Source organism: Triticum aestivum, chromosome 7B (genome assembly GCF_018294505.1).
Source record: "Triticum aestivum cultivar Chinese Spring chromosome 7B, IWGSC CS RefSeq v2.1, whole genome shotgun sequence".
NCBI classification, from domain to species: Eukaryota; Viridiplantae; Streptophyta; class Magnoliopsida; order Poales; family Poaceae; genus Triticum; species Triticum aestivum.
In genome coordinates, this window is record NC_057813.1 from 381,164,701 (window position 1) to 381,236,789 (window position 72,089).

Here is a 72,089-nt window from a genome sequence, read left to right on the forward strand (position 1 = left end):
TTCCAGTAAAAAATGTAAATTCACGCACTACAGCCAAAGTTTCTGTTTTTTCACTGCACATAGCAAACAAGCAATCTAATCATTCTAAAGCCAAACCTTGGCACATTATTTTTATAATACAATGGATATATACAAGGGGATAATTATTTTTGAGAAACTTCCATGAAAAATTCTACATTTTTTCCATGAACACAAGTGTTCAAGGTCGACACTCACTTCTCCAATGCATAACCTTCCAATCACTTCTCTTTTCGAAAAAGTTTTTAGGCATAAGAGGAAAGTAATTTTTTTTTATTTTTTTTATTTTATTTTTTTGTTTGTTTCACCCACAACTTAAAAAAACAAAAGGGAAAACAAAATATACTTAGTGAAGAAAGCAAAGAGGCATACATGAAAATATCAACCCCACAGTATTGCTCCCCGGCAACGGCGCCAGAAAATAGCTTGATAATCCCCAAGTGCAAGGAATCATCGTAGCAATTCCCAAAGGTGGAAGTGATAAGTATGGAGTGTCGAACTCACAAGGAGCTAAAGGTAAGATCAATATACTCTCAAGTTCTATCTGTCACAGATACAACTCTATGTACACCGAACATTTGCTTCCATCTAGAAACGAGAAATAAAACTACGTTGTGGGTATGAAGAGGATAACTTTGCATGAAATCGGAGAACTAAAATATAAAAGTAGGTGCTGTTAATATAAAGTTAGAATATATTACAATATATTATAAATAGCGAGTGTGGAGTAATGATGGATCGGTGTGCGGGATTGTCCTAGGCAATTGTTAACAAGATCGATAGTCGTCATTGCAATTTTATATGAGGGAGAGACATAAACTAACATACTTTATCTTCTTGGATCATATGCACTTATGATTGGAACTTTAGCAAGCATCCACAACTACTAAAGATCATTAAGGTAAAACCCAACCATAGCATTAAAGCATCAAGTCCCCTTTATCCCATATGCAACAACCCCCTTACTCGGGTTTAAACTTATGTCACTCTAGCAACCCACTATAAGTGAATCATGAACGTATTGCAACACCCTACAGCGGGAATCCTTCATGTGTGTGCGACACGGAAGGCACCATAGGACAACACCAAAATAAAGCATACAACTCAAACCAATCTAGATCATCAATAAACCCAAAGGACAAAAGAAATCTACTCAGAACATCATAGGATGGCAACACATCATTGGATCATAATATGTGGCATAAAGCACCATGTTCAAGTAGGGGATTACAGCACGGTGTGGGAGAGTGGACCGCGTAAAAGAGATGATGAAAGGATTGAGAAGAGGTGTCTAGAGGGGGGGTGATTAGACACTAAGTACCAAAAGTTGCAGTTTTTAACTTCTTTAAGTTCAAGTGGAGTTTTGGCACAAGTTTAACAATCACAATACATAACAAGCAAGCATGCAAAGAGTATATGAGCAGTGGAAAGTAAAGCATGCAACTTGCAAGAATGTAAAGGGAAGGGATTGGAGGATTCAAACGCAATTGGAGACACGGATGTTTTTGTCATGGTTCCGATCGGTGGTGCTATCGTACATCCACGTTGATGGAGACTCCAACCCACGAAGGGTAACGGTTGCACGTGTCCACGGAGGGCTCCACCCACGAAGGGTCCATGAAGAAGCTACCTTGTCTATCCCACCATGGCCGTCGCCCACGAAGGACTTGCCTCACTAGCGGTAGATCTTCACGAAGTAGGCGATCTCCTTGCCCTTACAAACTCCTTGGTTCAACTCCACAATCTTGTCGGAGGCTCCCAAGTGACACCTAGCCAATCTAGGAGAAACCACTCTCCAAGAAGTAACAAATGGTGTGTTGATGATGAACTCCTTGCTCTTGTGCTTCAAATGATAGTCTCCCCAACACCCAACTCTCTCTCACCGGATTTGGATTTGGTGGAAAGAAGATTTGAGTGGAAAGCAACTTGGGGAAGGCTAGAGATCAAGATTCATATGGTAGGAATGGAATATCTTGGCCTCAACACAAGTGTAGGTGGTTCTCTCTCAGAAGATGTATGCTGGAAGTGTAGGTTCGTTCTGATGGCTCTCTCCACGAATGAAGAGTGGGTGGAGGGGTATATATAGCCTCCACACAAAATCTAACCGTTACACACAACTTGCCAACTCGGTGGGACCGAATTGAGAAACTCGGTCGGACCGATTCAGCAAATCTAGTGACCGTTAGGATTTTCGGTGGGACCGACATGCAACTCGGTAGGACCGATATGGTTAGGGTTAGGGCATAACGTAATCTCGGTGAGACCGATTACACAAACTCGGTAGGACCGATTTTGGTAATAAGCTAACCAGAGAGTTGGTCAGGCAAACTCGGTAGGACCGATTACACAAACTCGGTGGGACCAATTTTGGTAATAAGTTAACCAGAGAGTTTGCATTGTAATCTTGGTAGTACCGATTACACAAACTCGGTGGGACCGATTTTGGTAATGGACATACACAAAGAGATTACAATCCCATCTCGGTGAGACCGATTTGCTTAGGGTTTGTGGCAGTGGCTAAGACATCTGAACTCGGTGGCGCCAGATAAAAAGAATCGGTGAGGCCGAGTTGGACTTTTGGTTTAGGACATATGTGGATGTGAGAAAGTAGTTGAGGGCTTTGGAGCATATCACTAAGCACTTTGAGCAAGCAAGCCATTAAGCAACACCTCATCCCTTCTTGATAGTATTGGCTTTTCCTATAGACTCAATGTGATCTTGGATCACTAAAATATAAAATGTAGAGTCTTGATCTTGGAGCTTGAGCCAATCCTTTGTCCTTAGCATCTTGAAGGGGTTCCACATCCTCTAGTCCATGCCACTCCATTGTTGAACTTGTCTAAAACATACTAGGTATAAGTGTTAGTCCAACAAGAGATATGTTGATATTAATTACCAAAATCACCCAGGGAGCACTTGTGCTTTCAATCTCCCCCTTTTTGTTAATTGATGACAACATACATCAAAGCTTTAGATAAAGATATAAAGAATAGCAAGTAAAGCTTTGGAAAGACATGTAACAAGCATAGGCTCCCCCTACATGTATGCAATCATGTGAATATGGAATATAGAAGCATGTGAGAGCATAACCATGACAGAGTAGGCAATGTGTTACATGTATCTTGGCTATATGCATCAGAGCAAAAGATGTGAATATGGGAAATGTACCTTCATGCTCATGAGTCCTTCTTGCAAACAATATGTACATCAGCAAGAATTCCTCATACACATGATTGTGATGCATATACTTACCTTGTGGTCTTGAGTTGGCTTAGGATGGAATGAACCTGTGAAAATAAGGTTAGATAACACAGATGCACCTACTAGCCAGAGCAAACAGAAGAAACCACAAGAGTACCAAGACTGGGATGACATGTAGAGAGTGAGTACTAAGTACCACATTTGATATAGACATGTCCCCAAAGGTAAAGATGTGCAATGAATTTAAAGAATTTCTTTCCCTTAGATGTCTTGCTCCCCCTGAATCTAGCATGGGATACTGGGAGAAGATAGGGAACAGAAAGTCAGAGCTCAAAGAAACAAATGAACAGAGCTAGTGCAAATAAGCACATATGAACATGTCTTTCCCCCCAAGAAGACATGTGGCATCTCTCCTCTTGAACACCAAGCATCTGGGATCCTTGAAGATTACTCTCTCCTTGAGTATTCTCTCTCCCTAGAGATATGATTAAGCTTTGATGTGATCTCTCTCTCCCCCTTTGACATCAATTTCCAAGAAGGGTCTTCTGGAATTTGTCGTGAATGGGTTTGGTCCTTGAGTCACAGCACAAAGCACTAAGGTAAATGTGATGCTTGTAGAGGACAAGATTCATTGAGTGGAGCTGGATCAAAAGTAATGCAGGAATAAATGGCAAAATGTCTTTCCTGTAGTGAAATCGGTGGCACCGAGTGGTATGCTTCGGTTGCACCGAAAGAATTCGGTTAGACCGAAAACAAGAGACCGGTGTGACCGAGTTCATCACAGAGAAAACACTTGTCACCTCAGCTCACTAGACAAGTAAGATCTCACAAGGATTTGCAAGGAATTAACTGAAAGATTTGCAATGAATTGGATGCAGGGAATGCAGAACAAATAGAAAAGAAAAGAAATCTAGATGAAGTTTTTTTTGAAAGGGGAAACAAATATGCATGAGACAAATGCAAGAGCACAGAAAAGAACACAAGAAAACTTCATCTAGAGATGGTCGGCGACAAAGTCACCTATGTTAGAGTATATTGACTTAGGAGTCAAGTGAGATCACTTGATCATAGGTCATACTCATCGTTTAAGCTCAAAATGGGTTTACCATTTTTCGTTTAAGCATCTTGATGTATTCTCATCTTGTCGAGTTGCTTTGACTCATGACTTGGAGTAAAGCTTCTCTAAGGTGGAATAACATACCTTGGGTGGTGTTGTTGTTTGTTATCATGTAGTTGAACTTGTCTGGGTTGCTCAAGGTTGATGTAGCTCATCAAGAGTTGGGATCACCACCTGGAATTTTAAGTTCATCTACCTACATGGATTAGTTTTTGCAAGGAAGAGCACTTGTGTATCCAAAATGACAATCATGAAACTCAACATAGAATTTGTCAAAGGATATGTTTGAATGGTTCCATGCTTCCTTGGCTTCAACCACCGTTGTGTAGAGACTTGGTCATGTTGAGATTGCTCAAGATGTGAGTGAGTTGCAATCTCATGGATTTAGATTCATCCAAGTACCTACATGGGTTAGATAACATGCAAGGTGCAAATATATCCAAGACATAAGATTAACATCATAATACAAATATCAAGGATTAGTCATAAGCTCATGTCTTGCATGTATCCAATGGAGTTCCTACTCCAAGTTTGAAGCATCAATGATGTTCAATTCACCTCTTAACCTGCAAAACACTTTCTCATCAAGTGGTTTAGTGAATATATCCGCTAATTGCTTTTCGGTGCGAACATGCTTAAGATTAATGTCCCCTTTGGCAACATGATCTCGAATGAAATGATGACGAACTTCAATATGCTTAGTTCGAGAGTGTTGCACGGGATTATGAGAAATCTTGATAGCACTCTCATTGTCACAAAGTAATGGAACATGTTTCACATATATCCCATAATCTTTAAGAGTTTGGGTCATCCAAAGTAATTGAGCACAACATGAACCAGCGGCAATGTATTCCGCTTCAGCGATGGATAAGGATACCGAGTTTTGTTTCTTGGAAGACCATGACACAAGAGATCTACCAAGAAATTGACAAGTACCCGAGGTGGACTTTCTATCAACCTTGTCACCAGCATAGTCCGAGTCGAAGTATCCAACAAGATCGAAAGAGGCCCTCTTTGGATACCAAATGCCAAAATTTGGTGTATGGATTAAGTATCTCACTATCCTTTTCAAGGCCTTAAGATGACATTATTTAGGAGCAGCTTGATATCGTGCACACATGCACACACTTAGCATGATATCGGGGCATGAAGCACATAGATATAATAATGAACCAAGCATAGAGCGATAAACCTTTTGATCGACCGGTTCACCATCTTTGGTCAAATCAAGATGTACACTAGTAGGCATGGGTGTAGTCATACCTTTGCATTCTTGCATATTGAACTTCTTGAACACAAAGGTACCTTCCTTAGTTTGCTTGATTTGCAAACCAAGAAAGAATTTGAGTTCACTCATCATAGACATCTCAAACTTCTCCGACATTAGCTTTCCAAACTTTTCACTAAAATGAGGGTTAGTAGAACCAAATATAATATCATCAACATAAATTTGGCATGCAAATAGTTCTACATTGACCCTTTTAGTAAAAAGAGTAGAATCTATTTTTCCAATTTCAAAGCTTTTTTCAATAAGGAACTTGGTCAAGCATTTATACCACACTCTAGGAGCTTGTTTAAGACCATAAAGAGCTTTGTGAAGTTTGTAAACATGATCAGGTTTCTTAGGATTAACAAAGACGAGGTTGTTTAACATAAACTTCCTCCTCTATTTCACCATTTAGAAAAGCACTTTTAATGTCCATTTGGTACAAGGTGATATCATGGTGATTAGCATAGGCAAGTAAGATGCGAATGGACTCAAGTCTAGCAACGGGAGCATAAGTCTCACCATAGTCCATACCTTCGACTTGTGTGTAGCCTTGGGCGACGAGACGTGCTTTGTTGTGAACTACTTGTCCATCTTCATCTTGCTTGTTGCGAAACACCCATTTGGTACCGATGATGTTGTGGTTGTTGTCGGGCTTCTCAACCAATGTCCAAACTTGATTCTCTCAAAGTTGTGTAGCTCTTCATGCATAGCGTTTATCCAATCCGGATCTTCCAATGCTTCTTCAACCCTCATAGGTTCAATGCTAGATATGAATGAATAGTGTTCACAAAAGTTAGCTAAACGAGTTTTAGAGCGAGTGATTCTCCCGGTTTGGATATCTTTGTAGATTTGCTCGACGGGATGGTCTTTAGCAATTCTTGCTCGAACTCGTGAAAGCTTTTGCTTGGGTCTTGGTTGAACATCTTCTTCATCTTGTTCTTCTTCTTGGCTTCTTCATTGTTGGCATTGTCGTTCTCTTGTCGTGGTAGAGAAGGAGGATGTTGACGTTCGTCTTGGTGAACTTCCTCGTTTTCTTCATCTTGGTGTGTCCCACTTGTGGATGCTTCCATATCAACTCTTGGTTCACCTTGTCGTGAGGTAGAAGCTTCCACTTGGACGGATGAGGTACTCTCCTTCACCTCCATTGTACGAATCTTGCCAATAGACAATTCTTGAATTGCTTCCGAGGGGTCTTTGTCTCCTACATCAATTGGCAATTGCTCTACTTGCGAGCCGTTAGATTCATCAAACTTCACATCTACCGTTTCTTCAACCTTTCGGGTGAAATTGTTGTAGACACGGTATGTGTGAGAGTTTGAGCCATAACCAAGTAGGAAACCTTCATGAGACTTAGGAGCAAATTTAGAACGACGATGCTTATCAAGAATGTAGCACTTTGAGCCGAATACTCGAAAGTATCCAACTTGGGGTTTGTTACTGGTGAGAAGCTCGTATGCCGTCTTGCTGAGTAGCTTGTGAAGATACAAGCGATTTGTTGCATGACAAGCTGTCTCAACCGCTTCCGCCCAAAAGTGCTTCGGTGTCTTGTACTCATCAAGCATCGTTCTCGCCATTTCTATGAGCGTCCGGTTCTTCCTCTCAACAACTCCATTTTGTTGAGGTGTGTACGTAGTCGAGAACTCGTGTGAAATACCTTCTTCATCAAGAAAGGTATCCACATTTGCGTTCTTGAACTCTATTCCGTTGTCGCTGTGAACCTTCTTGATCTTCACTTCAAATTGATTTTGGGCCTTCCTAGCGAAGTTTTTGAAGATCTTTTGAACCTGCGATTTATCATTGAGAAAGAACACCCACGTAAATCTTGAAAAATCATCAACTATAACTAGACCAAAAGAATTTCCACCTAGACTTTTGTAGGCGTTGGGACCAAAAAGATCCATGTGAAGTAGCTCGAGTGGCCTCCTTGTGGTCATGATGTTCTTTACGGGAAGCCTCCCTCCAACCTGTTTACCTGCTTGACAAGCGCTGCAAAGTCTATCCTTATCAAATATGACATCGTTAATGCCAAGGATATGATTTCCTTTAATAAGCTTGTCAAGGTTTCGCATACCAAGATGACCTAATCGTCTATGCCATAACCAACCTTTAGAAGATTTAGCAATAAAGCAAGTTCTAGGTTGAGCCTTTTTAGTGAAATCAACAATGTATAGATCACCTCTATGTACACCGGTAAAGACCATTTTATGATTATCTCTACGAAACACTTGGCAATCTACTTTAGTAAATAGGACATTGAAACCGAAATCAGCAAGTCTAGATACTGAAAGTAAGTTGTATCCAAGAGATTCAACGAGCATGACATTTTGTATGGAGCTATCATGTGATATGGCCACCTTACCGAGGCCAACCACCTTACCCTTTGAGTTGTCACCGAAAGTGACATACTTTCGAGGACCATCGTTTTTCAGCAAGCTCACGAAACATATCTTTATCTCCGGTCATGTGATCGGTACATCCACTATCAAGAACCCATTCCTTTCCTCCTGCCATATATCCCCGAAGATTTTCCATAAGACCAAAGTGTCTCATTGCATCATCAAGATCAAAGTCACTATCATCATCCTCATCATAGTATCCATGTTCAACATCGTCAAGTGGTGGATCAAATCCTAGAGAGGGTGATTCATTAGAGTGAGTTTGACAATGATCTTGTTTATGAATTTTTATAGCTTCGGAAATAATATCACTAATAATTCCAACATCTCCTTTGGCACGCATAAGGTTTGTAAGCTCAAATAGATGATCACCAAACATAGGATCACTGGAATTCATCTTACTCAAGGCAATAGACTTATGGAGAATTTCATCTAGATTTTTCAAGGAATAATTTGGAAAGCATTCCTCAAGAAATTTCCATATAGTGTAGGCACACTTAAGAGTAGGCAAACATCCAATCAAGTTTCTAGGCAAGCCTCTAGTGATAAGTTCAACAGTTCTAAGATTGTGAATCATGTCAATTGACTCATCAAGAGTAGGATGCATAGGATCAACATGAGGTGCACCAGGACTAGCAATGTACTTGTTCAAATGATATTGATTGAAAATCACAAGCATCTCATTTTTCCACTCATGAAAGTACTCTCCATCAAGTATAGGTACTCTATGTCTAAGACTCCCAATAGTAGACTCATCCATCTTCCTCCAATGGTGTTTAAACCAAAGCAATGGAGACCAAAGCTCTGATACCAATCGAAAGGATCGAGAAGAGGTGTCTAGAGGGGGGTGATTAGACACTAAGTACCAAAAGTTGCAGTTTTTAACTTCTTTAAGTTCAAGTGGAGTTTTGGCACAAGTTTAACAATCACAATACATAACAAGCAAGCATGCAAAGAGTATATGAGCAGCAGAAAGTAAAGCATGCAACTTGCAAGAATGTAAAGGGAAGGGATTGGAGGATTCAAACGCAATTGGAGACACAGGTGTTTTTGTCGTGGTTCCGATAGGTGGTGCTATCGTACATCCACGTTGATGGAGACTTCAACCCACGAAGGGTAATGGTTGCGCGAGTCCATGGAGGGCTCCACCCACGAAGGGTCCACGAAGAAGCAACCTTGTCTATCCCACCATGGCCGTCGCCCACGAAGGACTTGCCTCACTAGCGGTAGATCTTCACGAAGTAGGCGATCTCCTTGCCCTTACAAACTCCTTGGTTCAACTCCACAATCTTGTCGGAGGCTCCCAAGTGACACCTAGCCAATCTAGGAGACACCACTCTCCAAGAAGTAACAAATGGTGTGTTGATGATGAACTCCTTGCTCTTGTGCTTCAAATGATAGTCTCCCCAACACTCAACTCTCTCTCACAGGATTTGGATTTGGTGGAAAGAAGATTTGAGTGGAAAGCAACTTGGGGAAGGCTAGAGATCAAGATTCATATGGTAGGAATGGAATATCTTGGCCTCAACACAAGTGTAGGTGGTTCTCTCTCAGAAAATGTATGCTGGAAGTGTAGGCACGTTCTGATGGCTCTCTCCACGAATGAAGAGTGGGTGGAGGGGTATATATAGCCTCCACACAAAATCTAACCGTTACACACAACTTGCCAAACTCGGTGGGACCGAATTGAGAAACTCGGTCGGACCGATTCAGCAAATCTAGTGACCGTTAGGATTTTCGGTGGGACCGACATGCAACTCGGTAGGACCGATATGGTTAGGGTTAGGGCATAACGTAATCTCGGTGAGACCGATTACACAAACTCGGTAGGACCGATTTTGGTAATAAGCTAACCAGAGAGTTGGTCAGGCAAACTCGGTAGGACCGATTACACAAACTCGGTGGGACCAATTTTGGTAATAAGTTAACCAGAGAGTTTGCATTGTAATCTCAGTAGTACCGATTACACAAACTCAGTGGGATCGATTTTGGTAATGGACATACACAGAGAGATTACAATCCCATCTCGGTGAGACTGAGATCCCTATCGGTGAGACCGATTTGCCTAGGGTTTGTGGCAGTGGCTAAGACATCTGAACTCGGTGGCGCCGGATAGAAAGAATCCGTGAGGCCGGGTTGGACTTTTGGTTTAGGACATATGTGGATGTGAGAAAGTAGTTGAGGGCTTTGGAGCATATCACTAAGCACTTTGAGCAAGCAAGCCATTAAGCAACACCTCATCCCTTCTTGATAGTATTGGCTTTTCCTATAGACTCAATGTGATCTTGGATCACCAAAATATAAAATGTAGAGTCTTGATCTTGGAGCTTGAGCCAATCCTTTGTCCTTAGCATCTTGAAGGGGTTCCACATCCTCTAGTCCATGCCACTCCATTGTTGAACTTGTCTAAAACATACTAGGTAGAATGGTTAGTCCAACAAGAGATATGTAGGCATTAATTACCAAAATCACCCAGGGAGCACTTGTGCTTTCAGATGAGGATGGTGATGATGATGATGGTGATGTTGATGAAGACGATGGCCGCGGCGATGGTTCCCCCGATGGCACTCCGTCGCCACCGAGAGAGAGTGGGGAGGTTCTCCCCCTTGAGATGCCTCCTCCATGGACTCCCTCCTAGATGGGGAGAGGTTCTCCCTCTGTTCCTTGGCCTCCATGGAGATGATGGCCGCTCCGGGATCCTCCTCCATGGCCTCTGGCGATGATGGCCCCCTCCGGCACGGTGCCAGAGAGGGCCTAGATTGGTCTTCGTGGCTACAGAGGCTTACGACGGCACAACTCCCGATCTAGGTTTCTTTTCGGGGATTTCTGTATTTATAGGAATATTTTGTGTTGGTTTCACGTTAGGGGGGTCCACGAGTCTACCGCAACACTACTAGGGAAAACCTTATACACAGAAGCTTACCGGTAGCAATGGTCGAAAACATGAGCTACTACTATGTACCAGTAGCGCGTTGTTTAAAAGATAGCTACTACTACTCAATTAGGAGTACTGCGTGCTACGTCTTGAGCTTGCGTTGGTTTTCCTTGAAGAGGAAAGGGTGATGCAGCAATAGTAGCGTAAGTATTTCCCTCAGTTTTTGAGAACCAAGGTATCAATATAGTAGGAGGCTCCTCAAAAGTCCCACGCACCTACACAAACAAACAAAGAACTTGCAACCAACGCAATAAAGGGGTTGTCAATCCCTTCACGGCCACTTGCGAAAGTGAAATCTGATAGAGATAGTATGATAAGATAAATATATTTTTGGTATTTTATAATATAGATTGGAAAAGTAAAGATGCAAATAAAAGTAGATTGAAAGCTTATATGATAAAAGATAGACCCGGGGGCCATAGGTTTCACTAGTGGCTTCTCTCAAGATAGCATAAGTATTACGGTGGGTGAACAAATTACTATCGAGCAATTGATAGAAAAGCGAATAATTATTAGATTATCTAGGCATGATCATGTATATAGGCATCACGTCCGCGACAAATAGACCGATTCCTGCCTGCATCTACTACTATTACTCCACACATCGACCGCTATCCAGCATGCATCTAGAGTATTAAGTTCATAAGAACAGAATAACGCATTAGGAAAGATGACATGATGTAGAGGGATAAACTCAAGCAATATGATATGAACCCCATCTTTTTATCCTTGATGGCAACAATACAATACGTGCCTTGCAACCCCTGCTGTCACTGGGTAAGGACACCGCAAGATTGAACCCAAAGCTAAGCACTTCTCCCATGGCAAGAAAGATCAATCTAGTAGGCCAAACCAAACTGATAATTCGAAGAGACTTGCAAAGATAACTCAATCATACATAAAAGAATTCAGAAGAGATTCAAATATTTCTCATAGATAAACTTGATCATAAACCCACAATTCATCGGATCTCAACAAACACACCGCAAAAAGAGTTACATTGAATAGTCTCCACAAGAGAGGGGGAGAACATGGTATTGAGATCCAAAAAGAGAGAAGAAGCCATCTAGCTAATAACTATGGACCCGAAGGTCTGTGGTAAACTACTCACAACTCATCGGAGGGGCTATGGTGTTGATGTAGAAGCCCTCCGTGGTCGATTCCCCCTCCGGCGGAGCGCCGGCGAAGGCTCCAAGATGGGATACCGCGGATACGGAAGGTTAGGGCGGTGGAAATTGTTTCTCGTTGACTCCCTGGATGTTTTCGGGGTACGTGGGTATATATAGGAGGAAGAAGTAGGTCGGTGGCCGCCCGAGGGGCCTTCAAGACACGGGCGTGCCTAGAGGGGGTGAGTGCGCCCTCCTATCTCGTGGCCGCCTTGGCTGCTTCTTGGCTTGCAGTCCAAGTCCTCTGGATCATGTTCGTTCCAAAAATCACGCTCCCGAAGGTTTCATTCCGTTTGGACTCCGTTTGATATTACCTTTCCTTCGAAATACTGAAATAGGCAAAAAAAACAGCAATACGGGTTGGGCCTCCAGGTAGTAGGTTAGTCCCAAAAATGATATAAATGTGTAAAATAAAGCCCATAAACATCCAAAAGGGGTAATATAATAGCATGGAACAATCAAAAATTATAGATACATTGGAGACGTATCAAGCATCCCCAAGCTTAATTCCTACTCGTCCTCGAGTAGGTAAATGATAAAAACAAATTTTTTGATGTGGAATGCTACCTAGCATAATTCTCAATGTAATTTTCTTTATTGTGGCATGAATGCTTAGATCCAAATGATTCAAAATAAAAGTTCATATTGATAAAAGAAATAGTATTACTTCAAGCATACTAATCAAAGCAATCATGTCTTCTCAAAATAACATGGCTAAAGAAAGTTCATCCCTACAAAATCATATAGTTAGGCTATGCTTCATTTTTGTCACACAAAATGTTCCCAAATTCTACACCTCCGATGACAAGCCAAGCAATTGTTTCGTACTTAATAATCTCAAACTTTTTCAACCTTCACGCAATACATGAGCGGGAGCCATGGATATAGCACTATGGGTGGAATAGAATATGATGATGGGGATTGTGTGGAGAAGACAAAAAAAGAGAAAGTCTCACATTGATGAGGATAATCAACAGGCTATGGAGATGCCCATCAGTTGATGTCAACATGAGGAGTAGGGATTGCCATGCAACGGATGCACTAGTGCTATAAATGAATGAAAGCTCAACAAAAGAGAACTAGTGGGTGTGCATCCAACTTGCTTGCTCAGGACGACCTATGGCATTTGAGGAAGCCCATCGTAGGAATATACAAGCCAAGTTCCATAATGAAAAAATCCCACTAGTATATGAAAGTGACAACATATGAGACTCACTATATGAAGGACATGGTGCTACTTTGAAGCACAATATATGAGACTCGCTATATGAAGGACATGGTGCTACTTTGAAGCACAAGTGTGGAAAAAGAGATAGTAACATTGCCCCTTTTATTTATTTTCTTTTTTTCTTTTTCTTTTTTTCTTTTTTTTCTTTCTTTTTTTTTCTTTGGCCTTTCTTTTTTTTCTTTAGGACAATGCTCTAATAATGATGATCATCACACTTTTATTGATTACAACATATGAATTACAACTCGAAACTTGAACAAGATATGACTCTATATGAATGCCTCCGGCGGTGTACCGGGATGGTGTAATGAATCAAGAGTGACATGTATGAAAAACTATGCATGGTGGCTTTGCAACAAATACAATGTCAACTACATGATCATGCAATGGCAATATGACAAAAGTAATGTATGTCATGATGATAAACGGAACGGTGGAAAGTTGCATGGCAATATATCTCGGAATGGCTATGGAAATGCCATAATAGGTAGGTATGGTGGCTGTTTTGAGGAAGATATAAGGAGGTTTATGTGTGATAGAGCGTATCATATCACAGGGTTTGGATGCACCGGCGAAGTTTGCACCAACTCTCAAGGTGAGAAAGGGCAATGCACGGTACCGACGAGGCTAGCAATGATGGAAAGGTAAAAGTTTGTATAATCCATGACTCAGCATTAGTCAAAAGAACTCGTATACTTATTGCAAAAATTTAGAAGTCATCAAAAACCAAGCACTATGCGCATGCTCCTAGAGGGAAAGATTGGTAGGAAAAGACCATCGCTCGTCCCCGACAGCCACTCATAAGGATGCACAATCCAAGTACACTTCATGTTTCAAATTTGTTACACAACTTTAACCATATGTGCATGCTACGGGACTTGATAACTTCAACACAAGCATTCTTTAAATTCATAATCACCCAACTCCATATCTCAAAACAATTATCAAGTATCAAATTGATCATAGCATCCAATTCACTTCCTATGATAGTTTTTATTATACCCAACTTGGATGCCTACCATTCTAGGACCAATTTTACAACCATAGAAAATACCATTCTGTTCTAAGAGACTCTAAAAATAATACTCCCTCCATCCGGAAATACTTGTCGGAGAAATGCATAAAAATGGATGTATCTAGAACTAAAATGCGACTAGATACATCCATTCCTCTGACAAGTATTTCCGGACGGAGGGAGTATAAGTGAAGCATGAGAGACTAGCAATTTCTACAAAATTAAGCCACCGTCGTGCTCTACAAGATATAAGTGAAGCACTAGAGCAAAAACTACCTAGCTCAAAAGATACAAGTGAGGCACATAGAGTATTCTAATAAATTTCAATCAAGTGGGCTTCTCCCAAAAGGTGTGTACAGCAAGGATTATTGTGGAAAACTAAAAATCAAATACTAATATCATACACGACGCTCCAAGCAAAACACATATCATGTGGCGAATAAAAATATAGCTCCAAGTAAAGTTACCAATGAACGAAGACGAAAGAGGGGATGCCTTCCCGGGGCATCCCCAAGCTTAGGCTTTTGGCTATTCTTGAATATCTTGGGGTGCCATGGGCATCCCCAAGCTTAGACTTTTGCCACTCCTTATTCCATAATCCATCAAATTTTTACCCAAAACTTGAAAACTTCACAACACAAAACTCAACAGCAAATCTCATAAGCTCCGTTAGTGAAAGAAAACAAAACCACCACATAAGGTACTGTAATGAACTTATTCTTTATTTATTTTGGTGTTAAACCTACTGTATTCCAAGTTCTCTATGGTTCATACCACTCAATACTAGCCATAGATGCATCAAAATAAGAAAACAACACACAAAAAGCAGAATTTGTCAAAAACAGAACAGTCTGTAGAAATCTGTAACTAACGCAAACTTCTGGAACTCTAAAACTCCTACAAAAATAGTAAGTCCTGGAAAAAAATTCGATTGATCCACAGCAAAAAGAATCAACGCAAAAGCACGTTTTTGTAATTTAACAAAACTAATTTCATACGCACAAAGTTTCTGTTTTTCAGCAGAATCAAATTAACTATCACCATAGGTTATCCTATAGATTCTACTTGGCACAAACACTAACTAAAACATAAAAACACATCTAAACAGAAGGTAGATGCAAAATTTATTACTAAACAGAAAGAAAAACAAAAAACACAAATAAAATTGGGTTGCCTCCCAACTAGCGCTATCGTTTAACGCCCCTAGCTACGCATAAAAGCGAAGATAGATCTAAGTAGTGCCATCTTTGGCACTCAAATCTTCAATAGAGCACTTATAATCTTTAGGGGTTTCTCCCTTTTTAGCAATGATTAACCCTTTAGGCAAAAATTCAAGAAATACATTTGTATCAAAAGGTTCCTTAATGATAGAGAGGCAATTGGGATGAACACTTCTGGATTTGAGATCCGCATCTCCCTTACTAGAAGATTCATCCTTATTTTTAGGAACATAAATAAATTTGGCAGTTTTGGTAGGAGGTTTTGGAGTGTTTTTCACGGAAGAAAACGCCAAACCTAAGTTGGTAATGATATCCTCAAGTTTACCGATTCTTGCAGAATCTAGATCTATTTTTTCATTAACTATAGGTTCTTTCTCTTTAAGATTTTTCAAAGTGACTCCAACCCTAGATCCGTATTGGGTAATCTGATTATGAATCTTTTTATCCAAATTTTCAATCAACTCAATAGCGGCAACTTTATTTTCAATAATTTCAAGTCGTTGCATCACATGTTCTAAAGTTAAAACAGTTCCATTAACCAAAAGAGGTGGCGGGCCAAACAAATCTAACATAGCATTATAAGCATCAAACGTATGGCTACTCAAGAAATCCCCTCTGGTAATGGTATCAAGAACGCGTCTATTCCAAGGAGTAATGCCCACATAAAAACTGTGATGAAGTACGGAAGTAGAAAGCTTCCTAGTAGATTTATTTTGAGCATTGCAAATTCTATGCCAAGCATCTTTTAAATTTTCTCCTTCCCTTTGCTTAAAATTAAGAATTTCATGTTCGGGAGTGATAACAAATATAGGAGGACTAGCCATAACGACAAGGTAAACGATCTAACACACGACCAAATGGAAAAACGCAAGCGAAAGAGAGAGGAGAAGATTGGGAAGAGAGGGCGAATAAAACGGCAAGGGTGAAGTGGGGGAGAGGAAAACGAGAGGAAAATGGCAAATAATGTAAATGCGAGGGAGATGAGTTTGTGATGGGTACTTGGTATGTCTTGACTTGAGCAAAGACCTCCCCGGCAACGGCGCCAGAAATCCTTCTTGCTACGTCTTGAGCTTGTGTTGGTTTTCCTTGAAGAGGAAAGGGTGATGCAGCAATAGTAGCATAAGTATTTCTCTCAGTTTTTGAGAACCAAGGTATCAATCCAGTAGGAGGCTCCTCAAAAGTCCCACGCACCTACACAAACAAACAAAGAACTCGCAACCAACGCAATAAAAGGGGTTGTCAATCCCTTCACAGCCACTTGCGAAAGTGAAATCTGATAGAGATAGTATGATAAGATAAATATATTTTTGGTATTTTATAATATAGATTGGAAAAGTAAAGATGCAAATAAAAGTAGATTGAAAGCTTATATGATAAAAGATAGACCCGGGGGCCATAGGTTTCACTAGTGGCTTCTCTCAAGATAGCATAAGTATTACGGTGGGTGAACAAATTACTATCGAGCAATTGATAGAAAAGCGAATAATTATGAGATTATCTAGGCATGATCATGTATATAGGCATCACGTCCGCGACAAGTAGACCGACTCCTGCCTGCATCTACTACTATTACTCCACACATCGACCGCTATCCAGCATGCATCTAGAGTATTAAGTTCATAAGAACAGAGTAACGCATTAAGAAAGATGACATGATGTAGAGGGATAAACTCAAGCAATATGATATGAACCCCATCTTTTTATCCTTGATGGCAACAATACAATACGTGCCTTGCAACCCCTGTTGTCACTGGGTAAGGACACCGCAAGATTGAACCCAAAGCTAAGCACTTCTCCCATGGCAAGAAAGATCAATCTAGTAGGCCAAACCAAACTGATAATTCGAAGAGACTTGCAAAGATAACTCAATCATACATAAAAGAATTCAGAAGAGATTCAAATATTTCTCATAAATAACTTGATCATAAACCCACAATTCATCGGATCTCGACAAACACACCGCAAAAAAGAGTTACATCGAATAGATCTCCACAAGAGAGGGGGAGAACATGGTATTGAGATCCAAAAAGAGAGAAGAAACCATCTAGCTAATAACTATGGACTCGAAGGTCTGTGGTAAACTACTCACAACTCATCGGAGGGGCTATGGTGTTGATGTAGAGGCCCTCCATGGTCGATTCCCCCTCCGGTGGGGCGCCGGCGAAGGCTCCAAGATGGGATCTCGCGGATACAGAAGGTTACGGTGGTGGAAATTGTTTCTCGTTGGCTCCCTGGATGTTTTTGGGATACGTGGGTATATATAGGAGGAAGAAGTAGGTTGGTGGCCACCCGAGGGGCCCACGAGACAGGGGGACGCGCCTAGAGGGGGTGGGCGCGCCCTCCTATCTCATGGCCGCCTCGGCTGCTTCTTGGCTTGCACTCCAAGTCCTCTGGATCACATTCGTTCCAAATATCACGCTCCTGAAGGTTTCATTCCGTTTGGACTCCGTTTGATATTCCTTTTCTTCGAAATACTGAAATAGGCAAAAAAACAGCAATACGGGCTGGGCCTCCGGTTAGTAGGTTAGTCCCAAAAATGATATAGGTGTGTAAAATAAAGCCCATAAACATCCAAAAGGAGTAATATAATAGCATGGAATAATCAAAAATTATAGATATGTTGGAGACGTATCAGCGCATTACACGCAAAAATTGCTACTACTATAACTGCCACACCGTTGCCGGCAGGCTACGTATAGTAGTAGCGTTGGTACACGGACAACGCTACTGCTATTGGTCTTAGCAGTAGCGCTCGTCCTGGGAACGCGCTACTGCTATGCGGGACTTATCCCCAAATTTTCCTCCCCCGCGCCCCGACCATCTTCTCTTCTTCCCCTTACTCTCTGCCGCCTCGCTCCTCCGCCGCCGCCACATTGCAGTCGCCGCCATCATCCTCGGTATGCCCTCCTCCCTCCTCTCCCTCCTCCTCCCACCGTTCCCTCCTCCCTCCTCCTTCGGCTGCCCCCTCCTCCTCTCTCCTCCCTCCTCCTTCGGTCGTCCCCTTCTCCCACCCCGTCCTTCCCCTGCTGCTCTCTCCCCACTCCTCCTCCTCCCTCCTTCCTCCCCCTCCTCCTCTCTACTCCCTCCCCCCACCCCCTGCTCCCTCCTCCCTCCCTCATCTCTCCTCACTCTGTTCTTGCATAGAGTAGAATTTTTTAGTAAATTAGTATAAAATTCAAACTAGCTAGGTTAACTAGTTTAATTATCTAGGTTAATTAGGTTAACTAGCTAGGTTGACTAACTAGGTTATTTATAGTAAGTGCTTAATATAACTAGTTTATTTATAGCAAGTGCTTAATAGAACTAGTTTATTTATAGTAAGTGCTTAATATAATTAGTTTATTTATAGTAAGTGCTTAATAGAATTAGTTTATTTATAGTAAGTGCTTAAGAGCAACTCTAGCAGACCCAATGCAAACCCGCATAATTCCGGCGATTATACGGGCTCGACCCATTTTTCTGGCCAGAGCAGAGCCCGCATCGGTGTCCGGCCCATGAATATTTTTGCCGCAGCCCGCAAACGCAACCCCCGAGCCAGTATAACTATGGGTTTGCGGGGCAGATGCGGGTCAAAACCCTATCCCCCCGCCGCTGCGTTCCCCTCCAATTCCCCACCGCGTCGCTCGATTTGTCGTCGCCGATGAGCCTTCGACCGCCATGGATGACTCGGGGGATGAGGCGGAGCGCCGCCACCACGCCAGATCTGACGGCACGTGCAAGCGGGGGGCGCGTCGGTGGATCGACCAAGGTGCCCGGCCGCCGCCGGCATTCAACCGCCGCGAGCTCGAGGACTTCGATCTCGAGCTCGCCAGTCGCTGCCGTGCCTCCTCCGGCAACTGGTCCGCGGCGAGGTCATCCGGCCATGGGTCCACGGGGTGCTCATTCGCGGGCACATCGAGCTCGCTCGTTTCGGTGAAGAGGGAGACGGAGGAGGCTGTTCCCGATGCGCCGCCGTGCCGAGGCGTCATCGGGCCTAAGGACTACCTCCCCCCGGGGCAGGAGGAGCTCCTCGGGCATGTCATCCTCGAGCGGTCGGCGAGAGAGCGGGAGGAGATGGAAGAGCGCATCCGGCGCGAGCTCGAGTATGAGCGGCTCTTCTTCGAGATGGGTGTCATGGCATCGCAGGCGCATGCATCAAAGGAGGCTGACATGCGCATGATGAAGGCGGGGCAGGCGAAGCTCTACATCGACCTCGCGTCCGACTCCGACTGATCGCCGGCGGTGGGCAGCTACCGCAGGAGCTCCGATGAGCTCAATTTTGTTGCAGTGGTGCGGTAGCGTAGGCCCTGTCTAGCATCTCTGACCTTTATGTATGTATGTGACGTGTACGAACTTATTATGCAAAGAAGAACCATCTACGCGAGCGAGCTCCGGCGAGCAACTACTTAAATTTCTCGCGTGAAACAACTTTGTTTAAAAATTACGGGTTTGTTTGCGGTTTCTAGTCTGCGCCGCAATTTTCAGCCCGCATAAGCGCCCCCATGCGACCTGCAACCACAGTTTATAGGTCGGCAAAATGTGGGGTCTGCTAGAGTTGCTCTAATAGAATTAGTTTATTTATAGTAAGCGGTTAATATATTTTGTGTATGCAGAAATCAAGTTCGCCCCTGCCTCATCCCCGCAGTTGTCCCCATCGTCGACCCCTTACGACCTCTAGGTTAGAATAGCCAAATGATAATGTGTTGTAAATGTCGATGATAAAAATGCTAGTGCTATATAGTTGCCATGTCATTGATGGCGATGATGATGCATTATGAATATAGAGGATGTCTTGGTGTTCTTGTTTGCAATGTGCCTCCGAGTGGCCTATGTTTTACCGGAATGTTGATTCATTTCCATCCCGGCAAATTTTAGGCGCTCGATATGACTTGTCTTTAGCAAAGGTCATGCCGAAAATTTTCATGAATTTTAGCATGACTTGTGCTACAATGTAGGGCATATCGAGTGCTTGTGATTTGCCAGAACGGGAATTCAATGATATTTCGGAAAAACATAGGGCATTTTTCTATGTCATTGCTTGATATATGAAACGGGTTGAATTTAGGTCGATGTTTAATTAATGTTTCAACTACGAACATAGGAAATGTTCGACAACGAAAAGGAATTCGGTATGTGCGAATACTGTGAAGACGAGCGCGGCCTGTGCGACAGGTCTCACCTAGTTGGTGGTAGGCGCTTCAGCATCAAGCTGGATGACACCTTCGAAGTGGATACAGTAAGTCACAACCACAAGTATTTTTTCGTAATTAAGCATGACTTATGCTTCTTTTGCTTCAACTTATAATTTTAATTTTTTACTATTCTACTAGCGTATCCCCTGCCATGCAAGAATGTATGTCTTGGATAAGGTTGGTTTCAGTACTATAGGAACTATGGATGTAAAAAAGAGTTAACTTGAGGACCAAGCATGGTTATAGTTTTGCTGCAAAATTATACAATTGAGACACCTACACCCATTATAAATGCAAACAATGGAGAGCACTATGCAAAGCTTATGCACTTGAGCCTGATATGCTTATCACCTTTGATATTCATTCGGAAGATGATATTGAAGATAATATCGACATCTGGGTCAATGTGCAGACGCCTCCAGTTCTACCATTATGTGAGTTTCTCAACCATATTTATGTCTTGGATATTGTTTATTAAAAAAAGTTGACAACTAATTTCTATTGACAGCATATTTCCATTCAAGCAAACATGTCCGGCGCTTCGTAGACATGACCTACTACTGTCCCGGGGCTGAACTACTACGAGGAGATAAGTCATTATGTTTCATGGCTTGAGGATCTTCATACTGTCAAGACAAATTATTTTCCTAAACTTGAAAATCTTAGTACTCAAAATGTGCGAACAATAGTGTTCGTACAGAACTACGGTCACATCTATTTAGGAACGATGGTAAGAATTCTACTACTTGTCCTTAGTGCATCTTTTGCATACATTATTTTTTAAGCTAAACTTCATTGATAAGTATATTTCTACGATGTTCTTCAACAGGGACTCCCGATGATAGTTGTGCCTCAGTGGATCGAGGCTAAAGGTAGCATGTCCATGGTTAGCATACGGCCAAGACATCCTACATTGCACATGAGTGCATTCAGGATTTGAAAAAGCGAGCAAGTCTTAATAGTCAAAGACTGGAACAAAATTGTGAAGGATCGCAAAGAAGTACTAGGGGGCAGCAATCAGAAGCGCAACCCACAATTAGGATACAGGTTCATTTGCATGCTGCAGTATGATGAATCAGGAGTGCTACACATGTTCTATGCTATTTTACCTGAGAGAGAGTAGCAGGAGTGATTAGCTAGCTAGAATGAGCGTTGGTGGTGATGACTATGATGATTATTGTTAGCTAGTGTTGGTGGTGATTAGCTATGACAATGATGATAAAATAGTGTTGGTGGTAATAACTATGATAATTATTTGCTAGTGTTGTTGGTGATGATATGATGCAAGAGTTTTTTATATTAATATGATGATGATGATGAGTTATTATATCATTAGGTGAAAGAACCGTGGATTAGTTTCAAGTGGATGGATCCTAAGTGATCAAGTCATGGATTATCACGATAATCCATGACTTGGTCACTTATGATCCATCCATTTGAAACTAATTTGTGGTTCTTTCACCTAGTGATTTAACAACTCATTATAATGTAAAAACAATCTCTAAATTGCTACTGTATGAAAACTTGTATAAAGGTGTATGAATATGACCTAAAATTAAAAAAATAGAATACAGAATAATAGTAGCAGCGCGAGCAATGAGAAGTGCTACTAGTAATTACTAGTAGCGGCTGTTGCAGCACGCGCTATTACTAAGTAGATATAGCAGTAGCATGTGCCAACAAATGCTACTGCTAACCTTTAGCCGCGCCACTGATAGGCCAATAACTCGCGCTACTGCTAGGCTTTTCCCATGTAGTGCAAGGTCGGAGCACCCTCCGGGAGGGGGGGGGGTAGGGCGTGCCCTCCAACCTTCTGGTTGGCTCGAGACTCTTTTGGCCTAACTCTTTTGCTTCGGGGGCTTCTTCTGGTCCATAGATTTTCACATCATTTGGACTCCATTTGATATTCCTTTTCTGCGAAACTCAAAAACAAGAAAAAAAAATCAGAAACTGGCACTGGGCTCTAGATTAATAGGTTAGTCCCAAAAATCATATAAAATAGCATACAAATGCATATAAAACATCCATGATAGATAATATAATAGCATGGAACAATCAAAAATTATAGATACGTTGGAGACATATCACCCCTCCCTTGTTTTGCCAGCCCTAGGGAAGGAAAAGGGGGAGGGCGGGCCACTCTTGCCTTTCCCCCTCATGGGAGAAAGGAAAGGGGGCACCCTCCCCTGCCTTTCCCCGCACTCCAAATAAGGAAAGGGGGCGCGGCTTGGGAGGGACCCCAAGTAAGATTTCTCCTACTTGGGCGCCTCCTTTGGCTGCTCCTCCCTCCCTCCCACCTATATATATATATATATATATATATATATATATATATATATATATATATATATATACGGTGGCGCTAAACTAAGCCTGAGCGTAGAATTAGCTATTCTACTCTCCGGCCAGGCCGCGCGCATTGACTGCCTCCACTAGTTCCTCCACCTCCTCGTAATATATGTGGGAAATATGGTAAAGAACCAAAATGATACTCTGTTCCCACCTACCCGTAACAACCTTTACTAAATGTAGTAAAAGAAGTGATGCCAGTTACCACCAACGCTAATCGTATGCTCCACCCGTTGTGCCACTATCTAATCTTCCGCTCGGCCAACCACATCCATTACTGCTTGTAGTAATCGCTACTGGTATATGCGGCAACGTAATTAATTTCGTTACTGGTTACCCGACGCAGCACATCACTTCCCGCTCACGACAACTATTCACTAATGACAGTAAAGATGGTAGCATACAATGGTAACATCATTAATTCTATTACCGGCTGCATAGCGCTATACTTTTGCCTCGCAATCCCTCATCGCAAATGATAGTAATGGTGTTAGTATACTATGGTAACAAAATTAAGAAATTTACTAGTGATCAACCAGTCAAGTTCAAGAAAGAAATACGTTTTCTATTTTTCCAGTTAAATGGCAAAATCGTTACCGTACACCAATTACTAGACGTATAACAGGTATTAACACCCGGATTGTATATTAACCTAATTATCATCCACTACATTGCTAATTAAGTTAGGAGAAAGAAAATGGGAAAGTGACTAGTAACATACTTTTCTTAATTATTTAGTGAGAATAATGGGCCAGACAGTAAACCAATTAATCCCGTTACCATCTTCCTCATGTCTCATTACTATGCCCATGAAAGTAGCAATTTTGTATCTAGAAGCCCGCATATGGTGGCACGGCGTGGATCTGCGCGTGAGGCAGTAACCAAAAAAACTCCGTTACTATATGTTTCCTAGAATTTACTAGCAGGTGGGGGGGGAAAGAGCGATTAGGACAAGCAGTTTGTGCGACTTGGCCAGGCGGTGTGCGCGAGATGGGCGGAGCGCATTATTAGTGTTGTACGCGCAGGCTTAGTTTAGCACACCTATATATATATATATATATATATATATATATATATATATATATATATATATATATATATATATATATATATGGGGGGGGAGGGGCGCCTAGCACACAACAGACAACTTCCTAGCCGTGTGCGACGCCCCCGTCCACCGTTTACTTCGTAGGTCATATTTTCGTAGTGCTTAGGCGAAGCCCTGTGGAGATCGCATCACCATCACCGCCACCACATCGTCGTGCTGACGGAACTCATCTACTACCTCGACGTCTTGCTGGATCAAGAAGGCGAGGGACGTCACCGAGCTGAACGTGTGCAGAACGCGGAGGTGCCGTGCTTTCGGTACTCGATCGATTGAAGCGCGGAGAAGTTCGACTACATCAACCACGTTTTGAAACGCTTCCGCTTACGGTCTACGAGGGCACGTAGACAGACTCTCCCCCTCTCGTTGCTATGCATCTCCATGGATAGATCTTGCGTGTGCGTAGAAATTTTTTTGTTTTCCATGCAACGTTTCCCAACAAGTAGACCATTATGACTTCCTCTTGGGTAGTGTTAGGGTAGGTCATAGTGACATGTAAAACCCAGATTGAGCCCTTGTCTTCGCAAGCGCTTTGAAGTGGGGGTATCACACCCTAAGTGCAGAACCTTCAAGCTGGATTGTCCTGTTTGTGAAGCAAGTGCCACGTCAAACTTGTGTATTGGATATTTAAGCATCAAAATACCATTTCATACATATATTAGGGCCACATGCAAGTAGGGGAGGTGTTCTGACCCTCCCTCGTGTGGTTTCCGACGATGTGCCGATCCATGGGGCCCGCTTGGTTTACGCCTTTGGCCGACCTCGAGGGGGGGTAGACTATGGTGACTTCCTCTTGGTTTGTGTTAGGGTAGATCATAGTGACATGTCAAATCAAGATTAAGCACCTGATTTCACAAGATTCCTTGTCGTGGCCTCGAAGTGGGGGTGTCGCACGCTAAGTGCAGAACCTTCGTGTTGGACGTCCTGTTTGTGAAGCAAGTGCCACATCAAAGTTGTGGTACTGGATATTTAAACATCACACCACTCTTTCTTACATATATTAGGGCCATATGCATGTGGGGGAGTTGTTCAGACCCTCCCTCGCGCGCGCCGATCCGTAGGGCCCGTTTGGTCTACACCTTTGACCGGCTTCGAGATGGGGGTAGACCATGGTGGCTTCCTCTTGGTTTTTGGGGTAGGTCATACTAACATGTCAAACCATGATTGAGGACCTGTCTTTAGAAGATTCCAACATGTTACCTCGAAGTGCGGGACTCACACTCTAAGTCCACAACCTTCGTGTCGAATTGTCCTATTTTTCGTTGCTTAAGGTCTTGTGACCAATTATAACACACACAAAGAGGATATATGATTCAGATGGAATCACCACTTTTTAGAAAAGCTAGGGGTAGACGTTTCTGGGCTTACCGAACAGGGGACTCATAAAATCGTGTGAATTGGGTAAGAACAACTTATCCTTTTGTGCATTATACTAATATGGGTATGCTATAGGGTGTGAAGAGGCTAAGGTAACACCATAACTTTAAAGTGGACATAAATTGAGGGCATCGAAAGTGCGATGAAAACTAGTCGGGAGAGAATGCGTGAGAAAGAGAGGGGAAAGAAATAAAATGCAAAATAAGTAAACATGAATGCAATGAAAACATCAAAAAGTCAAATTTGCATATCCAATAAAGTTTTGCAAAAATAGGTCGACTATAAACCGAGTACTTTATATCGGCCACTCGGCTTACATTTAGTGTAAGTCGAGAACCGTTATGACCACACTCGGCTTATAGGGTACGACATCATAGAGCAGTCAACCACCTCCGTGATGGCCACGTGGTAGGGAACTATAACGAGTCTTTCTGTAAGCTGAGGTCTTTTGGGGATATATGTCAAGGAGCATATGTAAGCCGAATGTCATTTAGATCCCTACTCGGCTTACTGTTAGCTAAGCTGTGTTTTCTTTTCTCTCGTGCGCTCTTTAGTTTGTACTCGTCTTACCCTAACCTAAGGCGAGTACGCGATAAAAGACACTCGACTTATACATTGACACATGACGACGTGCATTTTTCCTGTAGTATTAGATCAGAAACCAACGCCAGACTAGAATTCGACTGTCTCAAATTGAGAATTTAGTGGACTGGCATGTAGCTGGTCCCTAACATTGAAGATATAGAGTCATCCTGATGTAATCTTTCTTTGTCCGGAAGCAATGGACATATGCATAGATTGGATGCGTATCATTAGATGCTTGTATCACTTTATGCAATATCCCTACATCTACGGGCTGGTATGGAAATTCCCTACCTAATCCCCCCCCCCCCCCTCCCCCTCCCAATTTCGGGGATGGGCCCCTTCCTCCCCATGTCTTCATTCACAATCATTCATGTTTGTCATTACGGTAACATGATTGCTAAATCTTAGGCGACTGAGACTTTGCTATATTCTTGAGATCTTATGTGGAGATCCATATATGCTTTTTCTTTTAGATTTTTATTTATTTTTATATATTCTGTTACTTGATTGAGACTTGGTTAAGTCTCAGTCGACTGAGATCTAGCCACACCCTTACATTAAAACATTACTAGCATTGCACATAAACCACATCCTTTATCGAGAGGGCAAACACAATACCACGGTGATACTGAGACGAACGCTTGAATACAAACGGTTAAAGCTCACTCAGGGTAGTGGTAGTATGGTACACAAAATGCACATGACACGAGCGCTGTTTTGTAGGTTAACTACGCGGTACACCGTACAGCTAGCACGTAATTTGTGCTAGAGCCCATCACCATCTACGGCACTAGCTTCTTCGCCGCCGGTTTCCGGCCGGGTTTGGGCCTGGCCTCCTGCAGCATGGACAGCACGTCCCTCATCGACGGCCGGTCCTGCGGGCACCGGCTCGTGCACAGCAGCGCCACCCGCAGCACCAGCGCCATCTCCTCCCGCGCCGGCTCGCTGTTGCTGCTAACGTGCTCCATCACGTCGCGCAAGCCGCCGCCGCCGCCGGCGACCTTGGATCTCACCCAATCCACAATGTTGCTGCCCTCCCCGTACTCCGCCTCCACCGACTTCCGCCCGGTAAGAATCTCCAGCAGCACCACGCCGTAGCTGTACACGTCGCTCTTCTCGTCCACACGCAGTGTGTACGTGTACTCTGAGAAAAACACCAAGATGTTAATGGCGACGACGACGGCATTGATCAGCATCGGTCGATCGAAGCATGCGCGAGTCTCTGCTATGCTCACCTGGTGCGATGTAGCCGCAGGAGCCGGCAACGACGGACATTGGCGCGGCGCCCTGGAGAGCCTTGGCAACGCCGAAGTCGGCCACGCGGGCCTCCATGTCGGCGTCGAGGAGGATGTTGCTGGGCTTGAGGTCGCGGTGCGCCACCGCGGGCAGGCAGTCGTGGTGGAGGTAGCTCACGCCCTGCGCCACGCCGACGGCGATTCTGTACCGCGCGTCCCACTCCGGGCGCGCCTTCGGCGTCTTTCCCGCCGTGGCGCCGTGCAGGAGCTCGTCGAGGCTGCCGTTGGGCATGTACTCGTAGAGCAGCATCGTCGTCTCGCCGTTTGTGCACACCCCGAGCAGCCGAACGATGTTGCGGTGGCGGAGGTGGCCAAGCATCTCCACCTCGGCGAGCACCCTCTCGTTGCCGTCGCCGCCGTCTTGTGTGTCCATTTGCTTCGCCGCGTGATCTGCGGCTGTCTCCTTTTGCGCCGGCGCTTGCCACAGCTTCTTCACGGCGATTACCTCGCCATTCGGCATCTTCGCCCGGTACACCGTTCCCGACGACCCGGCGCCGACGATGCCGTCGCTCCCCTCGACGCACCGTGCCACGTCGTCCGCTGTGAAGCTCAGCCTCTGAAACGCGGTCATCCTCCACGGCCCAACGACTACGTTAGGGCGTGCCCCTCCCGCTCCGCCGCTGCTCGCCGCCACCGAGTCGTCCTCCAGACATTGCAGCCAGCGCGCGGTGAGCGCCAGCACCACCATCCCGGCGAACGCCACTGCCACGGCTGACATCCACATTGCAGCGGTGTGGCGCGCTGAACCGCCCTCGCCGGGAGTCGGCGACCGCGAGGCCGTCCCAACCGGTGCTAAATGGTTGAAAGACACGTCGAAGGTCTCCAGCGTAGTACAATTGGCGACGCCCGGCGGGATGCTGCCGGTAAGGACGTTCCAGGAGAGGTCCACCTCGGTGACCGACGGCAGCGCCGCGAGCACCGCTGGGATCTCGCCACTCAGGTTGTTGTGCTGCAGCCTCAAGCTCACCAGCCGCTTGCAGCTGCCAATGTCACCGGGGACCGCGCCGCTCAGCTCATTCCAGGCCAGCTCCAGCCTGTACAAGTTTGCGCACCCGGAGGTGCCAAACGGCGGGATTTCGCCGTCCAGAGCGCACTTGCTCGCCGCCAAGACTTGCAGCTTCGGTGCCCGCCACGTATTGCTCGGAAGCGTACCGCCGATCGGGTTGCCGGAGACGTTGAGGTACTCCAGGCTCGGGGAAATGACCAGATCAGCCGGAATGCCGCCGGTGAGCTCGTTGGAGCTCAAGTCCATGTACGTCAGGTTCTGCACCGCGCCGAAGCCGGACGGAATCGTGCCGGAGAGCCGGTTGGACTCGAGCCGAACCCGCCACAGCGACGAGCAGTTGGCGAGGCTCGCCGGGATGGCGGAGTCAAATCGGTTGGCGAAGAGTATGAGGCGGAGGAGTCGGTGATCGGTGCAGAGTCCCGACGGGATCGGGCCGGAGAGGGAGTTGGTCGACACGTCCAGGCGAACGAGCCGCCCGCTCGTACCGAGCGACTCCGGCAGCCTCCCGATGAGTGAGTTGTTCCACAGTTGCAGCACCTCGAGGTTGGGAAGCTCACCGATCGTCGCCGGGATCGTGGCGGAGAGGAAGTTGCTCATGAGGTTCAGCGTCGTGAGATTCGCGAGCTCGCCCAGACCGGCGGGTATAGCTCCGGCGAGCTGGTTGTCCGACAGGTCAAGAACCTGCAGTGCTCGGAGGCGCGACCACGGCGGCGGTATTGCGCCGGCTAGCCTGTTCTTGAATAGAAACAGAGATTCGAGCCGCGCGAGCCCGCCAAGCTCCGGCGGAAGCGAGCCGGACACATTTGCCGCGGCGATGTCGAGGTACCGGAGCTGCGTCAGCCCACCGAACTCCGCTGGTATGCCACCATTGTAGCCATTATACCCGACCTCAAGGTGTTCGAGCAGCGCGAGCTCGCCGAGCTCCTTCGGCAGCTGCCCTGAGAGGGCGTTCCCGGCGAGGTGCAGGAAGCGTAGCTGCCGAAGCTGCCCAACCTCGACCGGAATGCTCCCATTGAAGAAACTGCCCCCGAGGTTGAGGTGCTCGAGCCTCTGGAGCTCCCCGATGCCGCGGGGAAGCTGGCCCTCGAAGCAGTTGCTGTAGGCATCGAGTACGGAGAGGGAGCCGAGCCTGGCAATGCCGTCGGGGAAGGTGGAGTTGAAGAAGTTGTGGCTGATGTCAAGCTTCACAAGACGACGGAGCAAGAACACCGCCGGCGGGAGCTCCCCCGTGAAGGCGTTCCAGCTGAGGTTGAGCGAAGCCAGCGTCGGCGCGAGCAGCGCGGCGGCCGTGGGGGAGACGGTGCCGGATAGGTTGCGGCGAGACAGATCGACCCCGACGACGTCGCCGGTGGCCGCGTCGCACACGACGCCGGGCCATGCGCACCACGGAGGGGAGAGCGACCGGGTGGCGCCTGCGGAGGCCGCCGCGGCGTAAGTCCATGGACTGAGCGCGCCGGCCGGGTCGTTCAGGGAGGACTTGAGAGAGAGAAGCGCGAGCAGCGGGAGCGGCGCCGACGACGCGGTGGTGATGGTGAGGAGCGGGAGCAGAAGCAGGAGGCCATGGAAGGGGACCTGTGAGGCCATGGTGGTGGAGGTGTCGGCGGTGTGAGGAGGGGAGGCGATGGTAAAATGGAGGAAGGAAAGGTAATGGCGGTGTTGCACTGGTGCATGCACATCATGATGAGAGGCTCGGAAGGAGGAGGAGGAGGTGGTGGTGGAGGACAGGGAGAGTGGAGTGGAGAAGAGAGAGCGCGCCGTGGTGATGATGGCCATGGTCGGGCGGGCCTGGCTTTGCATGCAAGAAAGAGACGACTTTGCCTGCTGCTGGAGCAGCAGCCGCCATTGCTCTAGCTTTTTTCATGTGCCATACACATACCGCGCCAACTTGCGAGTGGTTATGGTGCTCTTATGGTTACTATACCCCGCCAACTTGCCAGTGGTTATGGTGCTCTTATGGTTACTACTAGGGGTTGGGGCGCGCCCGTGCCGCCCCTCTTGAGGCAGTCTTGTGCGTTTCAATCTTATCTAAGCACATTAGAAAGGCTACTTGGGTCCTGATCTCATCTTGGTTATGCATTCAGTGAATCATGTACATCAACATTAGCATATTTTAGTAGGAGAAGATTAGTTCAAAGATACAAATAGGCTTACTAACATATTCAAAATCATTCGTAATGTATCATAATGTGAGGACTATATAACCCATCAATCAATAATATGACAAACATTTTAAATTGGCTTGCATAACAAAGTTACAAATGATTCTCTGATGTATGGTCCCTTTTAGTTCTAACTCACCAACTGTTGTCAAAACAATAAGTTTCTTTGGAATACATAAGAACACAATATTCACTAACGGGGACATTTGACCGAAGTCCTCCAAATATATGCATTAGACAACAAAAATAGAAGCAGCGACACAAAATAGATATAAAGGACTAAGAGACGGCCTAAGTGCAGCGCCTTCCAGTAGAACAAATGCCGCCATGCCTCATTGGCGTCATGACGGACACATCCTGACAGTGTAGTGCCTCCATCAGTGGCTCAATGCCACGCCTCCTCACCTTGGTCATCTACTCACCGCCACTGCTGTCCGGTCGAGCAGGATATGTGAAAGCCCTGTAATACTTGAAAATGAGTGAAGATATTCAGTAAGATTTTTTATATAACAAAGTTTAGTAGTTCACTGGTTGGCCATTGTGAATCTAATATTTCGATCATTCTACGCTTCATTTTAAGAGAAATATTATCAGAACTAATACCCACACAGCTAATAAGGCAATATTGTAGTTGATGTTTTAATGATAAACATTGTAACTGGATTTTATTGCATATTTTAGAGTCCAGATAATGCAAGAGTAATGTTGGTCAGAACTCTTCCAGTCAGGTATATCGATAATTTGTATTATTGTTTCTAATTAATAATATATTGGGACAACCAGCTTTGAGCTTACAAGAAAAGGAAATTAATATATGCTAGGTAGCTAGTCATCTAGCCAATTCATCAGCGCGCTAGTGAGGTAAGTAATCCCTAAATTCAAAGTTACAATTTTATATTGTCAACAAGACTTTTGCTTCAAGAGGGATGTTCTAAGTTGCATCAGGACTTGAAGGCCTCGCCAGATACTAATTAGTACAACTGTAGTATCAAGAAGCAGATGATATATTAGATCTAGGGATTTATATGTGCATCAAATTAGCAATTGGTGTGATCCCAGAGCAGACGAAGCGGCAGACTCGGGAGTCATGGAACAAAGGCATGCAAATACATCTAGCAAAAGAAATGACATCCAAAGAGGAGAATGTAGAATTTGTAATCAAGGTATAGATTCACCTAAGCTGAAAGCACAAACGCAATTACATTCTTTTTGGGAGTAAATCATATCTAAACAGAGTTGATCTACAGGTTCTTGAAGAAACAATGGAACCGATAAAGAACAATATACTATAGAAAATAAACAAGACGAGTGAGAAAAAACATGGTGCAGAGTTGAGTAATTTAGCCATTTCCAATGACAAACTGAGTCGTGTCCCCCCCCCCCCCCCCCCCCCGCTTCTTCACGCAAACAACTTTCAACAGTACCTGCACACACCCAAACAAATACCCAACGCATGCAAGAGGGTTGTCAATCCCCTTGTACTTGTTAATTGTAAGGATTAATTCTGATAGTGGTAGATAGATAAATTGCAAAAGTAACTAAAAGTAAATAAATTGCAGCAAGGTTTTTAGGGTTTTAGCAATATGATGTGGATGGACCCGGGGGCCATAGCTTTCACTAGAGGCATGTCTCTCAAGAACATAGCAACGGTGGGTACAATAGTTAGTATTGGGCAATTGATTAAAAGAACGCATAGTTATGATGGTATTCATAGCATGATCAGTACATAGGCATTACATCCGTGACAAGTAGACTGAAATGATTCTGCATCTACTATTATTACTCCACTTCGAGGGCGCTTTTGTGCTTGCCTCTCTAGGTATTAAGTTCATAACGATTTAAGCATGATGACACAATATAGACAAAGTAAGACCAATCAATATGATCGAACCCCATCGTTTCACCCTTAGTACCAACAATACAAATATGTGCCTTGCTACCCCTTCTGTCACGAGGTGAGGACGCCGCAAGATTGAACCTACCACAAAGCACCACCCCCTGAAGATAAATCAATCTAGATGGCCAAACTAAACAGATAGATCAGAGAGAAATACAAAGCTAAAACAATCAACATAAGAAAGTTCAGAATAAACTCAGTTACTTTCAATGAAAAATCTAATCATAAACCCACAATTCATCTGATCCCAACAAACGCACCACAAAAGATTACATCGAATTGATCTCTGAAGAGAACATTGTATTGAAGATCAAAGAGAGAGAGAGAGAGAGAGAGAGAGAGAGAGAGAGAGAGAGATCTAGCTACTTTTATGGACCCTTAGGTCTTGTGGGGAACTACTCACACATCATCATGGAGATAGCAAGGTTGATGAAGATGGCCTCCGTGATCGATTTCCCCGTCAGCAGAGTACTGGAAAAGGCCTCTAGATGAGATCGCGGAAGAACAGAGCTTTGCGGCAGCGGAATTTTTTAGGGTCTCGCTCTAGGTACTTTGCAATATCTGGGAATTTATAGCGCTGGAATTAGGTCAGATGGAGCCACGAGGGGTCCGCAAGGGGGCACGGCGCGCCTACCCCCTGGGCGCACCATGCTGCCTTGTTGTCTCCTCGTCTGTCATACGGACTCCCCTGAAGTTTCTAGGTCTCTTTTGGTCCAAAAAAATCATCAAAAAGTTTCATCGTGTTTGGCTTCATTTGGTAAGGATTTTCTGTAAAACCAAAAGCATGCATAAAACAGCAACTCGCACTGGCACTGGGTTAATAGGTTAGTCCCCATAAATGATATAAAGTGACATAAAAAGCATACAAGATTGATAATATAATAACATAAAATAGTGAAAAATTATATACATCACCATCATAATCACTGTCATTAACATGAGAAGGATTGCTCAGTTCCACATTGGAAGGCACCCATTCATAAAAGGAAAGAATTTCTTATTCATGGTCAACTTTGCAAGAAGGCCCAACTCTATTTTGTTTCTTCTTCTTTGGAAGAAAAGGCTTAGGCTCACAATCTCCATTTCCTTTTTCCTCGGGCTGGTAAATCTCGCCCACATCTGTGTCACCTTCATAGTGGTACCAAGGATTCTCTCTTTGCAACTTTAGCTGTCCAATCTATGAAATAATTCAACATCTTCTTCATCAACACTCAATATTCTAGTATCGTAACCAGACTCAGGTGGCCAAATAAAATTAGCACTGTAATCCCTCTCTTTTCTTCATCATCTTCACTTTCATCCTCGTCTTCTTTAGATTGCAACACAACCTGTTGGGAAACGTTGCATGGAAAACAAAAATATTCTATGCACACGCAAGATCTATCCATGGAGATGCATAGCTACGAGAGGGGAGAGCATCTTCATACACTTGAAGATCACAAAGCGGAAGCGTTTATCAGTGTGGTTGATGTAGTCATACACCTTTACGATCCATCCCTATAAAGTACCGAACATACGGCACCTCCCCGTTCAGCACACGTTCAGCTCGATGACGTCCTCGCCTTCTTGATCCAGCAAGACGGTCGAAGTAGTAGATGAGTTCCGGCAGCACGACGGTGTGACGACGGTGTTGGTGAAGAACAAGCTCCGCAGGGCTTCGCCAAGCACAACGGAAACTATGACGGAGGATAAACTAGAGGGGACAGGGTTGCCGGCACACGGCTTGGTAATTCTTGATGTGCTCCACGTGCTAGCCCCGCCCCTGTATTTATATGTTGAGCCCTGGGGTGGTAACTTGCAGAAAGAGCCTCCTCAAAGTCGGTTTTGCCCATAAGGAAGAGCCCTTCTCAGACTTCCGGGACCAGATGCCACAATCCTTGGCGTCTGGCCCAGGGCCAGACGCCAGGGTCACCGGCGTTTGGCCCCCTGACCTCTGCAAAACTGCTTTTGCACCGACCTAAAGCCTCGTGGGCTTTACCCCTTCGCCGAGCCATATCATCCTATATGTCAATCTTTACCTCCGGACCATTCCGGAGCTCCTCGTCATATCTATGATCGCATCTGGGACTCCGAACAACATTCGGTCACCAACATACATAACTCATATAATACTATATCATCAACAAACGTTAAGCGTGCGGACCCTACGGGTTCGAGAACTATGTAGACATGACCGAGACACCTCTCTGGTCAATAACCAATAGCGGAACTTGGATGCCCATATTGGCTCCTACATATTCTACGAAGATCTTTATCGGTCGAACCTGATGACAACATACGTAATTCCCTCTGTCCATCGGTATGTTACTTGCCCGAGATTCTATCGTCGGTATCTCTATACCGAGTTCAATCTCCTTATTGGCAAGTCTCTTTTCTCGTTCCATAATATAACATCTTGCAACTAACTCCTTAATCACTTTGCTTGCAAGGCTTATTATGATGTGTATTACCGAGAGGGCCTAGAGATACGTCTCCGAAACTCGGAGTGACAAATCCTAATCTTGATCTATGCCAACTCAACAAACACCTTCAGAGATACCTGTAGAGCATCTTTATGATCACTCATTTACGTTGTCACGTTTGATAGCACACAAGGTACTCCTTGGGTATCCGGGAGTTGCATAATCTCATAGTCGAAAGAATATGTATTTGACATGAACAAAGCAATAGCAATAAATTGAACGATCATTATGCTAAGCTAATGGATGGGTATTGCCCATCACATCGTTCTCCTAATGATGTGATCCCATTATCAAATGACAACACATGTCCATGGTTAGGAAACCTTAACCATCTTTTATAACCGAGCTAGTCTAGTGGAGGCTCACTAGGGACATGGTATTTGTTTATGTATTCATACATGTATTTATGTTTCCGATCAATACAATTCTAGCATGAATAATAAACCTTTGTCATGAATAAGGAAATATAAATAACAACTTTATTGTTGCCTCTAGGGCATATTTCCTTCAGTCTCCCACTTGCACTAGAGTCAATAATCTAGTTCACATCGCCATGTGATTAATACCCATAGTTCACATCGCCATGTGACCAATACTCAAAGAGTTTACTAGAGTCAATAATCTAGTTCACATCGCCATGTGATTAACACCCATAGTTCACATCGCCATGTGACCAATACTCAAAGAGTTTACTAGAGTCAATAATCTAGTTCACATCGCCATGTGATTAACACCCAAAGAGTACTAAGGTTCGATCATGTTTTGCTTATGAGAGAAATTTAGTCAACGGGTCCACCATATTCAAATCCGTATGTATTTTGCAAATTTCTATGTCTACAAGGCTCTGCATGGAGCTACTGTAGCTAATTTGCTCCCACTTTCAATATGTATCCTGAAAGTGCGTTATGTCAACTAGAGGGGGGGGTGAATTGGCGATTTTTAAGAAATCTTCACTGAGGAATTTCAGGGTGAGGAAATTCCTAAACGAAGAAATACTTGCAGCGGAATAAATACTCAGGTATAAGCAAAACAGAGTAATAGCATAGTCATCATGATGAAATGAAAGACAAGCACTGAGTATAGAAAGCGTAAACACAGGATAAGCAGGATGAAGACAAACAGACTGAAGAATTAGGATTGAGGAAATAGAGAATGTCTTCAGTCAATGTCTTCAAGCAGTAATGATCAGGTACATCAACACATAATTGAGGAAATGAAAGGGTTGAGGAAATAGAACCAGTTGGCTTGGTGAAGACAATGATTTGGTAGACCAGTTCCAACTACTATGTCAGTTGTACGTCTGGTTGGAGCGGCTGAGTATTTAAACTCGAGGACACACAGTCCCAGACACACAGTCCTCAGCGTATTCTCCTTGAGCTAAGATCACACATACCTCGCCCAATAGTAGTGGTAAGTCCTCACAGATGACTTCCAAACCTTCACAGACTTTGGTCACTCGGCAATCCACAATTCCTCTTGGATGCTCAGACCATGACGCCTAACCGTCTGGAGGATACACAGTCCTCAAAGGTAACAAGCGTCGGTTCCACACAGGAACAATCTCTTCAGTGATTATCAATCACTTTGGGGTTTGTAGGTTTGGGTTTGGGATTTGGGTTTTCCTCACTTGATGATTTTCGCTCAAAGTCCTCGGAGGATAGGATGCTCTCAAATGACAAGTGTCAGTTTATCTCGGAGCAGCCAACCAGCTAGTGGTTGTAGGGGGCGGCTATTTATAGCCTAGGGAGCAGCCCGACATGATAAGACATAAATGCCCTTGGCATATATGACCGTTAGGTGGTAGGATATTTTGGAATAGTTAGCGCCTGGCTCAGCAACGGTCGGATATTTTGAGGTTCGAATTCCTCAGGGCTATCTTGTTCCTCACTGTGTAGGCAATCCGCACTAGCGAATTCCTAACTCCTCAGTCAGAACAAATTCCTCAGAGACCAGAAGATCTTCGTCTCTGTCACTGAAGAAATTGACTGAACTGATATGAGATTTCCAATGGCTTCAGTCGAAGGATTGGGTAGGTGTAGAATTTTGAGATGAGCATCACTTGGAAATCTGTTTCCTTAGTATTACCTCGACCCCCTTTAACAGTACGGTGTTTCCTATGACTCAAGAACAAGAAAATAAAACTACGAAAACAAAAGTCTTCATGCTTCAGATTCCTCGCATGATTATCTAAGTCTTCAAAGGTCACACCAATTTCTTCACTTTCAAAGTCTTCAGGAGAACCAAAGTCTTCAGCCGAAGACATTCATTTTTAGGGTCGACTTTCACTGTAAATAACAAACTCCTCATTGACTTATAGAGCTTGTGTACACTCACAAACATATTAGTCCCTTAACCTATAAGTCTTCAATACACCAAAATCACTAAGAGGCACTAGATGCACTTACAATCTCCCCCTTTTTGGTGATTGATGACAATATAGGTTAAGTTTTCAACGGGGGTAAACATATGAATTGAAAGTACTCAATGTTGAGGAATTTGATTGCAAGAGATAGAAGAATTCCCCCTAAAGATGTGCATACTGAGGAATTTGCTTCTGAAGCAATGCACATTTGAAGAGTAGAATCATGGAGATCTCCCCCTATATCTTGTAATTCATACACGCATTTAACATATAGAATGAAGAATTTGAAATGCATGATGAAATATGGTGACTGATGTAATTCAACATGCGTGCATAGGATTAATGAGGAAATAGCATGCAGAAAAATAGAGCAAAAGTATCAGGTCACCATCGGACTTAAGTTTACAACTCGATCAACAAAAGCTTCATTAAGAGCGAGAGTTGCAGCTGAGGGAGTCCTGGATTAGGGGGTGTCCGGATAGCCGAACTATCACCTTTGGCCGGACTCCTGGACTATGAAGATACAAGATTGAAGACTTCGTCCCGTATCCGGATGGGACTTTCCTTGGCGTGGAAGGCAAGCTTGGCGATACGGATATGTAGATCTCCTACCATTGTAACCGACTCTGTGTAACCCTAACCCTCTTCGGTGCCTATATAAACCGGAGGGTTTTAGTCCGTAGGATGAACAACAATCATACCATAGGCTAGCTTCTAGGGTTTAGACTCTCTGATCTTGTGGTAGATCTACTCTTGTACTACCCATATCATCAATATTAATCAAGCAGGAGTAGGGTTTAACCTCCATCAAGAGGGCCCGAACCTGGGTAAAAACATTGTGTCCCTTTTCTCCTGTTACCATCCGCCTAGACGCACAGTTCGGGACCCCTACCCGAGATCCGCCGGTTTTGACACCGACATTGGTGCTTTCATTGAGAGTTCCTCTGTGTCGTCATCTTTAGGCCCGATGGCTCCTCCGATCATCAACAACGATGCGGTCCAGGGTGAGACCTTTCTCCCCGGACAGATCTTCATATTCAGCGGCTTTGCACTGCGGGCCAATTCGCTTGGCCATCTGGAGCAGATTGAAAGCTATGCCCCTGGCCATCAGGTCAGATTTGGAAGTTTGAACTATACGGCTGACGTCCGCGGAGACTTGATCTTCGACGGGTTCGAGCCACAGCCAAGCGCGCCGCACTGTCACGATGGGCATGATCTAGCTCTGCCGCCGGACAGTGCCCTGGAGGCCGCACCAGTGTCCGCTCCGACCCTTAGCTCGGAGCCGACTGCGTCGATCGAGGACGGGTGGCTGGACACCACCTCGGGGGCTGCGATCTCTACGGCGATTGAGCCGTACACCAACCCTGTCCTTTGTGAAGCTTGTGACTCCAAGGAGCCGGACTCCTCTCCGGACTCTGAACCTTCCGCGCCCCTGCCAATCGAATCCGATTGGGCACCCATCATGGAGTTCACTGCCACGGACATCTTTCAGCACTCGCCCTTTGGCGACATCCTGAATTCACTAAAGTCTCTCTCTTTATCAGGAGAGCCCTGGCCAGATTATGGTCAGCAAGGTTGGGATGCGGATGACGAAGAAATTCAAACCCCACCCACCACCCACCTTGTAGCCACTATCGAAAGTTTAAATGACGTGCTCGACTTCGACTCCGAAGACATCGACGGTATGGACGACGATGTAGGAGATAAACATGAACCAGCACCTATAAGGCACTGGACAGCCACCTCATCTCATGATGTATACATGGTGGACATACCTAAAGGAAGCGACGACGAGGAACAATGGGATGCCACCAGGGATCATTCCCTCGAAAAGCAGTCAAAACGGCGACGTAAACGCCGCTCAAAATCCCGCCTCGTCAAAGACAGCAGCCATACAGAACCAGCCATAGAGCAGGGCGAACCGGTGGACGACGAACATGCCATCGAGCAACCATCTGAACAGGACAACCTAGATAAACAATCCATCCCCGGCGAAGATAACAGTTCGGACGATCTCACGCCGGACAAGTTGCTGGAGCAGAAGAACCTCCACAAAAGGCTCGTCGCCACTGCGCTCAGCCTGAAAAAGCAGAAGCGGAAGCTCAAAACAGCGGAAGATGCGCTCAGAATCAGATGGAACAAAGTACTCAACACCGCAGACAAATACGGCGATAGTCGCCGAACAAAGAGCTACCCGAAGCGAAAACTACTGCCAGAATTTGATGAGGAGGCCGTAGAGCCCCCGCAATCAAACAACAAGGAGACCACCCGGTCGGATAGACGACCCCATGACAAACATAGAGCGGCAAACGGCGCCGCACACAAGCCGGCACGCGATCCGCACACGGATTCGCATCAAAAAGATGGCCCAGTTAGATCTATCTACGGGCCAAGAAAGCAAGCTCTAGTAAGCAATGCAACACATCAAGTATCCGAATATTACGGTACACCTAAATATAGGGGTGTCGCACACCCCCTATGTTTCACCGATGAGGTTCTGGATTATGAATTTCCAGCGGGATTCAAACCCGTAAACATAGAGGCATACGACGGAACAACGGACCCTGGAGTCTGGATTGAGGATTACATCCTCCACATACACATGGCTAGAGGAGATGACCTCCACGCCATAAAATACTTATCCCTCAAGCTCAAAGGGCCAGCCCAGCATTGTCTCAAAAGCCTCCCCGAAAACACCATTGGAAGTTGGGAAGAGCTCGAGGATGCTTTTCGGGCAAATTTTCCAAGGGACCTATGTCCGACCTCCGGATGCAGACGATTTAAGTCACATAACCCAACAACCCAGAGACAGCCCGAAAATTCTGGAACAGATTCCTTACTAAAAGGAACCAAATAGTCGACTGTCCGGACGCCGAAGCCTTAGCAGCTTTCAAACACAACGTCTGAGATGAATGGCTCGCCAGACACCTCGGCCAAGAAAAGCCAAGAACAATGGCCGCATTAACAAGCCTCATGACCCGCTTTTGCATGGGAGAGGATAGCTGGCTAGCAAGATGCAGTACTAGCGACCCAAGTACATCCGAAGTCAGGGATGGAAACGGGAAACCGCGACGCAGCAAGGACCAGCGCCGGACCAAGGGAAACAGCCCGAAGAGCACGGCAGTCAACGCTGGATTCAAAAGCTCTCGGCAGAATCATAAAAAACTGCCCCTTAAGGATAACAGGGACGAGCTATCTAACTTAAACAAAATCTTGGACAAGATATGACAAATCCACAGTACTTCCAGGAAGCCTGCAAACCATACCCATAGAGATTGTTGGGTCTTCAAGCAGTTCGGCAAACTCAACGCCGAACACAAGGGGCTCGACACACCAAGTGAGGACGATGACGAACCCCACAAGCAGAGCACCGGAAAACAAAAGAATTTCCCACAAGAAGTCAAAACAGTAAACTCACTTCACGTGACAAAAGCGAAAAATAGAGCGGCTCCCATAGAGGTACGCGCCATATGGCCTATCCCAGAGGAGTCCCGCCACTGGTTGTTACAACCAATCACCTTTGACCATCAGGATTACTCTAGAAGTATCCGAAATGCAGGATGGACTGCCCTGATATTAGATCCGATAATCAACGGACTCCAATTTACACAAGTCCTAATGGACGGCGGCAGTGATCTAAACCTGCTATATCAGGACACAATCCGCAAAATGGGGATAGACCCAACCAAAATCCGCCATAGCAACACTTCCTTTCAAGGGGTAATGCCAGACCCATATGCCCATTGTACGGACTCTCTACTGCTAGAAGTTGTGTTCGGATCACCCGACAACTTCCGCAACGAAAAGTTAACCTTCCACCTCGCCCCATTTACAAGTAGATACCAAGCACTACTAGGACGCGAAGCTTTCGCCCGCTTTAACGCAATACCGCATTATGCATCCCTTACACTTAAAATGCCCGGTCCGCGAGGCATCATCTCCTTAAAGGGAAATACCGAGTGTTCCTCGAGCGAGGAAGATTGTGTGACTGCCTTGACAGCCACACACTAAACCGGCTTCACCAATCAAAGCACCTAAACAGGTCGTTCAGACCCCGGACACAGCTAGATGAGTCCGGCGTAAACACACAAGGGCTTACTAGCCGCATACCCCTGTACAAGGGACTCCACGCATGTACAACAAGAGACAATAAAGCTCAATTTTATTCATTTTTTTGAATTGTACTTTGTTTATTTAGTACAACGTACATTTTCGCATGATCTTTTTCAACTAAGTTCCTCTCTTTTATAGATGAACACCGTGCTACACCCGTCCAGGATACGGCACAACGGAGACACAGGCGCAGACGTGCAGTAGGGACCCGTGACAAGGATTCTTTTTAGATTAAGACCCTGCGTAAACCTTTTTTACTGTCTCTTGTTGATACACATCCCCTAGTTTCTTGCCATAATCGAGGAGGAGGCTGGCGTTTTGGCATGGGCCACGTCAGAATTTTGCGCGTACCTGGACACCAGGGGCTTACTACCAAGGGCGTTGTTCGGCCCATTTTCATAAAGACCGAATACCTTAGGGAGTGTTCAGCGTCTCGAGCTAGGCCTTATATGCATCAGCTCCGAATCATGTCTTTGGTCAAATGTTGGGTTTGCCCGGCTCCTGTGTTTTGCTGCCTTACATTCCGCTCTATCGGCTAAGGCGGCACCAGGAGAACTACTGCGATTGTGCCCCGGTTCGGCCAGGCGAGCACCTCAGTAGAGAAAGCCGAAAACTGACTGTCATGATATAGCGTGAGACTGGTCAACCACTCGATGACCCGTCGGAATCTATAGGATTCCTCCGCATTGACGAAGGGCCGTTTCCCGGTCAGGCACATACGCGCCCCGAATTCGGGTGAGCGCGGTGCCCCTAGGGGCTATATAGTAGCCCCACTGTCAAACTCCTATGGCTAAGTGAAAGTGATAAAGCATTATAGTCCGGTTGCCTAGTTTGTTGTGCTACCACCTCCTTTATAGGACCAAGACGTTGGATCAAGTGTGAAAATGCGCCTTTTGCAAACACCCGCATTATATGCGTGGGGCCTGAAGCCAAAGACTGCCATCTTTCAGGTTATATATACATATACATTAGCGGCCGCACAGGAGGTATTTTAATTCTTGAAAGGCACAAGTATAAAAAGCTTTTATATTCCATCGATACATTGTTTCACAATAATACATGTTATTCGAACATAATATCCTTCGAGCACTGCGTATCTATTAAACGAGCACCCTGCAGAACTTCCTGAAAATAGTGCTCGACAGGTACTCGGCTTCCGTCCGAATCTTGGGATGCAACATCGGTGGCCTTCATCTCCGCCCAGTATGTCTTGACACGGGCAAGAGCCATCCGCGCACCCTCTATGCATGCCGACCTCCTCATTGCATTGATATGTGGCACCGTACCAAGGAACTGCTGCACCAAGCCAAAATAACTCTTCGGCTCGGGCCTTTTCGGCCATAAAAGACTCACGACATCCTTCATGGCAAGTCCGGATAACCTATTCAGCTCCGCCCATTCGGCCAAGCGATCGGTTAATGGAAGTGGGCACTCTGGATTATGGAACTGTGACCAAAAAACCTTTTCTATTTCGTGATCCTTTTGATCTCGGAAGTGTTCGGTCGCGTCCGCGACACTTGCTGCCAAGTCCAGATAAGCATCCTCTGCACTCCACAGCCGGTCCAACTGAGCATATTTAGGATCCACGAATTTCCTCCGCAACAGAAAGGGCTTTCCAGCCACGATATCTCCGGCCTGACGCAGCTCCTCCTTCATAGCTCTCATTGCAGAGCGAGCATCCTTGGCCTCGGTAGTGGCCTTCTTTAGGTCCTCTTGTACCGCTCGATCTTCTTTTTCAAGAAGCTTGCAGCGTCGGCAGCATTCTTCAACTTCACGGCCATCTCGGCCATTTCCTTCTTGCTTCGGCAGTGAGCAGCTTGTTCGGCTTTTAGCTCTTCGGCCGCCTTTAAGGCAGCCACATCACTCTTTCTGGCCTGCTCCTTGGCTCGGGCGAGCTCCGCCCGAAGGTTCTCCATGGCAGCGGCACCATCTGCATCAAGCATACATGTTGTAAGGCACGGGCATCAAGCTCCCTTACCAGGTGTCCGCGGAGAAATTGCATACCTTGTGACTCGTCAAGTCGCTTATTGACAAGCACGATGTCAGCATCCGCCAAGTCAAGTTGCCGCTTTAGTTCGGCAAATTCATCAGTTCGGCTAGCCACCGGACCCTTCGCCACCTACATAGGAAGGGCGACATATTATACCTGGGATTATGATCCTCGGCGCGCTGTCATTTTTGACAACACACCGAGCCTCAGGGGCTACTATCTACACAGGGCGCATTTTATATGCGGAACTTTCAGAAGGTACATCATTTTGCGTACCTCAAAACATGTCAGTAAACTTCTGACGGCTTCGTGCAATCCGCTCTCAGCGGATGAAATCCTTTCAATCACTGTACCCATTAACGCACGGTGATCTTCTGAGATAGACGCTTGCTCGAGCAGATCCTTCAGCTCCTCCGACCGTACACCAGGTGGTGCCGGACTCGTCCGATGGCCTTTTTCGAAGGCCGGACGTGGAGGGCTTTGAGGGGACATACGACTGCCTTCCGGCCCCACCGGACTCGGAGAAACCCTCCGCGACGACACCTCAGGGTCGCCCGCCTCACAAGACAGTACGGCAGGGGGAGGCGTTTCGCTCTCCATCATCTCCGGACGAAGATCCCTCGAAGATGAGCTCTGCTGAGAAGGGCTGAGATCCGAACTACAAGGTAAAATTTCGGTTATCTTCATCAGAAATAGGGCAGGGATATCCTTTATTTTAAAAGAAAACTCCCCTTTTTACTTACGGCTCGATGGAGGGTTGATCCCCTTGGGGGCACAATGCGGCTGAGGCATCTCTTGGCGCAGGACCCTCTGACGAAGATTTCTTCCCCCGCTTTGAGACCATGGTCTCCGGGTCTTCAGAGGCGGTCCTCTTCTTCCCTTGGATGGAGGGATTCTCGATTCCTCCTTTCCTGATAGCCTCCTTCACGGAGGCGGCAGCTTCCTTGTTCCCCCCTTCACCTTCTTCCGAAGGCGCAACCTCCCGCATCCTGGTTAACACGGGATCCGGCATGGTCTCAGGGAGGGGGGCCGGACACCTGATTAACTTTGCTTTCGCTACCCACTCCTATTCAAGGGACAGCTCTTTTAAAGGGCAAGTTCGTGATAAATATGGGATAGCGTGTCTGGGTACAGGGCTACTTACTTGAGTATCCGGGCGATTGCAGCTCAGACCTGCGTCCTCGGTCAAGTCCGTACACATCGCTTGTGATCCGAAGAAAAGCTTGTACATCTCCACGGGCGTCGCGCCCATAAAATGTTGGAGAGCTCGTGGTCCCTCCGGGTTAAATTCCCACAGGCGGAGGGGGCGACGTTTGCAGGGAAGGGTGCGACGAATCAGCATGACCTGCGCTACTGCAACCAGAGTGATCTCTCTCTAAGAGGTATTGAATACGGCCCTACAACAAGGGCACGTCCTTGGACGGCCCCCAGTCAAGTCCTTTATTGACCCATGACGCCAGCCGCGATGGAGGACCCGAGCGAAAGGCAGGTGGCGCCACCCATTTGGTGCCCCTGGGAGCTGTGATATAAAACCACTCCTGTTGCCATAGGCTGAGCTCCTCTTGAAAAGAGCCCTCGGGCCACGGAGCATCAACATTCTTGCTTATAACAGCCCCTCCGCACTCTGCCTACTGCCCCTTGATCATCTTTGGCTCCACTTTGAAGGTCTTGAGCCACAATCCGAAGTGAGGGGTAATGCGGAGGAAGGCTTTGCATACGACAATGAACGATGAGATGTGGAGGATGGACTCCGGATCCAAGTCATGAAATTCCAACCCATAGTAAAACATGAGCCCCCTCACGAAGGGGTCCATCGGGAAGCCTAGCCCCCGAAGGAAGTGAGACGCGAACACCACGCTTTCGCTAGGCTTGGGAGTGGGAATAACCTGCCCTTGGGCAGGCAGCCTATGCGAAATTTCGTCGGTTAGATACCTGGCATCTCTTTGCTTTAGCACGTCTTCTTCCGTAACGGAGGAAGGCATCCACCGGCCTTGCAGGTCGGAGCCGGACATCATCGAAGGTCCGAAGCGCTTGAATCTGGAGCTTTGGGTGTTGGAACTCGAGGCGAGGTGCGGATTCGATTGAGATTGAAAGAAAGGAGTGGAGCCTTGTTCTCTTTATAAAGAGGTTGAATACCAAGAGCCTTCCCCGTGACCGTTCAGGGCTCGCCTTCGATAGAGGAGACGTGCCAACGGGCACGACTGGGTTACCCACATCCGTATTAATGAGAATCCCGGAATAAGGGGACACGATCTCTGCTTTGACAAGACGTGCCAAGGAAACCGCCTCGCTAAATGCGCTGAGGTGGGACAGTAAAAACGATCCGAATAAAGGCTTGGCCGTGGAGTGATGTCATGCTGCGGAATACATCAGCAGATTGAATTTGTGCAAATATTATTCTCTCTACGGTGGTATGTGGAACTTATTTTGCAGAGCCGGACACTATCCTTGTGTTCAAAATCTTCTATGAAGTATTCGGAGGAGGAACCCGCCTTGCAATGTCGAAGACAATATGCGCGTCGGACTCGTCATCATTGAAGCCTGGTTCAGGGGCTACTGAGGGAGTCCTGGATTAGGGGGTGTCCGGATAGCCAAACTATCACCTTTGGCCGGACTCCTGGACTATGATGATACAAGATTGAAGACTTCGTCCCGTGTCCGGATGGGACTTTCCTTGGCGTGGAAGGCAAGCTTCGCGATACGGATATGTAGATCTCCTACCATTGTAACCGACTCTGTGTAACCCTAACCCTCTTCGGTGCCTATATAAACCGGAGGGTTTTAGTCTGTAGGACGAACAACAATCATACCATAGGCTAGCTTCTAGGGTTTAGCCTCTCTGATCTCATGGTAGATCTACTCTTTTACTACCCATATCATCAATATTAATCAAGCAGGAGTAGGGTTTTACCTCCATCAAGAGGGCCCGAACCTGGGTAAAAACATCGTGTCCCTTGTCTCCTGTTACCATCTGCCTAGACGCACAGTTCGGGACCCCCTACCCGAGACCCGCCAGTTTTGACACCGACAGCAGCTTAACAAAAACTGCCCATATATAAAGACCCGCTTGAAGACTAACTCAAATTTTCCCCCCTTTGTCATCAAATGACCAAAAGGGATGAAAAGTGAGGACTAACGCCCCTGAAGAATTTCTTCATGAAGTCGATGGAGGATCGTCAGCATCGTTGGGGTCGTCTGTTGGAGTAGGGCATGCCGCAGTGTCGTCCAGATCTTCATTTTCATCAGTGTCGCGGGATTAGGAATATGAACTGGGCACCAAAGGAGGAACTTCGACCTTCTTGAATTTCTTCGGTGGAGGCTTAGCCCAGCTGAAGTCCTGCTTGAAGCCCATCTGCTTGAGATCCTCATCACCATAAAGGTGAGACAATATAGCCTAGGTGCAATCGAACATTTCATTGAGGTAGTAATGGTTCTTCTTCACTAAATTATAAGTGGCAGTCATATTGTGAAGAATTGAACCAAACTGGCGTTTCACCCATTTGTGATTGCGATCCACCTTCTGATGAAGACTGAGGAGAAGCTCACGATCAGTCATCACCCTTGGAGCTGTTGCCTGAGGACTTTGCTTTGAAGCATTTGCGGCAGTATCATGAGTGGCAGAATCATCATTGGTGGAGTATGAAGCAGCTTTGCGGAACTGTCCATCCAATGGTCGAATGCCCTCATCAATGACAGCAGTGGCCTTGCCCTTTTCATCAGCTGAGGAAAATGTCTGTTTGAGGACTTCAATCGGGGGCAAGAAGCTGCCATGGTTGAGTGTATCAGCTTTGTAGTTGAGTGAAGACCTTGTTCTGAGGAATCTCATGATCCAGGGAGCGTAAGGCTTCAACTCAAACGGGGAGATAGCAACATTTGCCAGAGTCCTCATGAAGAAATCATGATAATTCATGGGAATACCATGCATGATGTTGAACAACAGATTCTTCATGATGCCAATGACTTCTTCATTATTCGAGTCGTGGCCCTTGATTGGACTCAAAGTCTTCGTCAGAATGCGAAAGACTGTCCTCGGCACATATTGCAATTCCTTCACGAGGAATTTGGTCCTTGATGCTTTTCCAGGCTTCAGTGGCTTCATCAGCACTTGCATGTAATGATCGGACAGCTCAGTTTCAGAATATATCAGACGCGCACCTTCTCAGGGAGGACTAACTGGCATGGCATGAAGCAATTCAGTTGTCGGTGCCTTGTAGTGTGTGTTCTTTGTCATCCAGTCCAACACTCATGAATTCACATCTTCAGAATTTCCTGTGATGTGCAGTGTCGCATAGAATTGAAGAATGAGTTCTTCATTCCAATCGCATATGTCAGTGCAGAAATTGAGCAGGCCAGCATCATGAATGGCAGCGAGGACTGGTGCAAAGCAAGGCAGTGATTCCATATCCAAGTGAGGAATATGCGCATGATCGAAGACTTTGTCTTTGTTGAACAGCACTGAAGAACAGAAATTAGCTTGGCTGGCAGTCCAGAATCGCTTCCTCCTCAGATGAGCTGAATCATAAGGATTGTAGTCAGTGAAGAATACATGCTCATTGAAGAAGGCATCAGCCTTGAACTTTGGAGTCTTAGAGAATGGATTCTTTTGTTGTGGCTGAGGAGTGTCAGTGATTTGAAGAATAACTTCTGAGACTTCAATTTCAGGAGCCGCAGGCTGAGGAATTTCAGCTTCTGGCTCAGTGGCAGCCTGGGCCTCCATTTCTTCAGCAACATGTTCATCAACACTAGTGGTTGGAATTTCTTTAGGAATGGAAGGGGTGGCATGAATTTCTTCAGAACCCATTTGAACTTCAGTTGGAGACGGGGACTGGGGAATTTGTTGGATTGGTGTGAACAGAGGCGAGTTGGGGTGCTGACTCTCCCAAAAATCATCATTCATCACGCGAGTGGTGCAGCCAATGTCCACATCTTCATCCACTTCCATTTCTTCAACGCCGGCCTCTTCAGCAGTAAACTGAGGCGTTGGCGATGATACCTGAGGAGTTGAGGTGAAAGCTTCAACCTCAATTTCTTCATCCATCTGCTCTGTGGAAGCAGCAGAGGGATCTTCTTCTGCAGATTCATTAGGAATCTAATATTCTTCGCCATGAGGAACAAGTTCCTTAGATGGCATGCTTGCGAGAGGAACAACATTAATGGGATTCTCCAGTGAACTTGTCAAAATCTTCGCCTTCTTGGGGGCCGAAGATTCTGAAGCAGCTGATGCCTTCCTCTTTTTCAAAGCATCACCCTCCGCAGCTTTGGTTTTCTTCACTTCCAAAGCAGAAGGAAGAATTGGACTCGGAGTTGGTGCAGGCGGAGTAGTGGCAGTGGGATCAATTTCTTCAGGCACAACTGATGCAGTTGGCCTGTCTTGAGCAGATTCTTCAGGCACAGTGACAGAGTCTTTAGCTAGCCTGGCAATTTCTTCAGGCACAACACTAGTGGTTGCCCTGGCATTTTCTTCAGTAGCTGGAATTTCTTCAGCAGCCCTGGTGCTTGCAGTTTCATCAGTAGCCTGAAATTCATCAGCGGTGCTGGCAATTCCTTCAGTGGCTTGAGCAGATGCTTCAGCCGGGGTGACTTCAATGCGCACAACAGCAGCAACACTTGAAGTGAATTTCTTCGTCAGCTTGACGAATCGGACCTTGACGCCCTTCCAATCAGCCTTGTAGGCTTCAAATTCTTTGTTGAGCTTCTTGATTTCAGCTTGCAGTGCAAGGAGCTGCTCAGGCGAAAGACTGAGGACATTGTCCTTTAAGTAGCGCTACTTCTTGTACTGTGTTTTCTTCAATGACCTGGCTTGGTCATACTTCCACTTCTCTTCAGCGATGAACACCATCACGACGTGACTTTGTCCAGGAGTGAGGCCCAAATCTGGCATTGGAGCATTGGGATCCTGGTGCCAGAGGTCGATGAAATCGAGGATCTTCTTTGGATCCAAAAGTAGGGGCACAACACTTCCTTTGGCTCTAGCGGCCCGTTGTTGTGTATCCTTGATGATATCGGCAAGTTCATCATCATCAGCCTCATCATCAGATGGAATTTGAAAGACCACCTGCTTCTTGTGAGGACTTGGTCGAGTGTCTCATCTAGCAGTGGCATTGGTCTTCAGCAGAGTGGGACCGGTAGTTGACGGATGAGCAGAAGAACTCGCTGAAGCTCCTGAGGTAATAGATATGCATGTGGTCCTTTGGCATGTGGCGAGATGCACGGGTGCTGAGGACTTTGCCGGAGGAGCTGAGGGTTTTGAAGCCCGAGGAATTTGTGCAGTTTGAGGAACTGGGGCAGCTTGACGAATTTGCCTCGGTGGCACTAAGGAAATTGGCCATGAGGGCATTGCAGAAGAACTTGGCCGTGAGGGCATTGCAGAGGTAAGTGGTTTCTTTGCTGGCTTCTTAGGCATGGCCTTCTTACTTGAAGAAGCCTCAGCAGTGGCAGTGGCAGCAGCAGAATCTTCATTGAATTTCTTCACTGCTTCTTTGGCCTGCTTGGCCAATTTTGCTTGTCGCATGGCCCATTCATCAGCATAATCCTCACCACGTTTAAGGCTTGTTGGATCAGCTAGCTAGCCAAGTGCCAGAGGAGGTCCTGAGCACGGAGGGTTAAGAGCGAATTTCTTCATGTACTTGGGAGTAACATATCTGTACTCCCTCCACTCTCTAGCCCATCTCCTTTCGATCCTCTGAATGCGCACTTTGCACTCAGTCTTCGTTTCCTTGCCATGTTTTGCCTCATCAGGCGTGCAGTACCCTGCATAGATATCCGCAGGGATCTCAAAGGCAATGTTTACTTCAAGCTTCTTTCCTCCTTTCTGAGGACGTTTACCATCAGCCATTTTCTTCAGCTGAGGAATTTGCACAATTGAGTTCTCTGAAGATGTATGAAGCTTTTCTTCGAGGAATGCTGCAAATGAGTTCAGTTGATGAGAACCTAGTGATTCAGCAGCTGTCATGAGTACCTGTGAACAGAGTATAGGTGCGAAGAATTTGGAGAGGTGATATGCATTCTTAGAAGGTTTTGTAAATTTGATGAAGTTTGAGGAAATTGACCCGATGTGTCTTGAAGAATTTCACTAAGCGTTCTTTATCTTAGGTTCCATAGTTGTGCGGATCATGAGATTCACACAATTGAGGAATCATGAAGAAAAACGTCACTTAGAGAAACAGATCAAGAACTGACGATTTGTGCTTGGTGTTTAGAGTGTGGAGGTTGAAGAATAAACACCTTTTGAAGATTTGATGAAAATCATCAGTAGAATAAATGCGGTAAAAGTAACTTTTAATTACCCTTGATGAAGAACACGATGAACTAGAAGTGTAGATTTGGAAGTTCGTCGGCTCGGATCTTCCACGCCCTAACTTGGCGGAGGAAGACGTCTACGGCTGCGGCGGAGGGAAGATTTCCACGGTCGGCGCGAGTACGACGGTGACGAGGTCGAGTCAGTGAAGCTCTTCCTCACGGCGATGATGGAGTTAGCGGCGCCGCTAGGGTTTGAGAAGCTCAAGCGAGGGAGTGAGTTCGAGCGGAGTAAAAGTGAAATGAGGAAGGGGAGGGGTATTTATAGCAGAGATGAATAACTGTTCGCCTGAAGAATTTGGACGAACGTGCCCCTGACTCTTCTCACTCGTGTGACATGTGTAACCCACGTACTGAGAAGAGGAGATCGTGTGAGGTCGTGGGTGAATAGATAATTATACCGTGGAATGCGTAACGGTTTGAGCGGCAAAAAGCCGAAAATTTCAGATAAGAATATTTTAACGTGTCGTTTACAATTTCTTCAGCTGACAAGGGCACAGTGAAGAATTTGAACGAGCTTCAAATAGAATGCACAGGAAGCATTTGTGAACAGACTGGGTTGAGTTTAGCATAGAGGGGGAAGGGTCCGATCACATTCACTTAGCGGAAAAATCAACTTGAAGAATTAGCAATAAGTGAATGTTGTAGAGGACATAAACTCATATATATATATATATATATAGTCAAATGAAGAACAACGACGCAAAGAGTGAAGACAATGCAAAGTTGAAGAATTTGAAAAACTGAGGAATTTCATAAATGAAGAAAAACTCAAATTGAAGATTTTCAAATTTGGTTGGTGGCGTAACCCACCGTATAAGAAAGCTAATTTCAGACACCGCGTACAATTCTCGTAGGGTTCTGAGAATCAATTTCTTCATTAATTTCTTCACACTTAGAGGGTTAGTCTTCATTGATTGAAGAAAAACGTTACTTCATGTGTTGCACATCTAAGTCATCAAGTCAGCATAAGTGTTAGGATGTGTGTCCTTTTCAAAGAACTTTCAAAGATTCTAGGATATTTAGCTCACACCGCAACTTGTTAAATCTCTTCTCATCCAGGGGCTTAGTGAAGATATCGGCCAGCTAGTCTTCAGTACTTGCATGGTCGATGGAGATGTCGCCCTTCAACACATTGTCATGAAGAAAATGATGACGAATCTGGATGTGCTTTGTCTTCGAGTGCTGAACTGGGTTGTGAGCAATCTTGATAGCACTCTCATTGTCGCAGTAGAGAGGCACATTCTTCACATTGATGCCGTAGTCCTTGAGTGTTTGCTTCATCCATAGTAATTGAGCACAGCAAGATCTAGCAGCAATGTACTCAGCTTCTGCAATGGAGAGTGATATGCAGTTCAGCTTCTTCAAGGACCAACATACCAAGGATCGTCCAGGAAATGACATGTGCCTGACATTGACTTGCGGTCCACCCGATCGCCAGCATAGTCAGAGTCTGAATATCCAATGAGATCAAAGGAAGAGCCCTTGGGATACCATAATCCAAGTGTTGGTGTGTGAGCTAGATATCGAAGAATATGCTTCACAGCCTTATGGTGTGATTCCTTCGGTGTAGCTTGGAATCGGGCACACATGCAAACACTAAGCATAATATCCGGCCTAGATACACATAGGTACAATAAAGAGCCAATCATGGAGCGGTATACCTTTTGATCGAAGTCTTTACATTTTCATCAGTGCATAGATGGCCATTGTGGGCATAGGAATTTTGACGCCTTTGCAATCTTGCATGCCGAATTCCCTCAACACATCCTTGAGGTATTTCTCGTGAGATATGAATATGCCATTGTATTGTTGACGAATCTGAAGACCTAAAAAGAATTTCAATTCTCCCATCATAGACATTTGATATTCTTCACTCATCATATAGGCAAATTCATCACTGTAACGTTGGTTAGTACAACCAAAGATAATATCATCAACATATATTTGGCACATGAATAATTCATCATCATATGATTTGGTGAAAAGATTTGGGTCAAGTGAACCGGGTTTGAAGCCTTTCTTCATGAGGAATTCCTTCAGTGTGTCATACCACGCCCGAGGTGCTTGCTTGAGGCCATAGAGGGCCTTGTTGAGTCTGTAGACGTGATCTGGAAATTTTGGATCCTCAAAACCTGGTGGTTGAGCAACATATACTTCTTCCTCAAGCTTACCATTGAGGAATGCACTTTTCACATCCATTTTTTGTAAGATGATATTATGATGGTTAGCATAAGCAAGCAATATGCGAATAGCCTCAAGTCTAGCAACAGGTGCAAAAATTTCATCGAAATCAATTCGTTCAACCTGTGTGTAGCCTTGAGCTACAAGACAAGCCTTATTCCTCACCACGAGGCCATTTTCGCCTTGTTTGTTGCGGTAGATCCATTTGGTACCGATGATGTTGTGCTTGCGTGGGTCTGGTCGCTTGACAAGCTCCCACACATTGTTGAGATCGAATTGATGCAATTCATCTTGCATGGTTTGAATCCACTCGAATTCCATGAATGCTTCATCTACTTTGGTGGGCTCTGCGATAGAGACAAATGCAAAATGCCCACAAAAGTTAGATAAATGTGAAGCTTTTGAGCGCGTGAGGGGACCTAGTGCACGAATGTCATCGATGATCTTCTCGACTTGCACTTCATTTGCAATGCAAGGATGTGCGGGTTGACAACTTTTCTTAAGCCCAGCGGTTTCTTCAGGACCAGTTTCTTCAGCAGCACTAGCATGATTTTCTTCACGATCAGGAATGACTTCTTCAGCAATTTCTTCGGTAGGGATGACATTCTCATTAGCTATGAACTTGATGGATTCCTCAGGTGACATTTCATCTAGCACAGGAGGTAGGTGCTCTCTTTGCAAGCCATTAGTTTCATTGAACCGCACATCTACAGTTTCAACAACCTTGTGATGGTTGATGTTGAAGACTCTGTAGGTGTGTGAGTCCTTTCCGTAACCAAGCATAAAACCCTCATGTGCTTTTGGTGCAAATTTAGAGTGACGGTGAGGATCTCTAATCCAACATTTAGCACTGAAGACTTTGAAATAACTTACATTGGGTTTCTTGTCAGTGAGGAGTTCATATGAGGTCTTTTTCAAGAATTTGTGAAGATATACCCTGTTGATGATGTGGCATGCAGTATCAATTGCTCAATTGCTTCAGGCCAGAAGCGCTCAGCTGTCTTGTATTCATCAAGCATAGTGCAAGCCATCTCAACAAGAGTCCTGTTCTTGCGCTCCACGACGCCATTCTGCTGAGGAGTATAAGGAGCAGACAATTCGTGAGTAATACCAAGCATATCGAGATATTCATCGAGGCCAGTGTTCTTGAACTCGGTTCCATTATCACTCCTGATATGCTTGATCTTCACACCAAAGTTTGTGTAAGCCCTTGAGGAAAATCATCAGAAGACTTCCTGCACTTCATTTTTGTAAGTGATGGTATGCACCCATGTGTAACGAGAATAGTCATCAACTATGACAAAGCCATATAAAGATGCAGAACTAGTGAACATGACATAATGAGTAGGGCCAAATAGATCCATACGAAGTAATTCAAAGGGACGAGAAGTGGTCATGATAGTCTTTGCGGGATGCTTGGCTCTGGTGATCTTTCCAGCCTCACAAGCCCCACAAAGATGATCTTTGAGGAATTTGACACCCTCGATGCCAATGACGTGCTTCTTCTTCATGAGTGTATGCAAGTTCCTCATCCCAGCATGACCAAGTCATCGATGCCATAGCTAGCATTCTGAAGCTTTTGCAAGTAGGCATGTAGCAGGCTGTGGTCCTGCAGAGAAATCAACAATATACAAGTCTCCTTTCCTAAAGCCTTCGAAGACTTTGGAGTTGTCAGATTCCATTAGTACAAGGCAACGAAGTTTGCCGAAGACAACAACCATATCAAGATCACAAAGCATTGAGATTGACATAAGATTGAATCCTAAGGACTCAACAAGCATGACTTTGTCCATGTGTTTATCCTTTGAGATTGCAACCTTACCTAGACCCAATACCTTGCTTTTGCCTTTGTTAGCGTAGGTGATATGCTTCAGATGAGATGGTGACAAATCAGTGTCCATCAGCAAGCTTCTGTCACCAGTCATGTGATTTGTACATCCACTATCGAGGACCCACTCAGTAGCTTTGGGTTGTTCGTCCTGCAGATGAATTAGTGCAACTTACGAACCCATATACTTCATTAGTGAAGAATATGATATCAATTTCATCAACAGTAACAAATATAGCAATATGAGGACGTGAGAAATGAATGATTCATTTCTTCATGTTTAGCTTGCGTCCTTTCAAGCACATTCAGGTCTCCACCAAATTCTTCAGATGATTAAGTTTGTCTGGAGACCTGACCCTGCATAAGAGATTAGTTCTTTTTCTTCACCACCCACATCTGGAGGGGTGGGAAATAGTTCATCATTCTGCGAGCTCCATAAGAAAATGATGGCATAGAATCCAATGCACTTCGTTTCACAGAAGAGTGGTTAGGATAAGCATATGAATAAGCAGAGAAATTCTTCGAGGACTTATGAACATAATGGTTAGAAGAATAATGCACATATTCATGACCCTTAGACTTTCCCTGCGAAACAAAAGTGTTAGCACGATGATGTTCATATGAGGATTTTGATCCATGTGAGGAATTTGATCCACGTGAAGAATTTGGTCCATATGAGGACTTGGATCCATATGAAGAATTGGATCTGGGGTTCCTATTCTTCATGGGTGGTGTCATGATGAAATTCACCTGACGATTTTCAAGGCAACTTTTAGGAACCCAGATTTTCTTCATAGGGGGACCGTTCCTGCAGTTAGTTCCAACATATTGAGCAAATACTTCACCATTCTGATTCTTGAACAGTTTATAGTTGGAGTCAAATGACTCATCAGAGGAATATGAAGACTCAGAAGTAAAGCCAGATAAAGTGCATGGATCTACAGGAGGTCCTTTTGCAGCAACCCATGAGGTTTTGGGGTACTGCTCAGGTTTCCAGTAGGTTCCATCAGCATTGAGTTTCCTCTCAAAGGCAATACCCTCTTTCCTAGGGTTCCTGTTCAAGATCTGCTTTTTGAGCACATCACAAAGAGTCTGATGCCCGTTGAGGCTTTTGTAAATGCATGTCACATACAATTCCTTCAGCCCTGCATTATCGTCAATGATACATGTGGTATCCTCAGATGAGGAATTTGTGACCACAGAGATAATTGAAGAATTTGCAGCAATAGAAGCATTTGAACATTTAGGTGATGAATTAGCAGATTCACGAACAATGCATTTAAGACATGGTGGAATAAATTCTTCCTGAGCGGAACTGATATGTTGAGCAAGCAATGAATCATTTTCCTTCTAAAGATCTTCATAACTCACTTTTAACGTCTCAAGATCTTGCTTTTTCTAAAGAAATTCATAAGAAAGCTTCTCGTGATCAGTTAAGAGAGAGTTATGATGATTTTGAAGGTTGTCAAACTTTGAATGAAGTTTTTGAAGACTTACAGTCAAAGCCTTATTTTGATCCAATTGCTCACCCAACATATCATCGCTTTCATCTAGCATGTTTTGAACTTTTTCAAGAGCTCTTTGTTGCTTAGTGGCAAGGGAAGCAAGTTTCACATAGCTGGGGCCAAATTCATCACCTGATTCATCATCACTAGATTTGGAAAGGTAGCATTTAGTTACCTTGGCACCCTTTGACATAAGGCATGGTGAAGAGGATGATGATTCAGGTGCGAAAGTCATCTCCTTGAGTGATTCCTTGAAATCCTCAAACCAAGGATCATGATGAGTACGATGACCTTCGTAGACCTCAGAGAGTCGGTCCCAGATTAGCTTCGCATGATTGAGATGCATGACCTTCCTAAACTGATTTTGGGACAAACAGGAGCAGATGACATCCTTCGCTGTGAGGTTGAGTAGAGTGTACTTGCGAATGTCATCAGCCTCCGCCATCTTGCATAGATCGGTAAGACCAATCTCAGTGACGGTCCATAGTTCGATGTTCATTGCCATGAGTCGCTTCTTCATCATGGCCTTCCACCGGGGATACTCATGACCATCAAAGATGGGGCAGGACACACTCCTCATTCTTGCAGTCGACATAACTAAAACTCTAGGCGGTTAAACCAAAATCACACAGAACAAGGGAGTACATTGCTCTGATACCAATTGAAAGTGCGTTACATCGACTAGAGGGGGGGTGAATAGGCGATTTAAGAAATCTTCACTGAGGAATTTCAGGGTGAGGAAATTCCTAAGCAAAGAACTACTTGCAGTGGAATAAGTACTCCGGTATAAGCAAAACAGAGTAATAGCATAGTCATCATGATGAAATGAAAGACAAGTACTGAGTACAGAAAGCGTAAATACAGGATAAGCAGGATAAGCAGGATGAAGACAAACAGACTGAAGAATTAGGATTGAGGAAATAGAGAATGTCTTCAGGCAATGTCTTCAAGTAGTAATGATCAGGTACATCAACACATAACTGAGGAAATGAAAGGCTTAAGGAAATAGAACCAGTTGGCTTGGTCAAGATAATGATTTGGTAGACTAGTTCCAATTGCTGTGTGATACGTCTCCAACGTATCTATAATTTTCGATTGTTCCATGCTATTATATTACCCCTTTTGGATGTTTATGGGCTTTATTTTACACATTTATATCATTTTTGGGACTAACCTACTAACCGGAGGCCCGGCTCGTATTGCTGTTTTTTTGCCTATTTCAGTATTTCGAAGAAAAGGAATATCAAACGGAGTCCAAACGGAATGAAACCTTCGGGGGCGTGATTTTTGGAACGAACGTGATCCAGAGGACTTGGAGTGCAAGTCAAGAAGCAGCCGATGCCTCCACGAGATAGGAGGGCACCACCCCCCCTATAGGGCGTGCCCCCCTATCTCGTGGGTGCCTCGGGCGTCCACTGACGTACTTCTTCCTCCTATATAAGCCTACGTACCCCAAAAACATCCAGGGAGCCAACGAAACACAATTTCCACAGTCGTAACCTTCTGTATCCGCGAGATCCCATCTTGGAGCCTTCGCTGGCGCTCTGCCGGAGGGGGAATCGACCATGGAGGGCTTCTACATCAACACCATAGCTCCTCCGATGAGTTGTGAGTAGTTTACGACAGACCTACGGGTCCATAGTTATTAGCTAGATGGCTCCTTCTCTATTTTTGGATCTCAATACAATGTTCTCCCCCTCTCTTGTGAAGATCTATTCAATGTAAACTCTTTTTGTGGTGTGTTTGTCGAGATTCGATGAATTGTGGGTTTATGATCAAGTTTATCTATGAACAATATTTGAATCTTCTCTGAATTCTTTTATGTATGATTGAGTTATCTTTGCAAGTCTATTCGAATTATCAGTTTGGTTTGGCCTACTAGATTGATCTTTCTTGCCATGGGAGAAGTGCTTAGCTTTGGGTTCAATCTTGCGGTGTCCTTACCCAGTGACAGAAAGGGTTGCAAGGCACGTATTGTATTGTTGCCATTGAGGATAAAAAGATGGGGTTTATATCATATTGCTTGAGTTTATCCCTCTACATCATGTCATCTTGCTTAATGCGTTACTCTGTTCTTTATGAACTTAATACTCTAGATGCAGGTAGGAGTCGGTCGATGTGTGGAGTAATAGTAGTAGATGCAGGCTACTTGTTGCAGACGTGATGCCTATATACATGATCATGCCAAGATAATCTCATAATTATTCGCTTTTCTATCAATTGCTCGACAGTAATTTGTTCACCCATCGTAATACTTATGCTATCTTGAGAGAAGCCACTAGTGAAATCTACGGCCCCCGGGTCTATCTCTTATCATATTTGCTTCCAATCTAATTTTATTTGCATCTTTACTTTTTGCATCTATATTATAAAATACCAAAAATATATTTATCTTATCATACTATCTCTATCAGATCTCACTTTCGCAAGTGGCCGTGAAGGGATTGAAAACCCCTTTATTGCGTTGGTTGTGAGTTCTTTGTTTGTTTGTGTAGGTGCGTGGGACTTTTGAGGAGCCTCCTACTGGATTGGTACCTTGGTTCTCAAAAACTGAGGGAAATACTTACGCTACTATTGCTGCATCACCCTTTTCTCTTCAAGGAAAACCAACGCAAGATCAAGACGTAGCACTGTGACAGTTGTACGTCTGGTTGGAGCGGCTGACTATTTAAACACGAGGACACACAGTCGCGGACACGCAGTCCTCACCATATTCTCCTTGAGCTAAGATCACACAGACCTCGCCCAACAGTAGTGGTAAGTCGTCACAGGTGACTTCCAAACCTTCACAGACTTTGGTCACTCGGCAATCCACAATTCCTCTTGGATGCTCAAACTATGATGCCTAACCGTCTGGAGGATACACAGTCCTCAAAGGTAACAAGCATCAGTTCCACACAGGAACAATCTCTTCAATGATGCTCAATCACTTTGGGGTTTGTAGGTTTGGGTTTGGGATTTGGGTTTTCCTCACTTGATGATTTTCGCTGAAAGTCCTCGGAGGATGGGATTCTCTCAAATGACAAGTGTTAGTTTCTCTCGGAGCCACCAACCAGCTAGTGGTTGTAGGGGGTGGCTATTTATAGCCTAGGGAGCAGCCCAACATGATAAGACATAAATGCCCTTGGCAGATATGACTGTTAGGTGGTAGGATATTTTGGAACAGCTGGCGCACGGCTCAGCAACGGTCGGATATTTTGAGGTTCGAATTCCTCAGGGTTATCATGTTCCTCATTGTGTAGGCAATCCGCAAAAATTCCTCAGAGACCAGAAGATCTTCGTCTCTGTCACTGAAGAAATTGACTGAAGTGATATGAGATTTCCAATGGCTTCACTCGAAGGATTGGGTAGGTGTAGGATTTTGAGATGAGCATCACTTGGAAATCTGTTTCTTTAGTATTACCTCGACCCCCTTTAACAGTACGGTGTTTCCTATGACTCAAGAAGAAGAAAATGAAACTACAAAAACAAAAGTCTTCACGCTTCAGATTCCTCGCATGATTATCTAAGTCTTCAGAGGTCACACCAATTTCTTCACTTTCAAAGTCTTCAGGAGAATCAAAGTCTTCAGCCGAAGACATTCATTTTGAGGGGTCGACTTTCATTGTAAATAACAAACTCCTCATTGACTTATAGAGCCTGTTGTCGGTGTCAAAACCGGCGGATCTCGGGTAGGGGGTCCTGAACTGTGCGTCTAGGCGGATCGTAACAGGAGACAAGGGACACGATGTTTTACCCAGGTTCGGGCCCTCTTGATGGAGGTAAAACCCTACGTCCTGCTTGATTAATATTGATGATGTGTGTTACAAGAGTAGATCTACCACGAGATCAAGGAGGCTAAACCCTAGAAGCTAGCCTATGGTATGATTGTTGTTCGTCCTATGGACTAAAGCCATCCGGTTTATATAGACACCGGAGAGGGCTAGGGTTACACAGAGTCGATTACAATGGTAGGAGATCTACATATCCGTATCGCCAAGCTTGCCTTCCACGCCAAGGAAACTCCCATCCGGACACGGGACGAAGTCTTCAATCTTGTATCTTCATAATCTTGGAGTCCGGCCAATCACGATAGTTCGGCTATCCGGACACCCCCTAGTCCGGAACTCCCTCAGTAGCCCCTGAACCAGGCTTCAATGACGACGAGTCCGGCGCGCATGTTGTCTTCAGCATTGCAAGGCGGATTCTTCCTCCGAATAATTTATAGAAGATTGTGAACACCAGGATAGTGTCCGGCTCTGCAAAAATAAATTCCACGTACCACCGTAGAGAGAATAATATTACACAAGTTCAATCTGCTGACGTATTTTGTGGCGTGATGTCACACCACTACCAAGCCTTTACTCAAATCATTTTTATTGTTCCACCTTAGCGCGTCTAGCGAAGCGGTTTCCTTGGCACGTCTTGTCGAAGCAGAGATCGTGTTCCCCTTATTCCGGGATCCCCATCAATACGGACGTGGGTAACCCAACCGCGCCATTGCCACGCCCCCTCCATCGAAGGCGGGTTCCAAACGGTCACGGGGACGGCTCTTGGTATTCTTCCTCTTTATAATGAGACCAAGGCCCGTTCTTTTCCTTCAATCCTCTATCGAGTCCGCCCCTCGCCCCGAGTTCCAACACCCAGGGCTCCATATTCGGGTACCTTCGATCTTCGACAATGTCCGGCCCTGACCTACGAGGCCGGTGGATGCCCTCCTCCATCACGGAAGAGGACGTGCTAAAGCTTAGAGACGCCAGGTACTTAACCTACGAGATTTCGCATAGGCTGCCTGCCCGAGGGCAAGTTATTCCTACTCCCGAGCTTGGCGAGAGCGTCGTGTTCGTGTCTCACCTCCGTCGGGGTTTAGGCTTCCCGATGGATCCCATCGTGAGGGGGCTCATGTTTTACTATGGGCTGGAATTCCATGACTTGGCTCCGGAGTCCATCCTCCACATCTCATCATTCATTGTCATCTTCGAAGCCTTCCTCCGCACTACCCCTCACTTCGACTTGTGGCTCAAAACCTTCAACGTGGAGCCGAAGATGATTGAGGGGCGTCAGGTAGAGTGCGGCGGGGCGGTTATAAGTAAGAGGGCCAATGCTCCATGGCCCGAGGGCTCTTTTCAGGAGGAGCTCGGCTTGTGGCAATAGGAGTGGTTCTATATCACCGCTCCCAGGGGCAGCAGGCAGAGGCTGCCGCCCGCCTTCCGCTCGGGCCCTCCACAGCGGCTGACATCATGGGTCAACAAGGGGCGTGACTGGGGGCCGTCCAAGGACATTCCCCTGTTGCAGGACCGGATTCGAGGTCTCCAAGAAAGGGAGATCAATCTGGCTGTAGTGGTACAGGTTATGTTGATCCGGTGCCTACTGCCCTGCAAACGTCGCCCCCTCCGCCTGTGGGAATTTAATCCGGAGGGGCCACGAGCTCTTCAACACTTCATGGGTTTGACACCCGCGGAGATGTACAAACTGTTCTTCGGATCGCAAGAGATGCGTCCGGAATTGACCGAGGATGCTGGCCTAAGCTGCAATCGCCCAGATACTCAAGTAAGTAGCCCTATGTCCGGACACATCGTCCATTTATTTACTGTGGGTTCGCCTTTTAACCAGCTATCCCTTGGACAGGAGTGGATAGCGCAAGCAAAACTGATACGGTGTCCGGCCCCCCTCGCTGAGACCACGCAGGATCCCGTGTTAATCAAAATGTTAGAGGTTGCACCTTCGGAGGAGGGCGAAGAGGGGCACAGGGGAACTACCACCTCAGCCACAGAGGCTTTCAGTAAGGAAGGAATCGAGAGTCCCTCCTTCCAGGGGGAGAAGAGGACCGCTTCCGAAGACCCGGAGGCCAAGGCCTCAAAGCGGGGAAAGAAATCTGTACCGGAAGGTCCTGTGCCGGGAAGAGCCCCGGCCGTACTGTCTCCTCGGAGGAATCAGCCCTCTAGCGAGCCGTAAGTAAAAAGGGGGAATTTTGTAATAGTGGACATCCCTGTTTAATTTCTAAGGGTAACCGAAGTTTTCACCTCGTAGTTCGGATCTCAGCCCATCCCAGCACAGCTCATCGTCGGGAGACCTTCGTTTGGAGATGATGGAGAGTGAAATGCCTCCATCTGCAGCCCCGTCGTGCGGGGCGGGTGACCCTGAGGTGTCGTCACGGAGGGTCTCCCCGAGTCCGGCGGGGCCGGAGAGTTTAGCACCCATTGGAGTACGGTCGGTGGAGCTGCAGGATTTGCTCGGGAGGGCATCTATCTCAGAAGATCACCGCACATTAATAGGTAGGGTGATTGAGAGGATCTCGTCCGCCGACAGAGGGTTGTATGCGGCCGTCGGAAGTTTGCTGATGGGGTTTGAGGTACACAAAAATGACATACCTTTTGACAGTTTTGCACATGAAGTGCGCCCTGTATAGATAGTAGCCCCTGAGACTTGGTATGCTGTCGAAAGCGACAGCATGCCGAGGATCATAATCTCAGTTATAGATTGTCGCCTTTCCTATGCAGGTGGCGGAACGTTCGGTGGCCAGCCGAACTGATGGATTTGCCGAGCTGAAGAGGCAACTCGACGTTGCGGATGCGGACATCTCGTTGGTCAATAAATGACTTGATGAGTCACAAGGTATGTGGTTGCTCTGCGCTCGCCTAGTAAGGGAGTTGACGCCCATTCCTTACATTTTGTATGCCTGATGCAGATAGTGCTGCTGCGGAAGGCCTTCGAGCAGAACTTGCTCGGGCCAAGGAGCAAGCCAGAAAAAGCGAGGCGGCTGCCTCGAAGGCAGCGGAAGAGCTAGAAGTCGAGAGGGCTACTCACTGTCGAAGCAGGGAGGAGATGGCCAGAATGGCCACGAAATTAAAAGTTGCTACCGACCGCCTGGAGGTTCTTGAAAGAGAACGCCGAGCGGAGCAAGAGGACCTGAAGAAGGACGATGCCAAAGCCAAGGATGCCCGTAGTGCGATGCGGGCTATGAAGGAGGAACTGCGTCAGGTCGGAGACATTGTGGCTGGAAAGCCCTTTATGCTGCGTAGGAAGTTCACGGATCCGAAGTATGCTCAGCTAGGCCGATTGTACGGTGCGGAGGATCCTTATCTGGACTTGGCGGCGAGTGCGGCGGACGCAGTCGTGCACTTTCGAAGCCAGAAGGATCACGAAATGGAAGAGCTTTTCTGGTCTCAATTCCATAGTCCGGAGCGTCCACTTCCGTTGAGTGATCGGCTGGTTGAGTGGGTTGAGCTGAATAGATTGTCCGGACTTGCCATGACGGATGTGGTCGCTCATCTGTGGCGGAAAAGGCCCAAGCCGAAGAGTTATTTTGGCTTGTTGCAGCAATTCCTTGGGGCGGTGCCGCGTATTGGGGCGATGAAGCAGTCGGCGTGCATAGAAGGTGCACGGATGGCTCTCGCCCGTGGTAAGACATACTAGGCGGAGATGGATGCCACCGTTGTTGCATCCCGGGGTTCGGACAAAAGCCGATTCCCCACCGAGCACTATTTTGAGGAAGTCCTGCAGGGTGCTCGTTTAATAGAGTCGCAGTGCTCGAAAGATGTTATGTTTGAATGGCATGTATGAAAGATCATGTTTATAATGCAATAACTTTTTATACTTGTGTGTTCAAGTATTGAACTATCTCCTGTGCGGTCGTTTATGTATGTATAATCTGAAAGATGGTAGTCTTTGGCTTCAGCCCCCACGCACATGGTGCGGGGGTGTTTGCAAAAAGAAAAGCGCTTTTTCATACTTAATCCAACGTCTTGGTCCTTTTAAGGAGGTGATAGCGTAGCAAACTAGGCAACCGGACTATAATGCTTTATCACTTTCACTTAGCCATAGGAGCTCGACTGTGGGGCTACTATATAGCCCCTGGTGGCACCGCTCTTCCCCGAACTCGGGGCCCGTATGTGGCTGACCGGGAAGCGGTCCTTCGTCAAAGCGGAGGAATTCTAAACATTCCAATGGTCGATCGAGTGGTTGACCAGTCTCTCGCTATATCATGACAGTCAGTTTTTGGCTTTCTCTACTGAGGTGCTCGCCCGGCCGAACCGGGGCACAATCGCAGTAGTTCTCCTGGTGCCGCGTTAGCCGATGATGCGGAACGTAAGGCAGCAAAACACAGGAGCCGGGCAAACCCAACATTTGACCAAAGACATGATTCGGAGCTGATGCATATAAGGCCTAACTCGAGACGCCGAACACTCCCTGAGGTGTTCGGTCTTTATGATACCGGGCAGAACAATGCCCTAAGCCCCTAGTGTCTAGGTACAGGCGGGAACTTCTGACGCGGACGATGCCAAAACGCCAGCCTCCTCCTCGCCTATGGTAGGAAACCGGGGGATATGTATCAACAAGAGACAATAAGAAAGGTTTACACAGGGTCTTAATCTGAAAAGAATCCTTGCAACGGGTCCCTGCTGCACGTCTGCGCCTATGTCTCCGTTGTGCTGTATCCTGGATGGGTGTAGCACGTGCTTCATCTGTAAAAGAGAAGGACTTAGTTTCTAAGAAATATCGTGCAAAAGTTGTATTAAAATAAAGTATAATTTAGAAGATGAAGAAAGTTGAGCGTTATTGGCTCTCATCATTTATACGCGCGGCCCCTTATAAAGGGGGTATGCGGCTGGGAAGCCCCTTGTTTGTTTACGCCGGACTCGCCTAACCGTGTCCGGGGTCTAAATGACCTGTTTTTAGGGGCCTTGACCTGCAAGGTCGGAGTGGCTGTCAAGGCAGCCCCACGCTCTCCATGGTCGAGGAACACTCGGAGTTACTCTTTAATGAGATTATGCCGCGTGGACCGGGCATTGTAAGTGTAAGAGACGTGTAATGTGGTATTGCGTTAAAGCGGGCGAAAGCTTAGCGTCCCAGTAGTGCTCGATGGCCACTGTAAAATGGGGCGATATGGAGAGTGAGCTTTTCGCGACGGAGGTTGTCGGATGAACCGAACACAACCTCTAGTGGTACAGAGCTTGTATAATTGGCTTAAAGGCCTGGCGTCACTCCTTTGAAGGAAGTGCTGCTATGGCGAAGTTTGGTAGGGTCTATCTCCATTCTGCGGGAGGTGTCCTGGTATTGCAGGTGCCGCGCTGTCTTTTCGTGTTATCACATGAAGTGAGTTCACTGTTTTGACTTCTAGTGGGAAAGTCTTCTGTTTTTCGGAGTGCTGCTTTTGGGTTTCGTCACTTTTGCTTGGTGTGTCGAGCCCCTTGTGTTTGGCGTTAAGTCGGCCGGACTGTTTGAAGACCCAACAATCTCTGTGGGTATGGTTTGCAGGCTTCCCGGAGGTACCATGTATTTGACATAGTCTATCCAGAATCTTGTTTAGGTTGGATAGCTCGTCACTATTGTCCTTGAGGGGCAGTGTTTTGTTGTTCGGCCGAGAGCTTTTGAATCCGGCGTTGACCGCCGTACTATTCGGGCCATTTTCCTTATTCCGGCGCTGATCTTTTCTGCGTCGTGATTTCCCATTTCCATCCCTGACTTCGGATGTACTCAGGTCGCTGGTGCTGCATCTAGCCAGCCAGCTGTCTTCCCCCGCGCAAAAGCGGGTCATGAGGCTTGTTAGTGCGGCCATTGTTCTTGGTTTTTCCTGGCCGAGGTGTCTGGCAAGCCGTTCGTCTCGGACGTTGTGTTTAAAGGCTGCTAAGGCTTCAGCGTCCAGACAGTCGACTATTTGGTTCTTTTTAGTGAGGAACCTGTTCCAGAATTTGCGTGCTGACTCTCCGGGCTGTTGAGTTATGTGACTAAAATCGTCTGCATCCAGAGGGCGGACATAGGTCCCCTGAAAATTTGCTCGAAACGCATCCTCAAGCTCTTCCCAACTTCCAATGGTATTTTCTGGGAGGCTTTTAAGCTAATGCCGAGCTGGCCCTTTGAGCTTGAGGGGTAGGTATTTTATGGCATGGAGATCGTCTCCTCTGGCCATATGTATGTGTAGGATGTAATCCTCAATCCAGACTCCGGGGTCTGTTGTTCCTTCATATGCCTCTATGTTTACGGGTTTGAATCCCGCTGGAAATCCATGATCCAGTACCTCGTCGGTGAAACATAGTGGGTGTGCGGCGCCCCTGTATTTGGGTGTGTCGTTGTCTTCAAATGCTCGGCGGGTTATGTTGCTTCCTGGAGTCTTCTTTTTTGGCCCATAGATAGATCTGACTGGGTCGTCCTTTTTTCCGAGGATCTTTATGCTGATCGTGTGTCGGCTTGTGTGCGGCACCCTTTGTTGCTCTTGGCCTGTCATCTGGTCGTCTATCCGGCCAGGCGGCTTCTTTATTTTTTGACTGCGGGGGCTCTAAGGCCTCCTCGTCAAATTCGGGCAACAGCTTGCGCTTCGGGTAGCTCTTTGTCTGGTGACTAGCGCCATGTTTATCTGCGCTATTGAGTACTTTGCTCCTTCTCATTCTGAGTGCGTCCTCCGCTGTTTTGAGCTTCCGCTTTTGCTTCTTCAAACTTCTTGCAGTGGCGACGAGCCTTTTATGAAGGTTCGTATGCTCTAGTGATGTGAGATCGTCTTCGCCGGGGATGGGTTGCTTGTCCAGTTCATCATGTCCGGCTGGCTGCTTAGTGACATGTGCATCGTCCACTGCTTCGCCCTGCTCTAGGGCCGGGTCCGTATGGGTGCCATTTTTATCGAGGCCGGTCTTCGGGCGGCGCTTGCGTCGTCGTTTTGGTTGTTTGTTGGGGGAGTTGTCCTTCGCCACGTCCCGTTTCTCCTTATTATCACTTCCTTTTGGTGTATCCACCATGTACACGTCGTGAGTTGGGGTGGCTTTCCTGCGCCCGGTAGGCGCTGGTTCTTGGTCATCTCCGGCATCATCGTCCATACCGTCGATGTCTTCGGATTCATAGTTTAGCATGTTGGTTAGATCATCGACAGTGGCTACTAATTGGGTGGTGGGTGGTCTTTGAATTTCTTCGTCGTCCACATCCCAACTGTCCTGGCCGCAGTCCGGCCAGGGCTCTCCTGATAACGAGAGATACTTTAGCGAACTCAAGATGTCGCCGAAAGGTGAGCATTGAAAGATGTCCGCTGTGGTGAACTCCATGATCGGCGCCCAATCGGATTCGATCGGAGGGGGCACGGGAGGTTCGGAGTCCGGCGAGGAGTCCGGCACCTCGGAGTCACGAGCTTTATGAGGGACAAGGTCCGTGTTCGGCTCTATCACCGTAGAGGTTGCAGCCCCCGAGGCGGTGTCTAGCCATCCGTCCTCGATCTGCGCAGCCGGCTCCGAATTGAAGATCGGAGCGGGTTCGAGTGCGGCCTCCAGGGTACTGTCCGGCTGCGGAGCTAAATCATGCCCATCGTGACAGTGCGGCACGCTCGGCTGTGGCTCGAACCCATCGAGGATCAAGTCCCCACGGATGTCAGCCGTGAAGTTCAAACTTCCAAATCTGACCTGACGGCCAAGGGCGTAGCTTTCGATCTGCTCCAGACGGCCAAGCGAATTGGCCCGCAGTGCAAAGCCGCCGAACACGAAGATCTGTCCGGGGAGAAAGGTCTCACCCTGGACTGCGTCGTTGATGATGATCGAAGAAGCCATCGAGCCTATCGGTGACGACACAGAGGAACTCTTAATGAAAGCACCAATGTCGGTGTCAAAACCGGCGGATCTCGGGTAGGGGGTCCCGAACTATGCGTCTAGGCGGATGGTAACAGGAGACAAGGGACACGATGTTTTACCCAGGTTCGGGCCCTCTTGATGGAGGTAAAACCCTACGTCCTGCTTGATTAATATTGATGATGTGTGTTACAAGAGTAGATCTACCACGAGATCAAGGAGGCTAAACCCTAGAAGCTAGCCTATGGTATGATTGTTGTTCGTCCTATGGACTAAAGCCATCCGGTTTATATAGACACCGGAGAGGGCTAGGGTTACACAGAGTCGGTTACAATGGTAGGAGATCTACATATCTGTATCGCCAAGCTTGCCTTCCACGCTAAGGAAAGTCCCATCCGGACACGGGACAAAGTCTTCAATCTTGTATCTTCATAATCTTGGAGTCCGGCCGATCACAATAGTTCGGCTATCCGGACACCCCCTAGTCCGGAACTCCCGCACCTGTCTACACTCCAAGCTTTTAAATAGCGGATAGCGGACTGGTTGCGGATTAAGGTCCATTTAGCGGAATGCGGATAGCGGGCAATATTGCGGGCGCTATGTCCACATAGCCAATTGTTTAAAAACACTCATAAATTTGAGATTGTTGTGTATATTTCTAGGCCATTGACAAAAAAATATGACACTTAATTTGAGAAATCATCATTTATATAAGAATATAAACTATAATTGAACAATATTTGGTCGTGCAACCATGCAAGCAAGACACATTTACCGAAATAGAGTACACAACAAAACAACAAGGACTTATATAGCGGGTGATATTGCGGATAGCGGACGATATAGCAGTCTAACAAGTGATATTGCGCCCGCATCATGACAACATGCTATTTTCTAACGCAACCTTAAACTAATAGCGAAAGGGTGACGCTACCGCTATTGCGGCCGCAATAGCGGAGGTAGCGGACGCTATTTAAAAGCTTGACTCACAAACATATTAGTCCCTTAACCTATAAGTCTTCAATACACCAAAATCACTAAGGGGCACTAGATGCACTTACATATCCAGATTGAGACTTAGAGTCATTTAGATTAGTGTCAAAGCTTGCATCGACGTAACTCTTTAAGATGAACTCTTTATCACCTCCATAACCGAGAAACATTTCCTTAGTCCTCTTTAAGGCATCGAAGGATAATTTTGACCGTTGTCCAGTGATCTACTCCTGGATCACTATTGTACCCCCTTGCCAAACTCATGGCAAGGCACACAACAGGCCTGGTACACAGCATGACATACTTTATAGAACCTATGGCTGGGGCATAGGTAATGACTTTCATTCTTCTCTCTATCTTCTGTCGTGGTCGGGCTTTGAGTCTTACTCAACTTCACACCTTACAATACAGGCATGAACCCTTCTTTGACTGATCCATTTTGAAGTACTTCAAAATCTTTTCAAGGTATATACCCATTCAAAATATTATCAAGTGTCTTGATATATCTCTATAGATCTTGATGCCCAATATGTAAGCAGCTTCACCGAGGTCTTTCATTGAAAAATTCATATTCAAGTATCCTTTTATGCTATCCAAAAATTATATATAATTTCCAATCAACAATATGTTATCCACATATAATATTACAAATGCTACAGAGCTCCCACTCACTTTCTTGTAAATACAGGCTTCATCGTAAGTCCGTATAACACCATATGCTTTGATGACCTCATCAAAGCGTATATTCCAACTCCGAGATGCTTGCATCAGTCCATAGATGGATCGCTGGAGCTTGCACACTTTGTTAGCACCTTTAGGATCGACAAAGACTTCTGGTTGCATCATATACAACTCTTCTTTAAGATATCCATTAAGGAATGCAATTTTGACATCCATTTGCCAGATTTCATAATCATAAAATGCGGCAATTGCTAACATGATTCGGACGGACTTAAGCATCACTATGGGTGAGAAAGACTCATCGTAGTCAACCCCTTGAACTTCTCGATAACCTTTTGCGACAAGTCAAGCTTTAGAGAGTAACATTACCATCAGCATCAGTCTTGTTCTTGAAGATCCATTTATTTTCTATGGCTTGTCGATCATCAGGCAAGTCCACCAAAGTCCACACTTTGTTCTCATACATGGATCCTATCTCAGATTTCTTGGCCTCAAGCATCTGTCAGAATCTGGGCTCATCATAGCTTCCTCATAGTTTGTAGGTTCACCTTGGTCTAGTAACATGACTTCCAGGACAGGATTACCATACCACTCTGGTGAGGATCATGCTTTGGTCGACTTACGAAGTTTAGTAGTAACTTGATCTGAAGTTTCATGATCATCATCATTAGCTTCCCCTCTATTTGGTGTAGTCATCACGGGAACAATTTATCCTGATGTACTACTTTCCAATTCGAGAGAAGGTACAATTACCTCATCAAGTTCTACTTTCCTCCCAATCACTTCTTTTGAGAGAAACTCCTTCTCTAGAAAGGACCCATTCTTAGCAACAAAGATCTTGCCTTCGGATCTGTGGTAGAAGGTGTACCCAATAGTTTCTTTAGGGTATCGTATGATGATGCACTTCTCCGCTTTGGGTTCGAGCTTATCAGGCTGAAGCCTTTTGACATAAGCGTTGCATCCCTAAACTTTAAGAAACGACGGCTTAGGTTTCTTGCCAAACCATAGTTCATACGGTGTCATATCAAGGGATTTAGACAGTGCCCTATTTAACGTGAATGCAGCTGTCTCTAATGCATAATCCAAAAATGATAGTGGCAAATCGGTAAGAGACATCATAGAACGCACCATATCTAATAAAGTACGGTTACGATGTTCGGACACACCATTACACTGTGGTGTTCCACGTGGCGTGAGTTGTGAAAAAAATCTACATTGTTTTAAATGAAGGCCAAACTCGTAACTCAAATATTCGCCTCCCATGATCAGATCGTAGAAACTTTATTTTGTTGTTACGATGATTCTCCACTTCACTCTGAAATTCGTTGAACTTTTCCAATGTTTCAGACTTGTGTTTCATCAAGTAGATATACCCATATCTGCTCAAATCATCTGTGAAGGTCAGAAAATAATGATACCCGCCGCATGCTTCACCACTCATCGGACCGCATACATCAATATGTATTATTTCAAATAAGCTATTAGCTCACTCCATTGTTCTGAAGAACGGAGTTTTAGTCATCTTGCCCATGAGGCATGGTTCGCAAGTATCAAATGATTCATAATCAAGTGATTCCAAAAGTCCATACGCATGGAGTTTCTTCATGCGCTTTACACCAATATGACCTAAACGGCAGTGCCACAAGTATGTTGCACTATCATTATCAACTTTGCATCTTTTGGCATCAATATTATGAATATGTGTATCACAACGATCGAGATTCAATAAACCATTTACTTTGGGTTGTATGACCATAGAAGGTTTTGATTCATGTAAACAGAACAGCAATTATTCTCTGACTTAAATGAATAATTGTATTGCAATAAACATGATCTAATCATATTCATGCTCAACGCAAACACCAAATAACATTTATTTAGGTTCAACACTGATCCTGAAGGTAGAGGGAGTGTGCGATGGTGATCATATCGATCTTGGAAACACTTCCAACATACATCATCACCTTGCCCTTAACTAGTCTTTGTTTATTCTGCAACTCCTGTTTTGAGTTACTAATCTTAGCAACTGAATCGGTATCAAATACCCAGGGGTTACTATGAACACTAGTAAAGTACATATCATTAACATGTATATCAAATATACCTTTTTTTCACTTTGCCATCCTTCTTATCCGCCAAGTATTTGGGGTAGTTCCACTTTTTGTGACCATTCCCTTTGTAGTAGAAGCACTCGGTTTCAGGCTTAGGTCCAGCTTTGGGCTTCTTCGCGGGAGTGGCAACTTGCTTGCCATTCTTCTTGAAGTCCCCTATCTTTCCCTTTGCCCTTTTTCTTGAAACTAGTGGTCTTGTTAACCATCAACACTTGATGCTCTTTCTTGATTTCTACCTTCGCCTATTTCAGCATCGCGAAGATCTCGGGAATCGTTTTCGTCATCCCTTGCATATTATAGTTCATCACAAAGTTCTATTAACTTGGTGATAGTGACTAGAGAATTCTGTCAATCACTATCTTATCTAGAAGATTAACTCCCACTTGATTCAAGCGATTGTAGTACCCATACATTCTGAGCACATGCTCACTGGCTAAGCTATTCTCCTCCATCTTGTTGGCAAAGTATTTTTCAGAGGTCTCATACCTCCCGACACGGGCATGAGTCTGAAATACCAATTTCAGCTCTTGCA

The 72,089-nt window shown here is 45.7% G+C and overlaps 1 protein-coding gene across 1 annotated transcript; it reads right to left on the reverse strand.

Moving 5' to 3' along the window:
* Window positions 1–26,779: 26,779 nt before the first annotated feature.
* Window positions 26,780–30,335, reverse strand: LOC123159475 (leucine-rich repeat receptor-like protein kinase TDR). The gene is made up of 2 exons (XM_044577314.1): window positions 27,389–30,335; window positions 26,780–27,297 (listed from the first exon to the last, which is right to left on the reverse strand). The coding sequence occupies exons 1-2, from the start codon at window positions 30,249–30,251 to the stop codon at window positions 26,936–26,938; spliced, it is 3,225 nt and encodes a 1,074-aa protein (XP_044433249.1). The 5' UTR covers window positions 30,252–30,335; the 3' UTR covers window positions 26,780–26,935.
* Window positions 30,336–72,089: the final 41,754 nt, after the last annotated feature.

Coding starts and splice junctions, on each gene's coding strand:
- LOC123159475 (XM_044577314.1), bottom strand. CDS start 30,251: ATGCAAAGCCAGGCCCGCCCGACCATGGCCATCATCACCACGGCGCGC. Junction 27,298..27,388: donor CTGCGGCTACATCGCACCAG/GTGAGCATAGCA, acceptor TGTTTTTCTCAG/AGTACACGTACACACTGCGT.